The sequence below is a fragment of the Lonchura striata genome, chromosome Z (genome assembly GCF_050655825.1).
Source record: "Lonchura striata isolate lonStrDom1 chromosome Z, ASM5065582v1, whole genome shotgun sequence".
Lineage (NCBI taxonomy): Eukaryota > Metazoa > Chordata > Aves > Passeriformes > Estrildidae > Lonchura > Lonchura striata.
The window spans coordinates 11,129,402-11,200,430 of record NC_140740.1 but is presented as its reverse complement, the minus strand read 5'-3'; the positions used below and the strand labels follow the sequence as shown (position 1 = coordinate 11,200,430).

At 43.3% G+C, this 71,029-nt stretch overlaps 2 protein-coding genes and 1 long non-coding RNA gene across 3 annotated transcripts; 2 read left to right on the top strand and 1 right to left on the bottom strand.

The window, feature by feature from the left end:
* Positions 1–5,917: 5,917 nt before the first annotated feature.
* Positions 5,918–8,996, bottom strand: LOC146763625 (uncharacterized). The gene is made up of 2 exons (XM_085567447.1): positions 8,748–8,996; positions 5,918–8,479 (listed from the first exon to the last, which is right to left on the bottom strand). Exons 1-2 carry the CDS (start codon positions 8,994–8,996, stop codon positions 8,102–8,104), a joined length of 627 nt encoding a protein of 208 aa, XP_085423573.1. The 3' UTR covers positions 5,918–8,101.
* A 17,796-nt stretch (positions 8,997–26,792) lies between these two features.
* Positions 26,793–29,822, top strand: LOC146763624 (uncharacterized). The gene is made up of 2 exons (XR_014951016.1): positions 26,793–28,452; positions 28,829–29,822. It is a non-coding gene; the product is annotated as an uncharacterized LOC146763624 (long non-coding RNA).
* Positions 29,823–38,740: 8,918 nt separating this feature from the next.
* Positions 38,741–53,303, top strand: LOC144248358 (3'-5' RNA helicase YTHDC2-like). Its single transcript, XM_085565958.1, has 15 exons — positions 38,741–41,006; positions 41,791–41,969; positions 42,120–42,216; positions 42,293–42,380; positions 42,482–42,562; positions 43,012–43,094; positions 44,016–44,121; positions 44,259–44,378; positions 45,256–45,528; positions 45,997–46,123; positions 46,567–46,772; positions 47,435–47,630; positions 48,751–48,860; positions 50,308–50,597; positions 50,997–53,303. The coding sequence occupies exons 1-15, from the start codon at positions 40,942–40,944 to the stop codon at positions 51,265–51,267; spliced, it is 2,292 nt and encodes a 763-aa protein (XP_085422084.1). The 5' UTR covers positions 38,741–40,941; the 3' UTR covers positions 51,268–53,303.
* Positions 53,304–71,029: the final 17,726 nt, after the last annotated feature.

The window sequence follows — 71,029 nt, the reverse complement described above, 5'->3', positions numbered from 1 at the left end:
ACAAGGATACAAACATCTATTAGTAATGATAGATCACCTCACCCATTGGGTGGAAGCTTTTCCCACTAAGAAGGAAACCGTAGAAGTGGTCGCAAAACTGATCCTGGAGGAGATCCTTCCCAGATACGGTCTAGTAAATACTATTGATTCTAATAGGGAACCTCACTTTGCTGCTCAGGCATTACAGCAGGTAATCAAGGCATTGGGGATAAAATGGAGGTTACATACTCCATGGCACCCTCAGAGTTCAGGCCGAATCGAGCGAATGAATAAGACCTTGAAAAATGTATTAACCAAATTAATAGCAGAGACCAAACTGAATTGGCTCAAGTGTTTACCCCTGGCTCTATTGCGTATTCGAACAAGGCCTAGAGCAGACATAGGAGTGTCCCCTTACGAAATGATGTTTGGGCTCCCCTTTCTGCTGTCCCCACACAGTGTTGGCAACTATGATGATGGAGAAGAGGCTACCCGTAAAATATCTAAGGGCTATTGGGAGGACTTTAGAGGATCTCAGGAAAAAGGGATATATTCCCCAAACTTCCCCCCATGACACCAATGTGCACTGTATTCAACCCGGGGATTGGGTACTAATTAAGTCTTGGAATAACACTCCCTTAACTCCAAAATTTGAAGGTCCCTTTCAGGTACTGCTGACCACCCACACTGCAGTATGAACTCAGAAGGGTTGGACCCATATCACCAGAGTCAAAGGGCCAGTGTCATCTCCAAGCCAGACATCTGACTCCTCTGCATCCTCTGAGAAACCAGCAGACGTCTCTCACTAATCCGGGAGAATGGACGGTAGTCCGGGACCCAGAAAACCCGAATATCACACTAAAAAAGAAGACAGGAAACGAGGACTGTGCCAGATGAAATATTATTAGCATTGTTGCTAAGAACAGTTACAAGTCAGAGTTGTTTTAAGGTTTTAATGTTTTATGTGTTGAGTGTTAAGAGGTTTGAACCCCCTCTATAGAGAATAATTTCTCCTACTGAGCACTTTCTAAAGAGGTAGTAAGAAAATTAACTAATAAGGAGTGAAGTAGCCAATAGAGAAGGACTCTATGGAGCTCTTTGGGAAACCTCAGACCCAAGAGGCAAGACCGGGGGGTGTCAACAAAGGGAAGAGGGCCCCTACCGGACTCTTGGGGAAGCTAATGTTGCTGCTACTACTGGAGGGCTCTCTCAGTAGAGAAAGAGACCCTTGCACGAAGTGTTATCACCCCATTTACGATGGGGATGACTTGAGGTCCCTATTCAGAGTCCATACCAATATAAATCCAGGCTGCTTTAACCACTCTCAATTGATCACTTGTCAGGAAAACGGAAAAACATATTGGACCACAAAGAACACTGCCTCTTATAGGCAGCATCTGCTTGGGGAGTGCCCAGTAGGAGAGGAATGGTTCTGTTTTGAACATGCAGGGTTAAAGGATCTGGTAAAGGAGAAACAAGTAATGCAAGAGAACAGTATTTCTGACAACTTTGTGGGTAAGAACTTATTCATAGACCTGGTTGAAAAGATAGGTAGAGAATTGTATTTAAGCAATTGTTGGGTCTGTGGGAGTACCCAGATGACAGAAATCTGGCCATGGGAAGGGAGTAGCTTGAGCCCATTGGAGGTTCTACAATGGAGACAAATTAGACCACCAAATTAAATGCTAGCATCCAGGGGAAAAGAAAGATGGGAGCTGAAATCTAAGGTATTGGGGGAAGAGTGCATACTTAGAATGGGAAGAAGGTACAAGACTCAAGTGGCGAAGATGGCATGCAAAAGGTATCTGATAGTAAAGAACTCAGAGACAAGATGGGTCCCAAAGGAACCCCTTACATATCGGGCGGTGGGAAAAACAGGAAAGGGATGTATCTATCATGAAAGGTATAAACTTCATAAGTGCACTGAGAAAGGGGCCAACCCCTTTTGGGGAATTAGAGAACTGTCCAGGTTTTGGGAGGTTCCAACAGAGACAAGAGATGGGTTTTGGCAAGCCCCAGAATGCTTATTTTGGATTTGTGGGGATGCGGCCAATACCAGGCTCCCGGGGGATTGGGCAGGGAGCTGCACTGTAGGGGTAATCAAGCTGGCCTTTTTCCTTCTCCCCAAGAGATCAGGGGCACACCTAGGAGTCCCAGTCTATGATGATTTGAGAAAAGACCAACGAAAGAAAAGGGATACAATTGACATGGGAGGCACACAAACGTGGAAAAGCAAGGTATGGACCCCAGAAGAAATTATCCAAACGTATGGGCCAGCAACATGGGCTCAAGATGGGTCCTGGGGATACCGCACCCCAATTTATATGTTAAACAGGATAATTTGACTCCAAGCAGTACTCGAGACTGTATCTAATCGGACAGCATTGGCGTTTGACCATGTAAGTGACCAACTATCGCAAACAAGAGCAGTGATTTATCAAATCAGATTGGCAGTGGACTATTTACTTGCAGATGAAGGAGAAATATGCGGAAAATTTAACTCCTCAGACTGCTGCTTTGAGATCGACGACAAAAGTGCAGTAATTAAAAACATTACCAAGGAAATTCACAAATTGGCATACGTTGGCAATCAAAATTGGACACCTCTGATAAATAGTGACTGGTGGGACGAGTTCTGGTCCCTAAAAGGGACATGGTGGAAAAAGGCCGCCTTCATTACCGTTTGCTCCGTAGCAGGGTTATTGTTTCTACCTTGCCTCTTCCCTTGTTTAGTTCGGGCGCTAACTTCCACAGCCAGGGGTAGTATCCAGTTGTCTGAGGGATCTAACCGAGATCCGACAAAAATCATGTTAATGAAAAATAACTAGCAGAATCATGAGAACGCCAGGGAGATCTAGAATAAATTCCAAAAGCTCAGGAAAGTCTATTTCCAGGAGCCCAAAACAGCTAATTGATGCGGGCAAAAGCCCAATCAAACAAATAGAGTGGGGAGTTGTTATGAATAAATTCAATTTTGTATTGAAAATGTTAATTAAAATGCTGTTGACTGTTCAAACCCCGTTAAAATCCCCTTTATGTGCACCCTTGTTATGTTTCCCCCTTGCCCCATTTGCCCTTCACTTTGTGACCGTCGGGTTTTCACCTCCGCTGCTCCCCAAAATGGCGGCCGATCCACCTCCGGTGATACGCAAATCAAGAACCATGCGCAAAATCTTAAAAAAAGCCCCAAGGAAAATGAGCCACACCAACTTCAGGGCCACAGACCGAATTGGACAGCCGGCAAGAGGTCCCCGGACATCACCAGACCCACGGAACAGCAGCCGACGTGTCACCATAACTTAAACAGTACATCTAGGATCAGGACCCCAGACAACGAGCCAAAAATCACCTTCCTGGGCACGCCCGCGAGGACGGAAGCCCCGGTTCTGCTGCCTAGCGGAGCCGATCTCCTCCTCCTCAGCGTCGCCACGTGGGAGCAGCGGCGGTGTGCGCGACCCCTCGGGCCCCCAACCCAGAGCTGGTCACTCAATAAAGGCCTTAAAAAGGAGCAGGTCTCCTGGCCCTTTTATTTCATAAACTACTTGAACTTCTAGAAAGGGAACACTGAGGGAAAGGTCAACTTCTTATGGGCGAGGCTTTGGGGCACGCTGGGCTGAGGCTGGGGCGCCTCCAGCTCCGGAGATGGGGATGGCGCCGGTCACACGTGCCCTGGGGCTCGGTGCCACGCCGGGGCCGGAGCTCGGTGCTGAGCTCGGCCGGAGCCTCCTCCTCTTTCCGACGGCCCCGGCGCTGCTCCCTCGGGCCGGGGCCCTGCGGGGAGGGTGCTGCAGGCACAGCTCCAGCAGGGCGCGGTTCTGCCTCAGCAGCTGGATCAGCGTCCTGGGGCAGCCGCGGCCCCGGCAGCAGTGGGGCCCGGCAAGCCTCCCCCAGGGCAGAGCGTTCCCTTGTCTCTGCCCCTTTCTGGGCCAAAGTTCTTCCTAATGTCCAATGTAAACAACCTCCCTCGGCACAGCTTCAGACCCTTGCTGGCATCTGCTCTCTCGTGTCAGGCCCATCTCTGAGGAGGCTGCGCTGCCCGCTGGGCACTCGCTGGGCGTGGGAGAAGAGGCTGTGCCAGCGAGTGCTGCTCAGCTTTTAGCCACTCACAGGAGCGCTAGGCTGTGCCTGCTGTGAAAGGAACGCTTGTGCACGTTGCCATTTCTTAGAGGTTTTACCCCAGATTTTCATGGACACCTGTCCTAGTGAAAGCAAGTCTGTTTTCATGCGTATTTGAAGGGTAGTAGTGAAATAAGAGATTTTCCAGGGATCACTTGAGGTAACAAAATGAATGTATCAAAAATGAATGTATCAAAAATGAATGTATCATGTTTGTAGAATCATGTGTTGAATTTTAAGAACCCTCTGCCATGGCACAAAAGCATAGGGAAAACTAAATCTTTAAAGCTTCTTGGAAAAAGACAAATACCAGAGAAGACCAGGAATGCAAAGAACTCAGATAAAGAGGCCACTCTGTCTCCCAACATCTCCAGGATGATGGACTTACCCAGATAAGATAGCAGAAGACCAAAAGCGCATGCGCAGAGAAGAGTTCAAAAGTTTAATGCAGAGGAAGACTATGGTTTCAACCTCAGAAGACCACCAGAGACCCCCGCAAGACCACCACAGAAAATCACACATGCCCAGAAGGGTGTGGACCTATTTAGCATGAGAGGCAAAGACAGGCGGGGCCAGGGGTTGAATATGCATAGGAAAGTTGTGTAATATATTGCATATAGAACACCTTTGTGTATAAAATTGTGAGACAAACTTCAGCTAGGGGCACAAGATTTTGGAGAGCTATCTCACTTGTGCCGGGCGCTGTCATACATACCCACTTCATAACTACATCGAGTTGTGGAGTCTATTTATTTATTCCGCATATCGCTTCAGTAGAACACAATGCCATCTCAGGGAAGTTCTGCTGGTGTCATTTTACTGAGGCTTTGAGATGAGTTGCAAATCCTGAAAATTTCTTCCTTGGGGAGATAGTAATTTCACAGTTTTAAGTTGTGGGGCTATTGGTTACTCAGTGTTGAGGACCTAATGCAGCTTTCAGCACCAGAGATTTTAAACATCCAGTGGTTGTCCTTGAAACAAAAACCTTTTAAAAAAGATTTAAAATCTTTTCTGTGAGCAGAAGTTGCTTCTGTGTAATTTCACAAAATCCATTAAAAATTTCACGCCATGGTTAAAAAGTCCATGGTTTCTGTGTGATTTCCTTGGTACTGTTCTTTGGAATGGTTTTCTCCCCATGTTCTGAAGCTGCCCACAGAAAGGTAACAGATGTGTGAAAAGTTCTGGAAGGCAATCTGATGTCGGTCTTTGCCTCCTGTTTAGAGGTCTGTGGTGAGCTGTGAGTCACAGAGATGATTTTACATGCTGTTGAAAAGACAGTTTAACATTTCTGCAGCAGGATCTATTGATAGAATCAAAGCAGAGCATAGCTGGCATTAGTAAATAAATTAAAATGCATATCTAGAATGTATTTATTTGATTGTTATGGTAACATTGTGGTAATAATTATGGTGTCTGAGTACTAACCAAGCTAACACCTGATTTGTAGTTGTTTTTCTGTCTCTAGTGATCAGGTTTTTAAGAATCACGTTTTCTCTCATAGCTGAGGAATGTGTTGTTGCCAGGCTGAATCTTAATATCACTTTGCTTTTGCAGGAGAGCAGTTTCACATGGAGATGATTTTCTTTGCCCTCACTTTAATTTTGACTTTATGTATTATTGTCTGGCGGGCTGACCTTTTCAGATTGTGTGCTGCAAAATGTTGCTACTAAGGATAGTTGGTGTCAAAACAGGTGCTTTTCTAGCTTTTATTTAAAATTGTGAAAGATGAAAGGTTTCTAATGAAGTTACAGAATTGCACGTTATTAGGAACTGAACTTCTTCCCTGCCTGTATCTAGGAAAACACCTTGGTGCCAATTGAACTCCTGAAATATTATGTAGAGATCAGGAGTGGCCACCCCAAGTGGTATTCAATTCTGGGAAACACAGTTTTTGTTAGAAATCATTTTTGCTTCAATAATGCCGGCCTGTTACATCCCCAAATTGGCAAGATATGTCCTTGACCATCTGCATTTGTGTTAAATTAATCATGAGGTTTTGTGTTAGCCATGGGCTTGAGTTTCCTTTCTTTTTATCACTTCTTCAAATACCAGGTTTATGCACTTGCTGGCTTGTTCGTTGTAGTTAAAGATGATGTATCTTAGGCACGTACCTTGATGTTATTGTGAACTGTGAAAACAACATTTCTGGTCTGTCTTCATTTGCTGAAATGGTTCCTGTGAAAGGACTGGGGGATTTTGTGGTTGAAGATGTGAAAGAAGAAGTTCAGCAGCCTTGGCAAGTGAGTGTGCCAGTGCACAGGATGAACACTCAGAATCACCTGTGCTTCAGCTGGAATGTGCATTTCTGGAGCTGACTGCTGCTGCTGCTGGGCTGTTTGGTTTTGTTGGTCTGTGGATCCATGTTCTGCACAGTGTCATTTGTCAGAGCTCCACTGCACTTCTACAGTCCCTCTGTTTCCCACTTGTGAATTAAGGTGTTCTCCTTGCCTTTTCTGTGGGGAATTCTTGGGGGGTATAAGGTAATATGTGGTCATAATAAATAATCTTTTATGTTCCTGATTGTATTTTTTCCTAGTTTCTAAATAATTACCTTTTGTTTCTATCCTGGGGCAAAGTGCATTTACAGTTTCAGTGGGTTTTTCCAATTGCTAATCCCACTCAGGCACTAAATATGAAAAAAAAAAATCCCTGGTTTCATGGAAAACATTCTGTGTTCTTATGTATTTTTAAAATAATTAAAATATTGTTATATTGCTGTTTAATTTCTTAATTTGGTAGGGTTTAGAAATCTCTAAACATGAAATAAGTGGGGAAGAGTGCCTGCCTTCCTGTGTTTAACTCCTGGGTGAGCATCCCAGGCTTAGTTCAGAGATTTGCTTTTAAACATCCCATGTTCCTTCTATAATCTCTCATTTTGCTTGTTTGTAGTTGTGTTAGAATATAAAAAGGAGGGAGATCATCCTGAAAAATTTTTCACCAGAACTGAATTTCACCCCAACAGTGACTGCTCGTTCGTTTTCTGAAGGCATGAAGGGCACTGGGAATTTCTCACAGACTCATTTTTTGGGACAGTAGTCATTTCTGTTTGGCACCATGAGAGGCTGTGCACAGTGGTGCTGGAGCTCGGAAGGGCAGGGTAGCAGGATAGCAATTATCTTCTAAATTCCTTTATATGAGCTACAGGAGGTACTTTTGCTCAGGACTGGAGTCCTGGATAATCTGTATCATCAACACAGTTCTGGATTTAGCAGCTGGACCGGTCTTCCCGAACCTGTCCTCCTTCAGGACCCCCTCTGGGGCGTGGTTATCCCGAATGAGCCCCCAATAATTGTTACAAACAGGCAAAATTGGAGTCGGAGCAGTTGGACAGTTGCGTGCCTGTTTATTAAAATACAGAGAAGCGAAGACGAGGCCCCAGGATAAGCCCAGGAGCTCAACAGCGAGCCAGAGTAACTGTGCAACAACACAGTGTGTTTTTCCCAGAGATACAGAGTCCACAGGAAAAAGACCTGGGTGTTCAACACCCACGGATCTTTATAGTCTCTTGAAGGAGACAGGACTGGTGTGTCCTTGATCCGGCCGAGGAGCGGTCCTTCTTCTGGTCACTGTTCCATACGGTGGTGCATTCCTGGCCAATCATTCCAGAGGCTTGAGGCACCCTTGGCTGGTCGGCTCTCCCGACCACAAGCTGAGCTGCGGTCTCCACTCTTGGACACAGCCCTTCCCCTTTCTTCAGATTGACAGCTACACACACGTAACTAACAATTCATATAACTTTGTAATTTATTTTGTTAATTATAACAATTCAATACAATACAACAATTATGTACACTAGCAATTCATTTAAAACAATTAACCATCCTTAATCCTACCTACTAAAACAAATTCATTTATAACAACAGGGGGACTAGAAAACTACGGGGGAAGAACCTTACGCCTAAACTACTTGAACAACAGGGGGACTAGAAAACTACAGGGGAAGAACCTTAACCTAAACTACTTGAACAACAGGGGGACTAGAGAACTACGGGGTACGAACCTTAACCTAAACTACATGAATTTCAAGAAAGGGAACACTGAGGGAAAGGTCAGCTTCTTCAGGGCGAGGTGTCGGGGAACGCTGGGCTGAGGCTGGGGCGCCTCCAGCTCTGGAGATGGGGATGGCGCCGGTCACACGTGCCCCGGGGCTCGGCGCCGCGCTGGGGCCGGAGCTCGGCGCTGAGCTCGGCCGGAGCCTCCTCCTCTCTCCGACGGCCCCGGCGCTGCTCCCTCGGGCCAGGGCCCTGCGGGGAGGGTGCTGCAGGCACAGCTCCAGCAGGGCGCGGTTCTGCCTCAGCAGCTGGATCAGCGTCCTGGGGCAGCCGCGGCCCCGGCAGCAGCGGCAGCGGGGCCCGGCCCGGCCCGAGCGGCCCTGGCACTGATCCTGCAAGGCAAAGCACAAGGAGGGATGCTGCGGGAGCGGCGCGGCGGGGCCGAAGCCGCAGCGAGGGAGGCTCGGCCCGCCGGGGCTGCCCGGCTGAGGCCGCAGCGAGCGGAGCTCTGGCCCCGCTGCGGCTGCTGGCCCGGCCCGGCTCGGCCCCGATGCCTGCCCGGAGGCTCCGCTCCCCTCTGCCCCGGGGCTCAGCCGAGGGCTGCCCCGGAGCCCCGCAGCCTCGGCTCTGCCCGTCCTGCCTGCCCGAGCCCTCCCTCACCTCTCTGCGGCGTCTCCGCAGCCTTCTGCCGAGGCGGCAGCCCAGGACGAGGCCCGTGAGCAGCAGCTGCCCCAGGACACATGTCCAGGACAGCAGCGCCCGGTCCCCCCACGGGCCGGCCTCATAGGCCGTGTCCGGCAGCTCCAGCCCCGAGGTGCCCCGCTCAGGACGGCTGGAGGGGTCGAGGGGATGGAGCAGGAGCACCAGCAGGTACACCTGCAGCATCCAGGAGCAGCCCTGGCCAGCCATGGTGCTCTGCATGAGGAGCTGCCACCACCACGCAGGCTCTGGACGTGGCTGCGCACCGAGCTCTGCTGGGCTCTGGGCACGGAACGTTGGGGGCACTTGCCAGCCACCCTGCTGTCCCCAGAGGCTGTGATGTCACAAATCACAGGATGCTCAGAAGGGCCCTGCGAGGTCCAGTCCAACCTGCGCCCCGTGGCCACCACGGCGAGCAGGCTGGAGCCAGGAGTGCCATGGCCGGGTTTCCCCTGGACACCTCCCACAGCGGTGACTCCACCGGCTCGCCCAGGGCAGAGCGTTCCCATGTCTAATGCCCCTTTCTGGGCCAAAGTTCTTCCTAATGTCCAATGTAAACAACCTCCCTCGGCACAGCTTCAGACCCTTGCTGGCATCTGCTCTCTCGTGTCAGGCCCATCTCTGAGGAGGCTGCGCTGCCCGCTGGGCACTCGCTGGGCGTGGGAGAAGAGGCTGTGCCAGCGAGTGCTGCTCAGCTTTTAGCCACTCACAGGAGCGCTGGGCTGTGCCTGCTGTGAAAGGAACACTTGTGCACGTTGCCATTTCTTAGAGGTTTTACCCCAGATTTTCATGGACACCTGTCCTAGTGAAAGCAAGTCTGTTTTCATGAGTATTTGAAGGGTAGTAGTTAAAAAAGAGATTTCCCAGAGATCACTTGAGCTAACAAAATGAATGTATCAAAAATGAATGTATCAAAAATTAATGTATCATGTTTGTAGAATCATGTGTTGAATTTTAAGAACCCTCTGCCATGGCACAAAAGGCATAGGGAAAACTAAATCTTTAAAGCTTCTTGGAAAAAGACAAATACCAGAGAAGACCAGGAATGCAAAGAACTCAGATAAAGAGGCCCCTCTGTCTCCCAACATCTCAAGGATGATGGACTTATCCAGATAAGATAGCAGAACACCAAAAACGTATGCGCAGAGGAGAAGAGTTCAAAAGTTCAATGCAGAGGAAGACTATGGTTTCAACCTCAGAAGACCACCAGAGACCCTCGCAAGACCACCACAGAAAACCACACATGCCCAGAAGGGCGTGGACCTATTTAGCATGAGAGGCAAAGACAGGCGGGGCCAGGGGTTGAATATGCATAGGAAAGTTGTGTAATATATTGCATATAGAACACCTTTGTGTACAAAATTGTGAGACAAACTTCAGCTAGGGGCACAAGATCTTGGAGAGCTATCTCACTTGTGCCGGGCGCTGTCATACATACCCACTTCATAACTACATCGAGTTGTGGAGTCTATTTATTTATTCCACATATCACTTCAGTAGAACACAATGCCATCTCAGGGAAGTTCTGCTGGTGTCATTTTACTGAGGCTTTGAGATGAGTTGCAAATCCTGAAAATTTCTTCCTTGGGGAGATAGTAATTTCACAGTTTTAAGTTGTGGGGATATTGGTTACTCAGTGTTGATGACCTAATGCAGCTTTCAGCACCAGAGATTTTAAACATCCAGTGGTTGTCCTTGAAACAAAAACCTTTTAAAAAAGATTTAAAATCTTTTCTGTGAGCAGAAGTTGCTTCTGTGTAATTTCACAAAATCCATTAAAAATTTCACGCCATGGTTAAAAAGTCCATGGTTTCTGTGTGATTTCCTTGGTACTGTTCTTTGGAATGGTTTTCTCCCCATGTTCTGAAGCTGCCCACAGAAAGGTAACAGATGTGTGAAAAGTTCTGGAAGGCAATCTGATGTCGGTCTTTGCCTCCTGTTTAGAGGTCTGTGGTGAGCTGTGAGTCACAGAGCTGATTTTACATGCTGTTGAAAAGACAGTTTAACATTTCTGCAGCAGGATCTATTGATAGAATCAAAGCACAGCATAGCTCACACTAGTCAATGAATTAAAATGCATATCTAGAACGTATTTATTTGACTGTTATGCTAATATTGTGGTAATAATTATGGTGTCTGAGTATTAACACAGCTAACACCTGATTTGTAGTTGTTTTTCTGTCTCTAGTGATCATGTTTTTAAGAATCATGTTTTCTCTCATAGCTGAGGAATGGCAGGGAAAGTTTGTGCAGAAGCAGCTTTACTTGCTGGAAAGAGAGAAAATGGGCAGGGCTTCTCCTCCTAGCAAAGCAACAAACCAGAAATCAAAAGTGTCCCCTCCTAAGGTGGCTAAAAAACAGGAAGGCAGTGAGGACATGTTTGGCAAGGAAACAGTCCTGGTGGTAAGCAGTGTCACGTATGGATCCATGGAAGTGTGCCTGAAGGTCCCTCAGAGGTTCCCGCTCTCCAGGCTGAAACTCCCTCAGCACTCCTCCTTGGCCTTGCGCTCCACAGCCTTCCCCAGCTCCCGTGTCCTTCCCTGCACACGCTCCAGCCCCTCAAGGACTTTCTGCTTCACAGGGGCCCACAAGTGGACACAGCACTCCCAGCTCTGGCCGCAGCGCTGCCCAGCCCAGGGGGACGGTCACTGCCCTGCTCCTGCTGCCCACTGCTGCTGACACAGGCCACGATGCCCTCGGCCTTCTTGGCTACCTGGCCAGGCGCTGGCCCACCTTCAGCTGCTCTTGACTGGCACCCCTGGGTCCTTTGGCCCACACAGGTACCCAGCCACAAAGTTGCCCGTTCGATTTCAAATACAGCATCTCCGGTTCCAGGATGTCCTGCCTCTTCTCAGCAACACAAGACAGCCGTCAAGGACTTCCAGCTTCACCCCCACCCTAGGCCCTAATGCCAGTTCCAAAGCTGCGGCTTCATTGCAAAAGGCATCCACAGGAAATTGCTGCTTCTGCTTTTTGCTGAAAAGAAACCTTCCCAATGAGGCACTTGTTTTCGTTAGCCACACCTGACAAGAATGGCACCTCACAGATTCCTGGACAGCACAATCATCTCCTTGAAGCTTAGCAAAAGTCAAGAGAGAATGTACAAGAGAAGAACTACTCCAGAACAGTGCAGATCACTTCCACAAGCCAAACACACATTTCCACAAAGGGAAAACAAACAAACCAAGCCCTGCCACTTGCAGCACTACGTCCTGTGCCTTTGGCCATGGCACAGCACTGTAGAAGCCCAGAGACAGAACTTTCATGAGCTGAGCAGCCAGAAGCTCAGCCAGAACCCCCAGCTCTTTGGGGCATCAAGGTGACAGGTCCAGAGCCAATTTGTAGCTGGAGGTCACTGCCTGCAGGAAATCGCTGGCTCCCGGCAGGACTCCAGCACTCAGCATCCTCAGGCAGCAACAGCAAGAGCTGGCTGGTCAGAAACTTGCAGCTCTGCCTTGCACTAAAGACAGCACCACCCACAACTGGCACTTACTGGCTCCAACGTGTCATGCTCTGGTGTGACCACTGATGGAGCCAAGTGGTCATACTCCTTCAATTTGCTGCTGCTCTTTGGCTGCTTCACCAGGAGCAGAGGGAGCCGGGACAGAGACCACTGTTCCTTCGTCCATCTGTGGCAAGAGAGAAGCATGATGGACAGCCACTACCTATAATTTATAGCCTAGTTTCTCCTTGGATCCACAACAACCTCTTTGAAGGAGAAATTACCAACGTTGTTAGCATTGGGATTCTAAGGCACTCTGACCAGATTAAACTGGACTAACCCAACAGAACTCTCTTCGATGCACTCTATGTATTTGATAATCCTTTCTGGCTGCAATCAGCAAGCAACTCTTCCTCTGCACAAAGGAGCATTTGGCTCTTTAAAGCCCTGAAATGGAAAAGTAGGAAATAGCCAGCAAGGCCATTGCTATTGCTGCAGCAGACATGGAAAACTCAAAATGGATCAGAATGCCATCCTGTGCATGAAAAGGGCAGGAAACATTGTGCAGAAGCATCTGCGCTTGTTGGAAAAAGAGAACACATGCAGGGCTTCACCTCCTAGCAAAGCAACAAACCACAAGTCAAAAGTGTCCCCTCCTCTGGTGGCTAAAACACTTGGAGGCAGTGAGGGCATGTTTGGCAGGGAAACAGCCCTGGTGGTGAGCAATGTCACGTATGGATCTATGGAAGTGTGCCTGAAGGTCCCCCAGGAGGTTCCCATTCTCCAGGCTGAAACTCTCTCAGCACCTCCTCCTTGGCCTTGTGCTCCACAGCCTTCCCCAGCTCCTGTGTCCTTTTCTGCACACGCTCCAGCCCCTCAAGGACTTTCTGCTTCACAGGGGCCCACAAGTGGACACAGCACTCCCAACTCTGGCCGCAGCGCTGCCCAGCCCAGGGGGACGGTCACTGCCCTGCTCCTGCTGCCCCACTGCTGCTGGCACAGGCCACGATGCCCTCGGCCTTCTTGGCTACCTGGCCACACCCTGGCTCTTGTTCCACTTCTCTTGACCAGCAACCCTGCATCCTTTGGGCCTATGCAGCTCCCCCACCACAGAGTTGCCTGTTTGATTTCAAATACAGCATCCCCATTTCAGAGACGTCCTGCCTCTTCTCAGCAAGACAAGACAGCAGTCAAGGACTTCCAGCTTCACCTCCACCTCCAGGCTCCAATGCACTTTCCCAAGCTGCACACTACCCCTAAAAATACAACCACAGAACCTTGCTCCTTGTGCTTTTTGCCTCACAACAGGGCTTCACAACTACTCACTTTGTTTCTTTGGCCACAGGTCTTGTCCCCCACAGATTCATGGACAACACACTCGTCTCCTTCCATCTTATCAAAAGTCACAAGAAAGCTGGGCCACACACTTCGTAGAACTGAATAAATACTCAAGAAAGCTGAAGAGCAATTTCACCAGCCAAACACATGTTTCCACAAGGAGAAAGCAAACGAAGCAAACAAACCAAGCTCCAGCACTGCCATGTGTTCCCTTGGCAACGGGACTTCAGAAACCACGAGACAGAGCTTCACTGAGCCGAGCAGACAGATGCTCACCCTGAGGCAACAGGCTTTGGTGCCTCAACATGACAGCTCCAAGGCCAATTTCTGCCTGGTGGTCAGTGCCTGCAGGAAATCGCTGGCTCCTGGCAGGACTCCAGCACTCAGCATCCTCAGGCAGCAACAGCAAGAGCTGGCTGGTCAGAAACTTGCAGCTCTGCCTTGCACTAAAGACAGCACAGCACCACCCACAACTGGCACTTACTGGCTCAGAAGATTCAGTCTCTGCTGTGACCCCTGATGGAGCCTCATGGTCAAACTCCTCCATTTCCTGCTCTTTGGCTTCTTCTACAGGAGGAGAGGGAGCCAGGGCAGACACTGCTGCTGTCTCGGTCATCTGTGGCAAGAGAGAAGCATGAGGGACAGGCCATTATCTATCATTTATAACTTTGCTTCTCCTCACATCTACCACCATATCATCCAAGGAAAATTGGGAAACTTTGATTACAATGAGATTCTAAGGCACTCTCATGGTATTGAAATTGTTTAATCTGACTGTAAATCAAATTACTTGGATTTACATATTCTACCCTGCCTACTATCAGGTAGGAATGCATCTATTTGTGTAACTGACTCTTTAAATCTTGAAACCTCTGAAATGCAAACGTGAAATTTGCATCTCTTCCTTGCACTAAAGCCAGCACCACTCACAACTGGCACTTACTGGCTCTGAAGATTCAGGCTCTGCTCAGACCACTGATGGAGCCTCACGCTCATACTCCTCAATTTGCTCTTCTTTGTCTTCTTCACCATGAGGAGAGGGAGCTGGGGCAGACACTGCTCTTCCCGCTGTCATCTGTGGCAAGAAAGAATTATTAGGGACAGGCCTTTACCTATCATTTATAACTGTCTATATTCTCACATCTACCACCATTTCTTCCAAGGAAAATTGGGGAACTTTAATTGCAATTGGATTCAAATGCACTCTTACGGTTTTAAGATTGGCTAATCCACCTGTAATGCAAATAGCTCTGAAATAAATATTCCAGCACCCCTACTATCAGGTAGCAATGATCTCTTTGTAACTGACTTTTTAATTCTTGAAAGCTCTGAAATGCAAAAGGAAAACTTGCTGCTCTGTGTTGCACTATAGACAGCAGCACCCAGAACTTACAGAAATGTCAGGCTCTGCTGTGACCACTGCTGAAGCCTCGCGGTCATGCTGTTCAATTTGCTCCTCTTTGGCTTCTTCTCCAGGAGCAGAGGGAGATGGGGAAGACACTGCTGTTGCCTCTGTCAGCTGTAGCAAGAGAGAACCATGAGGGATGGACAGTTACCTATCATTTATAAGAACATTTCTTCTCACATATAACACTAAATCTTTCAAGGAATATTAAGAAATTTTGATTGCAATGGGATTCATGCTATTAAAATTGGCGGATCCATCTGTAATGCAAACTGCTCTGATTTAAATATTCCACACTGCCTACTATCAGGTAGCAATGATCTACTTGTGTAACTGATCTTTTAAATCTTGAAAGCTCTGAAATGCAAAAGCAAAACTTGCAGCTCTGCCTTGCACTAAAGACAGCACCACCCACAACTGGCACTTACTGGCTCAGAAGATTCAGGCTCTGGTGTGATCACTGATGGAGACTCACGGTCATACTGCTCAATTTGCTCTTCTTCATCTTCTCCAGGAGCAGAGGGAGCTGGGGCAGACACCGATGCTGGTTTTGTGCTCTGGGACAAGAGAGAAGCATGTGGGACAAGCCATTACCTATCATGTATAACCTCCTTCCTTCTCACATCTACCTCCATATCGTCCAAGGAAAAATCATAAAATTCCCGAGTAAAAGGATAGTAAAAGGATTCTAAGCCACACAGATCAAATTAAACCAGGCCAATTCAACAGAACTGCATATGGATATGAAGCTGATATTTCTCCCTGGCTGCTATCAGCAAGCAACGTTGTCCCTGCAATGAAGAGTTTTAGCTTTTGAAAGCTCTGAAATGGAAAAGAAAGAAAGAGACAGCTACGCTTTTGCTATTGCTGATGCAGACATGGAAAACTACAACTGGATCAGAATCACATCCAGTGCTGGAAAAGGGCAGGAAACATTGTGCAGAAGCATCTTTGCTTGTTGGAAAATGAGAAAATCAACAGGAATTTTCCTCTACTAAACCAGCAAAACAAAAATGCAACCAACAACAAGCAGGGAGTGTTACTGACACCAGCGTCTAAAGCACTGGGATGCAGTGAAAGCATGTTTGGCAGGGGAACAGCCCTGGTGGTGAGCACTGTCACGTATGGAACCATGGAAGTGTGCCTGAAGGTCCCTCAGGAGGCTCCCATTGTCCAGGCTGAAACTCCCTCAGCACCTCCTCCTTGGCCTTGTGCTCCACAGCCTTCCCCAGCTCCCGTGTCCTTCTCTGCACACGCTCCAGCCCCTCCTGGGATTTCTGCTTCAGATGGGCCCAAAAGTGTTTACGCATATAAAAAGGTAAAAATCTTTCTAAAGTGTAAGATGGCTTTAGAATGTACACATAATTTTGAGAAATGTTGGGAAATTTAAAAATAATAAGCAAAATCAGGATCACAAAATCAGGATCTGAATATTAAGGAAAATTTAAACATTTAGAAAGCTGAGACTGTGAGTTGCTATAGTACCAAACTACTAATGAACCAAGCTGAGACTTCTTTGAGCAGAAAGATCAGAACTGTGTCTAGAAACCAAGACAGATTTCTCTCAGAGCTCAGTTGCTACAACAATAACCTGCCTAGTTCACAAAATGATGTCACAACATCTGACTAGAAAAAAAATAGGGTTATATCTTTTGGAAAAAAAGATATTTTAAGTTTTTAAATGAACAGATTTTAGCCATGCCAGTCGCTTATGAGAGGGTTAATAGTAGGCCAACGTATTAATCACTCTCGCTATATAACTGTTGTTGTTTGACACGAAAAAAGAATTTTCTCGGCAGGAAGAGGTCAATTTGGATATTGACCAATTGAAGGTGGACACGCCTCTGAGAACACAGAGGGGTTAAAAGCAGAATTCCCAGGAGAACTGGCTCTCTTTGGTTCCGGTCAGCGTGCAGTGCAGGACTCTCCCCTGCCCGGCCGTGGCTGGGTGGGGAGGGGAAGGCCCATGGCCTGGCTGAGGTGGGCTCAGGGGTGGAGGGACTGGAACTGGGCTGGCCCCTGCAGATGGAAGGGTGGAGAAATCTGGGATGTCTCCATTTCCCCCAGAGTCTCTCTCTCAAGAGAGACAGAGAAAGAGACAGCGGTGGTTTTATCAGCATCAGCAGTACGCCGCAGGGAAGGAGAAGAGCGAGGGGGCCGCAAGGTGCCCAGCTGCCTGTGGGAGCCAGAGCCTGGGCATCGAGCCAGCCCTGGGAGTCGGGACTTTTAACCCTTCCTTGAGAAATGAAAGCTTGGTGAAATTTCACTCCTCCTCGGTTTGAAAGAGAGGAAGCGAGACAGCTTGGACCCTGGGATGTTAGAAGGAGAAATTCGAGGTGGGAGGAGATGAGGAGTGGTTTTTTTGGCTGGACTTTTCCTTGTTGGCCATAGACTGAACCAATTTTTCTCTTCCAAGAGAGACTGTTTTTTGAGAGGATGCCAGTGAGCCAAGAGACCTGCTTCAGGTAGGAAAAGACAGAAGTGGAGCGAACAGAGAAGAGTTAGGGGGTTTGTGGTGGTGTCCCCTGTCCTCAAAGAAGGAGAAGAAGATCTCTGTTCTTGGACCCTCGGCCTCAAGGGAAAATGGGGGGGACTGTGGTCCCAAACAATGAAAAACTGAACTGTTGTATTTCCCCCTCTTGGCAGGCATCCTTGAAAGGAAAAATCCTAAAAGCACTCTGTCCATCCATGCATTGGTGGTGAGAGCACTGTGCATGGAAAGGAGAAGGGTCACCGTGGCAAACTTCTTCTCCGGGCAGTGCCATGTGTGACATGGAAACACAGGATGTGGCAGTGTGTTTATTGGGGGGTCTGTGGCACAGAGGAGACTCCTGTCCCCCTTGATGGACTGAGTATCGATTGTCTGCAGGGTGGAAACCTGATTGGGGTCCAGATTGTGTCTCACTGTGGTTTGTTAGAGTTGGGTGGTGGGAGAAAGAATACTTTGCATGGCTTTCATTCTGATCTTGGTGTGGGTTTTTTTCCTCTTTTTTTTTTTCCCTTTTATAGTAGTAGCTTAATAAAGTTTTTTTCTTGTTATTAACCTTTGGCCTGCTTTGCTCTGCTCTCGATTGCATTACAGCATTAAATTAAAAGATTGAATTTTCATGGGGGAACTGGCATTGTGCCAGTGTCAAACCATGACAATAACATTAACGAGTGAAATCAAACTTTGAAAGAAAGCAGAATTAACTCCCTTTATTTTTAATTATGTGTTAAAAAGTATTTTGTTACTCTTATGAACTCATGCCAACTGATTGTTGCATTGTGGCAAGACTGATTTTAACTAATTCACGATTTATGTTATGAGAACTCCAGCAGAAGATATTTATTAAGGTTTTAAGGGAAAAATATGTTCGTAGTACATATGAAAAATTTTCAGAAGCTAAATTTTCTAGCAAACTGCCATATGATAAACCAAAAACAGGAACTTTTTTCCTAGGGCAGTGCTGAGAGATACTAAACAAGCTGCAAGAAAAACTTCATTTCTGTCAAATCAACAGGTACTCCTCTTAAAGCATATTCGACCATGACACAAAGAACAAATGAATCATATGGTACATTTTTAGAGAAGTTAACACAAGCTGTTGAAAGACAACGCCCTGATAAAGCAGCTCTTATATTCTTATATTCTCCAAAACCTAGCATTTGTAAATGCAAATGATGATTGCAAAAAAATTATTTCTACATTACCCAAACAGCCTCCAACTGTTACTCAAATGCTTTCAACTTACAGTAAGATTAGCACTCCACAGTATCTTGCTACAGTACAAGCTAATGCCTTTAGAGAACAAATTACTAAATCTCATGATTCACTAAAGAACAAAGTTTAAAAAGCAACTGAAGAACAAATAAAACTTTTTTAAAAAACTCTTGCTGCTGTTCAATGAAATTCTACTACAAAGTCGTGCTTCAGATGTGAGAAGCCTATCATGTGATAAAGACTTACCCTGATCCAATAATAAAATCTGAAGAATACATTCTGCTAGTCCTCAATATCAAAAAGGGAAACATTATGCAAGAAATTGTCATTCTGAATTTGATATAGATAGTAATCACCTACCATTAAACTCCAAGCAAAGCGCGACCCACCTCGCGGTGAAACAAGCAATAGCAACCCAGAATCCAGGGAATTTTGCCCCCTTAGCCGTAACTAGGAGACCTCAAAGCCAAACACAAGATCTACCTTTACCACCAGTACCACAAGATGTTCCTTCTTATTACCTCCAAGGACAAAACTGGAGTTAGCAAACTCAAAATTAACATGGTTTTTAAAAAATTTCTGTTATGAATGTATACCTACAGGTCTGATTAAGAAATCACAACAAAGACAAGAATTTTTAATTATTATAGGTTAAGACAACAATACAAGTCCTGGACTATTAATTTTTCCAGTTATCATTTCAGTGAACTACAATGAAGAGCTAATAGTTTTAGCTCTTCCCCTCAAAGCCCCAACAGTAATTCAACCTAAGACGCCTCTTGCTTTTACAATGGCTTTACCTACAGACATACTCATACAAAATGTATCTCAACAAAATGCTTTGTTAACCAATCAAACCGTGTACCAAGGTGTTATTTCTACTCCAATGCTAGATGTCTTCTAAGTAGAACATACTTAGAAGTATGTTTTAAACCAACCAGAACTGACTTGTGCCCTAACTCATTGTGGTACAACAATTTATGTTAAGGGAAACCAGATACGGTGCAGGTGTCTCTGTAATTTCTCTCCTGTTTTAGCCCAGTAGCTAACACTTAGTATCACCTATGAGAACACTCACAAGGATCAGAGGAACTACTGTTTGTTTACAAAGTGAATCCATGATTACTATTACAAGTCCTGAAAGGAAGATAGCTGCTGTACGTGCCTTTCTATCAAGAATTCCTAGAAACTGGCCTCTCGTCATCATCGCTAGAAAAGACTGTTTCTTCAACATGCCTCTTCATCCTGAAGATGGCCCAAGATTTGCCTGCTCATTTCCAGTCATCAATCAAAGAAAGTCAATGCAAAGATATCACTAGGAATCTTTACCAATGAAGGGATGAAGACTTCTCTAACAATGTAACGATATTTTGTCACACAAGTACTGTGCCCAACTTGACAGAAGCATCCACAATCCACGATTCTACACTACATAGATGATCTACACATTGCAGCACTGACACAGACAAAGATGAAACAAACTCGTGACAGTGCTGTCACTGAAATCCAAAAGACTGAACTAGAATTTCTACATCTAAGATACAAGAAATCCCACTCTAAAAATATCTAAGATAGAAGATAACAAAACAATTTCACCACAAAAGATACAACTTCAAGTCAACATCAACACTTTGCAAGATTTACAGCAACATTTAAGAGAAATTAACTAGATCAAACCAATTCTGAAAATTACCAACAACAAACTTGCTCCACTTTTTGATCTACTGAGAGAAAACTGTGACATTAAACCTCCCAAGGTTTTAACACCTGAAGCTCAACTCACCATAAACAGTCACAAAAACTTTCCAAAGAAGACAAGCCCATCATTATGCTCCCAAGTAACCTTTCTTCTTGACTGCTTTGAGACAGAAGCTACAACTTTATAGCCTCATTTTTCAATGAGCTCCATCTGAGAAAGATCCATTACTAACAGTAGAATAAATTTTACTTCCCTACAAGTCTCCAAAGACAATTTCTACAACCCTAGAGATAATAGCACAAATTGTAATTAAGACCAAAGCAAGAATATTAACCTTAACAGGAAAAGATTTTACAGTTCTATATTTACCTTCAAAGAAAGATTATTTCGATTAGGCATGACAAAATTCAGATGATTGACAAAATGCATTCTTAAATTTTTCAACTGTTTGTGCTATTCATTATCCAAGTCACAAATTATTACAAACAAAATTGAGTTTCAAAAAAAAAGCCCTTGCTAAGTGAAGGGCCTTTAAGTAAGACAACGCTCCTCAAGAAAAACACATAAATCAGTAATTTCAATCAAACAACAAAAAATTAGAAATCAAATATTCAAATAGTCAAAAGTTCTCCTCAAGTAGTTAAACTAGCTGCTGTTGTTAAAGCTTTTCAGCTATTTTCAAAGCCTTTCAATTTAATTACAGATTCTACCTCTGTTACTAATGTAGGTAAAAATATAGTTTTAAAAAATACTAGTAATAATAATTTATATTGTTAGCTTTCATATCTTCATAAAAATTTACAACACAGAACTAACCTATGTTTTATTTCTCATATTAAAACTCATTCATCTTTGCCAAGATGTTTAGCAAAAAGAAATACAAGAACAAAAAAATTGACCATAGTTATCTCAAACACATTAGCAAACTTTTTTAGCACGCAAAATTGAGTCATACCTTTTCCATCAATATACACAAGCACTTGTAGAGACGTTTTGTATCTCTAAATCCCAAGCTAACGCTATCATTCACAGTTACCCTGATTGTCAGCTTGTGCAAACCCCTGTTTCTACAAGAACTGTTCATCCACAAAGTTTATAAAGTCTACAATTATAACAAACATCACTAAATACCCTTCTTTGGAGAGATTTAAAAATATTCATGTTGCAGTAGATTCACTATCAAGTACAGTTTTTACCTCTATCCACACAAGAGAACAAGTAATCGTACCTATCAACATTTTTTACAAACGTTTACTTCATTAAGTGTACCACAATAGCCCCACATATCTATCTCAAAAAGTAACAGCATTCCTAATAAATTAAAATGTTCATCACTCCTTCCGTATTCCCCACTCCCCCACAAATCAAACAACTGTTAAAAAGACACATCACACATTAAAACACACTTAGATCAACAGAAGAGGGGAGCAGAAGTAATACCACAGATAAAATTGAGTAAAGCTTTATATGTTTCTAATTCTTTAAACAGTTCTTTTGCAGAACCAGATCCACCAATTCTTAAGCATTTTACAAATAACACACAAAACTAAAAAAAAAAAATCCTCCTGTTTTAATTAAGACCATAAACAAGACAACTTAAAAGTCCTTTCCAATTAATAACTTAAAGCAAAGAGTATACTTGTATTTCTACAAGCACTAGAAAAGCAAAGTGAATTCCAATAAAGAACGTCAAACCATACACCACACCAAAACACACTAACAAACCCAAATACAAAAGAAAAATTACAAATAATTCACAAAACCTCACCAAAAACAATTAAAGTCAGTCACAAATTTAACCTTTAAATTGAGACCTTAAAAAAGTCAAAATTTATCAGAACCTAATACAGATACTAAACCTAACTTTACCCAACATTAAGAATGGTTTAACTTAGAATTATAGAGCTTAAAACAAACAAAAACAAAAGTACCTTCATATAAAAAGTTTGTAACTTTTTTCCTACATGAATAAATACATGCAGTAGTAAAGCTATGTAACACAAAGTAATAAATAAGTGACAAGTCAAAAGCAGTTTATTTAAAAAGAGAGGGGGAATTGTAGGAATATATAAAAGGTAAAAGACTTTAGAAGTGCAAAAAGGACCCAGAAAGTAGACATAAAGCTGAAAAAGGCTGGGAAATTTCAAAACCTTCTCATGGGAAGCTAGGAAAATACATTTATATTTATCATAAGGAGCAAGAAAGAACAAGAACTTAGTGATAGTTTGAGATGTCAAAAGTCCTAGATATATGCTTTGCAAAAATAGAAAAAGTTTCAATCTTATATAATGAATTACTGTATATCGACTAAGGTTCATAGAAGTCCTTCTGTTAATGTTAAACCCACATGGGTCCTTTTCTTATTGGTTAGGGTATAATGACTCTGCACCTTTTCTTTTATGTTATTGGTTCAAGGAATATGTAGAAAAAGGCTTTGCATAAACTGCCATCTTGCCTTTGATCTAGATTTGCATGGATGTTCGTTTCTCTGTGTCTCTGGCTATTTGCTTGTATGATACAGACATAATAAATGCCAAGTCTGCAACCAGTCCGGGTCCCATCCTGTTTTGTGAGACGCAGAGCGACCGGGCAGAAAGTGGACACAGCACTCTCAGCTCTGGCCGCAGCGCTGCCCAGCCCAGGGGGACGGTCACTGCCCTGCTCCTGCTGCCCCACTGCTGCTGACACAGGCCACGATGCCCTTGGCCTTCTTGGCTACCTGGCCAGGCGCTGGCCACCTTCAGCTGCTCTTGACCGGCACCCCTGGGTCCTTTAGCCCACGCAGCTGCCCAGCCACAAAATTGCCCATTTGACTGCAAATACCGCATTAAATTGTCCTTCTACTTCTACAACCACATCTTCTAAGGAAGTATCATGAAGTCTGATAGGGATAGGAATGTAAGTTGCTGTGACTTCATTAAATTGGGCTTATTCAACTCTGCAGGAAGTTGCTCTCTCTTAAGTATTCATCCCTGTCTGGTGTCATCAAGAAATGTTCTCTCTGCAAAACTGAGTTTGTAGGTCTTCAAAGCTCTGAGTTGGAAATTAGGAAATATCCAGCTATGCCTTTGTATTTGTTGTGGAATGCCTGAAAATGGATTTTCTTTCAGCCTGCATGCCTGGCCCGCTACAGCCTACTGGTTCTGGCAAGTGTTGCCTTTAACATCCCTCTAAAAAACTCGCTTTCACGGCCAAATTCCTTCTGGACCTTGCAGAGGTCTTTGATGGCTTTTTGTGGAATGGGGGAGCACTGTGCGAGGGGCCTGCCCCCCTGCCGTGGGGTGAAGGTGACAGGGGCAGCAGAGAAGGCAGGCAGGGAATGGGGCAGGCCAGAGTTCCCACGCTCCCCCCCGCCGCCCTGACGTGACCCCAAGGCGTGGGAACCGGGGGAGGAGGAGGAGGCAGAGTCAGGGCCAGGGGGAGCGGCTGATGGAAAACTCCCCCAGAGGCGGAGCTGGGGGACGAGATGTTAAATAATTCAACAGGGGAGGTGACTGAGGTGGGTGGAGGAGAGAAGTGGGAGGGACAATCTGGGGAGTGGAAGGGGTTTCGGGAAGAGGCCGGAAAGGGATTGTGGAAAGAAGGAGCACATGTGGAGGGAAAAGCCATGCGGTCCCTGCCATCTTATGTCCTTTGAGAAGAGGGGAAACCATTTTGTGAACTGTGGGATAAGGGGTTGGGAACAGAATCAGGGAGACTAAAGCTTACAGAATGTCTATGGGATGGGACTGTACACTGCAGGGAAACAGGGGAACTGGGAGAGTCCAGAGCAGTGCCAGCACTGTCCTAGTAAGGGTCCCGAGGATTCTCAGAGGGGCCAGAATCTGCCTGTGGACATAGCCAGGATGCCTGTCTAAGAATCCCCGGTTTTTGAAAAGAGGAAGAGAAGTGAGGGGTAGGATTTTTAGAACTGGGGTTTGGTTTGTCAGCCCATGGCTGTGGCAGAGCTTCATAATTGTTTTTAATAATATCCATAATATGCAGTGCCAAATAATTAAATTTGGACAAGGAAGGATCCCTCTGCTTGAGGATTTCCCTTCCAACCTGGTCCCAGAAAGGGACTTGGTGTAATATGGTTGAAGAAATATCTGGGAAGCTCTGTGACACCCACCGGACAAACCTTTGAACATCTGATTTTTTAAACTTTTTATCCCCCCCAACTAGGATGCCCACAACTTGGGAATACAGTCTCCTCTGTGGCAGGGTCAGCTTTGCACCCATGCTGACAGATTTTAAGGTGTGCCACAAAGTCTACAGCCAGGAGAATTACAACAAAAAAGGAAAGACCACCCTGAACAAGTTAGACCACCTGCCCTTCAAGCTCCCCACACCCCGGGAAAGGGAGCTATAACAAAATAATGTGGGGTCTTTCCCCGACACCCAGGGAGCAAGAAAACCCCCCCCAAAGAGGGAATCCCTCCCCCCAACCCTGGGGAGAAAAGGAAAACCCTTAAAAAAAGCAGGAATCTAAGCCCCAAGGACCCCCTCACTCACCAGCAAAAAGGGTCCGGGCACGTCCAGGCAGAAACGAAAAATCCAGGCTGCAGACACGCCCAAGGGGGCACCGACTCCGGTGGTGCCGGCCGGAGCTGCCGGTGCCTTCCCCGGGAGCGCCGCCCACTAAAACGTGGGTCTGCTCCCACCGGGCTAATTTGACGGCCAAAAGGATAAATCCACGGGTCTCCTGGACTCCGAGGGTCCTTCTCCGTGGAGTCAGGCTCTCTTCTGGCTCCCGGTGGGTGCCAAATTGCCGCTTCCCCGCCCCAGACCCCTGTCCTCAGCCCCGGCTAGCTCTCCTGCGGGGCGAGTAGGGCGAGTGAAGCACCCTCCGCTGTACCCGGCGGGGCTTTGGAGAGTGCTTGGTGGGTCCTGGGGTCGCTGCTGATTCCAACGGCGAGGAAATGAGGAGAGGCACTTGTTGGGAGCAAAAACCCGATGTTTATTGAGGTCCTGTGGACCCAACAGCACCGGAGGGGGCCAGCCAACAACTGCAACTGGGAGGTGCTGGCAACAGGTTCCACAGGGAGAGGGAGGGGGGCCGATCAGCCAGTGGGGAACAGACAGGAGTGACTCTGTGGGGATTGACATCTGGGGGATCCAGTGAGGGATGGACAGGGTAGAGGTCCCAGGTGTGGAGTTGCGTTCACCCAGGACCTCATCCAATCACTCGGTGCCCTGGATGGAAGTTTCCAGAGGTAGGGGAAGGGGCACCGAGTGACAGACAAGGCACTTGGGAGGGGGCAGGGGACTGACTCGGCACCTTCCAGGGAAACCGGCACTTGGGGAAAAGCGGGAAAACTCAGGGAGAAACCAATACAGTATGGGGGCACACTGGAACAAACCATGACCAAACCTATTGCAAGGGGGAGGGGAAACAGGACTATGGGAGGATATATTACAATAACATCACTATACATTTTTACATCCACATAGTATCTACCCCCTAATTGTGAGAGCCAACTGTTACATGACTCATCTATAACACACAGAACCAGGAGAGAAGGCACTGTTGGCATAACAGCTGAAACAATTCCTAACAAATCTCCCACATATTTGCATGTTTATTGGATATGCCCAGGGCTCCTGATGATGTACATCTCTGATTTTATTGCCCTTTGGAAGCAGTCAAACTGGCAGTGTCTGCCCACCAACACCAGCTGCTCTGAGCTGGGAACACGCCTGGTGGTGCTGATTTCCAGAGGCTTCTGTGTCCAGGAGAAGATAAGGAAGGAGCAGATTGAAAGGTGCTGGCGCTGCTGCTGCTCTGTGCCAGAGAGCCCTGGCTGGGCAGGGCACGGCGCTGCAGGCTCTTTCTCCTGCCAGAGTTCTGGCACATAAAAAGATAAAGCAGAGGGAAATAGCTGGGAAAGGTTTCATTTTGACCTTTCTAACGTGCTCAACAGAAGTGGCCAAAATGAAAGTTACAGAGCAGGGCCTGATCCCTTCTCCTGCAGGAGAGGCCCTGTACTTTGTAGTATATTGCTGTGGGCTAGATCATAGGATTTTGCCACTGATCCTGACACAGCATTTAGTGTTAAAAGTTGGAAAAAGGTCAGGGACAAGCTGTGGAAAGTCATCTGAGCGGGAGATAAAACTATTGTCAATCTAGTTGTTACTTGGAGATCGCCTTTTGAGGCATTAAAGGAATGGAAAACAGCGGGAACAAGCAGAGTACAACGTGGATGAAGATTTGGGGTTGATAAAGGACTCTGATGGAAGGGATGAGTCAGATGGGGCCTTTGATGGGGAACTTGTTGAATACATCCTTGAAGAAGGTGCAGCTGACCATGGAAGTTACCAGGCAGGCTAGCAAAGCTTCCAGGAAAGTTGCTAGAGCTTCTAGGCCAGCTACCGAAGCTTCCAGGAAAACTGCCAGAGCTTCTGCGCTGGATGCTGAAGCTTTTGGGAAAGCTGCTAAGGCTTCCAGGCAGGCTGCCAAAGTATCTCCTTCTCAGACTCCTAAGCCTCTTTATCTCACACCTGCACAGCAGCTTTCAGCGCTGCCTCTATACACTGCACCACTGCGCCAGTTAGCTGAAATGTCTTTAGCAGAGAGACAAACCCAGCTGTCTGCCCCCTGCTCCCCTCTGACGCTGTTGAGGCAGGATGGGAATGAATAGACTTTGTTCAGAAGGCTGAGACTATAACTGATTTATTTCAAAATACATCGCTCTTTTATACAGAGCTTTGTGCAGTTTGTTCTTCTTCCAGGTACTCTCCTTCTGACCTAATGATGTTTCCGAAGCAGCAGCCTTCAGTACCGAGGCCTGTGTCAGGCCCAAGTGGATTTGGTTAAGTTTCTAGCTCGTGTCTTCAGCGTGGAGTCCAAGGACAGCAGGAAAAGCAGGGCAAGCAACACTTTACCGAGTGAGGAGGCTGAGGCCCGAGATGACCCTCGCCACAGCTCCGTTTCACACCATGCCATGAAAGCAGGTAATTCATGACGGGACAGGGAGCAGGGCCGCGTTCTGCCCGCAGCCACACGCGCAGCGCGCTCCTCGGGCAGCCGTGCCCCCCGAGCGGCGGCACAAGCGCCAATTTCCTCCCGCCGGGGCCGGCTCGGCTGCGGGCGGCTCCAGCCGGCCCCGCCCCGCCCCGGCGGCGCCCTCGGGCCGAGCGGCTGCGGCCCCGGGTCCGGGCGGTGTCGGGGCCGTGCGGGGCCGCGCGGGGCCGTGTCGGGGCCATGTCGCGACACGGGCGGGTCCCGCGGCGGCAGCCCGGCGGGGCTGCGGGGGACGGGGCTGCCGCCGCCGCGGTGCGCGCCCGGGCCGAGCCCCTCGGGGCCGCCGGCGTGGACGAGGTGGTGGCAATAGCGGCGCAGCTGGCCCTGGAGCGGTTCCGGAGCGGGGACGAGGCGGGTGCGCGGCACGGCCCGGCCCGGGGGCAGCTGCGGGTGTGGGGAGGGCGCTGGCAGCGGGTCAGGGAGGGGATCCTGCCCCTCTGCCCGGCCCTGGTGAGGCACGGCTGGGGTGCTGTGTCCATCTCTGGGCTCCCCAGCACGGAGACAGGGAGCTGATAGAGCGGGTCCGGCAGAGACCACTGAGATGAGAGGTCTCTCATCAGGAGAGCTGTGGGAGTTGGTCCTGTTTGGCCCAGAGGAGACTGAGAGGGGATCTCACTAATGCATATGAATATCTCCGAGATGAGTCCCAGGAAGGCGGTGCAGGCTTTTTGGTGACAGGACAAGGAGCAATGGCCATAAATTCAAAGAGAAGAAGTTCCACCTGAACTTGAGGGACAACTTCTTTCCTTTGAGAGTGGCAGAGCACTGAAACTGCTGCCCAGGGAAAGCGTTGAATTTCCCCCTCTGGACACATCCCAAACCCTAGATGTGTTCCTGTGTCACCTGCTCCAGGTGACCCTGCAGGGGGGTTGCACTGGGTGGTCTCCCTTCCAATCCTAACAATTCTGTGTTCTGTAACGTTGAGATGTCAAGATTACTGCCTGTTGCATTGTTACTGTCTTTTCATTCTTATTTATCATTCTAGAGATGGAATTTCCTTCTAGTTTCACTAGTACTGAAAGAACATTTGTTCACCAGCTCTGTCAGTCTCTTGGACTGGTATCTAAAAGCAAGGGGTGAGTCGGGGTACAGTTTTCAGTTCTTTGGTGCAGACGGATAGAATTTCAAGACTAATGATAACCTGATTGATGTTTTCAACATACCCAACTGTGTTGCAAGGAAGAGTATTAGAGAAAAAAGTGTAAAAGTAGCTACAGAAATGAGCATCTTTGTTCATTGCTGTATGCATGCTTGGAAAAGCTTGTGACATGCATTTTGGGACAGCTTGATTTTATACTTTGTGGATTTAATGGCTCCATTACAAAAGGTTCTCACTGTGATTTCTGTTTTTTTTTCTAAAGATTTTGCTTAGCATCTCATACCCTGACAGATAAAAGTTAAGCTAGAGTAGGTTCCTTTTTCCTAAAATAAGTTTTCCCTCCCCCCTGACAGAAAAGGAGCCAATCGATACCTGACTGTAAGGAAGAAGGATGTGTCAGAGGCACACGCAGTCATGACTTGTGACTTGGCTCTCTGTACGAAACACGCCGTTCGGAGCCTAATTCAGCGCTTTCCCGTCACAAATGAGGAACGCGCGGAGCTCCTGCCAAGGACAGAGCGAGGAAGTGCCTGTGCTGTTGAATCTGGTACGTTCAGCATGTGTTCTGATTTGGACTTGTCCATCGACACCACTCGAAACCACCTGCAACCCAGTGACAAAACAAACCTCTCTGTCCCCTCTGGTGTCCTAACAGACACCTTCGAACAAATGCATTAATTTTCCTTACTTTTAAGGTCTTTTATAACTGGTGCTGTGAGGAACTTGGGAAGTCATATCATGCACATTGAGACGTCCACCTTGTGTTGTGTTAATTTAGAATCTTTGAGCCAGTTCCAGCCAAATCTTTTTGGAAGCACATTTTGAAATGTGGCTTCACAGAAGTAACTGTGAGGTGGGGTTGAAGAGTCAGTGTTACTGTGATGCCATAAGAACGCCTATATGAGAAAATGAGGGTGTCTGTTCTGCTTATAGAAATTAATGTCCTTGATAAATCAAGAATTTCAGTTTTTATTTCTTCATCTCTACAAAATAGATTTGGTCCTTAAGAGACTACTGTCCAGACTTCTTGATTTCTTGAATATGGAAGAGTTCACTGAGAGACAAACTTCTGTCGAAATCTTGTTTTTTTATTTTTAAAGCAAGGTTTTCATCTAGATTATTGCTTTAGCAGCTACAAGTGGAAGAATTGCACTGTGTTTCTGTGTGCAGAGATGGGTGTAGTGAACAGAAAACATTTGTACCAGTATGCCTTGTTTAATTGCATGTTTTTGATACGTGGTGTCTCTTCTTGACGTGCTTTCTTTGCTGTTAATTCCAGTTGTTTTTGTTGTTTAATGGGATTGTTATATGAACAGAGGGAAGCTGTAATAAAAGTACTGAAATGCAATGTCTTAGGAGTGTAAGGGATAAGTTAATGAACAGTCTAATATTTGCCTTTCTCTGCATCTCAAGAATGTATTTTTAGTTCTCCTGATTTCTTAGTCTGTCTTGGTACAACAGAGCTTGAAATTTAGTATATGAATCTGTTAATGGCATTACATAATATACATATTATACATATGTATAACTGAGTTTACAGCAAGCTTTTCGTTCTGCCAGAGAATAATTCTCAAGGAATTATAGAGTAGCACTTGCAATGATGGATGTGAAGTAGCTCCCTCAGAAGATGTGCCCATTTTTTGGCTACTTAGGCACTGCTTTCTAACACATCGCACTGCTGTGTGGGGGCCAGGGCTCTTGATACAGCATGCTTGCATTGGTATGATTTCAGGCAAACGTGTGGAATAGCTTAAAGGTTTAACTCTGTCAGCGTGTATTTCTAGAGGGAACTGCAGGTGTGAAATGTGGGCACAGATACAAAGGCCACCAAAATACACCAGGCTGGTCTGGTTTAGTTTGTTTCTCCTTTTGCTCTTTGTAGGCTATTTTGACTTGGAGCAATGCTCTGGAAGAGTCTGGTTTTCTTCAAAATACCTATGAAAGTAATAACTGTTTTGACAAAATATCTATTCCAAGCACTGCAGGACATGCTATAAATATGACATCTAAATGTGTGATGGGTTTGTCACTTTACCCAGAGGGATGCATAAAAAGCCAGCAATGTTAATTTTTAAGTACAATTTTTGAGCAGTGTTTTTGTGACCTTCCTCTGTGTCTGCATAAATAAACTTTTAACTTGTCTTCACAGAAAAGAAAGAAGTAAACAAAATAAGTGGTCGACTTAATGATGGTATCCCCCAGGTCCCAGGGAAAAGAGGGGAATCAGAGTTTGATTCCTTCAGGCAGTCACTACCAGTTCTTGAAAAAGAGAAAGAAATTGTCCAAACCATAAAGGACAATAAAATTGTTTTGATTATAGGAGAGACTGGATGGGGGAAAACGACGCAGGTATGTTGCTTCAATGAAATAAAAACTATAACAGTATTTATTCTAAACTAATGCCAATTGTGTAACAGTTGTGATATGGGGTATTTTGATGCTATTTTAAGGCTTTCCTTTTCCTGTGTGATTGAAAATGTTGTTCCAGTTTATTTTCTTGCTTTTGAAACACTAAGCCTCTAGATAGGTACTAGAAGCATAAATGATTCCTTAGAATTTTATGGTAGATACCATTTATTCATTAAAATAATACAAAATATTGAAGGGAAAGTAGCTGTGATATTTGTAGAACTCTTTTTCTTCTAAGGCTAGTTCTGTTCTTAGTGTCCAGAGTAATCTATTTTTTTGTGTTAAAATGTGAGATTATCTACAGGGCTTTGGTTTTTTTTAGATTTCTCTGAAGCAGGAGGGAGGCACTGTAAGGTTTTTCTTTTAAAAAAACCTAAATAGGTTATACTTAGGAATTTATTTTCTGCTGATTCAGATATGCTTGCTGTGATAATTGTAATGAAAAGTCTTTTGCAGTGTGCAATATTGATGTGCAGTTAATGGTTTCCCTGTGCTAACAAAGCTGTGACTTTCTCAAAGAGCAAATTTGAACCACTTCTTTACAGATCCCTCAATTTATCCTTGATGACTGCTACAAGAATGGAACTCCCTGTCGTGTGTTTTGTACTCAGCCAAGACGTTTAGCAGCTGTTGCAGTGGCTGAAAGAGTGGCAGCAGAAAGAAGAGAGAAGATTGGCCAGACAATTGGTTACCAGATCCGGTTAGAGAGCAGGTACCAATGGTACTTCTAAGTGTCGGTTGATCTTGTGTTGGTCTTGTGAATCTTGTGTACATTGAAACTGCAGTATGTTTGTGTTGCAGCCTCACAGGTGGGATACGTTACTGCAGGTAAGGAATACGTAAGAGTGAAAAGGATGGCTTTCTTACTGTGTTTTGCAGTTTCATGTAGAAGGTTGTCTTACAGAACTGAATCTCAGGTTTTTTCTGTTGATTTCTTCTGCGGAGTGTAGGCATGGAAATCCTTGTCTGATTTTCAGATCAAGTCTACACTTTCTTCTTTTTTTTTCCCCCCTCTCTGCTTTTAACATGTGTGGATCCAAAAGGTCTGCAAACTTTGAAGGGAGGTGTGAAAACCAGCATGCTGTAAGTAATGTTATGTAGTGAGAGTTGATAGGAGCCATAAAAGGGAAAACAAAACAATTGGAATGTGACTGATGAAGCTGAGCATTATTTATCAGTCTAGTCTGGATTAAATGTACTCTTCTTCAGCTTCTGTGTTTAAAACATGAAGTGATGTAAAAGTAAGAGATTTCAGTATCACTTGATGAATTTGTCGGTAAAGCAGAGCATGAATGGATTGTTTGGGGTTTTGACATCTTTGCACCATGTAGCGAAATGACATTTCAGGGAAGGGCCAGCAGTTGAGATATGAGTGACCAGAAGATGGCCAAAGGTTGTGTTGCTTGAGTGAACAAAGATAACACATAGCTGGTGAAAATGAAAGCACTTGAACAATGAAGCCACAATAAGAATTCAAATATGTGTATGAAAGCTCACAAGGATATTAAGAGATTAGAAGAGCTGGTGAAAATGTGTCACAAATAAGCTGGATGATTAATAAATGGAAGTACTATGCTGGCAGAAGAAGAGCAAAGTCAGGTGAAAATGGTAGAATTACTGGAAGCAGTGCAGAAAATCCAGCTTGAGAAAAATCAATACAATTACTCCAGGGAAACACTGAAAGGGAGAGATAACAATATTTTGAGCTGTGGACAAAAGAAATTTGGAGTGGAGATGTTTAGAGAGGTTTGCTTAACTGTCTTCCAGAGAAAAGCGGTAGAGTACAGTACAGAGGAACTTTTCAGCTCTTTTAGGATGGCAGTAGCAGAGGGAGTAGTGAGAATTGCTGTTTTTATTGGGACAGCTAACTGTGTCCCAGGTATAGAATTGTAGCATTTCAGTATTTTCACCTCCTGAAAAACCAGAGGATCAAGCAGATGACCCTGTGATTTAGTCAGCTGTAATGAGTTGTGTCTTCAAGGCAAGGCTTTGGGAGCTGTGGGGAGGCTTCTGTGAGGAGGTGCCAGAAGCCTCTCCCGTGTGTGACAGAGCCGGTGCCAGCCAAGACAGACCTGCCTCTGGCCAAGGCTGAGCCTATCTGCAATGGTGACAGTGCCTCTGGGACAGTGGGGAATGGGGAGGAAAACCTGCACAACAGAGGCAGCGGTTCAGGAAGAGCGGTGAAAGCATGTGAGAGAAGCAGCTCTGCACACAGGAAGGTCAGTGCAGGAGGGGAGGAGATCCTCCAGGTGCCAGGGCAGCCCATGGTGCAGCCCATGGTGAGGCAGCTGTGGCCCAGCAGGCCGTGGAGGTCCGCGGTGCAGCAGGGATCCTCCTGTGAAGGATTCTGTGTTGGAGCAGGTAGATGCTTGAAGGAGGCTGTGATCCTCTGGGAAGTCTGTGCTGAAACAGGCTCCTGGCAGAAGCTGTGGCCCCGGGGAGGGAGCCACACAGAAGCAGGTTTGCTGTCAGGATTGTGACCCTGTGGGGTCCCACACTGGAGCAAGCTGTTCCTGAAGCACTGCACCCTGTGGAAAAGGACCTGTGCTGCAGCAGTTCCTGGAGAACTGCAGCCCATGGGAAGGACCCATATTGGAGAAGCTCGTGGAGAGCCCACTTTCCCGTGGGAGAGACCCACGTTCTCCTTGTCTTTCTCTGGAGCCTGGGAGTCTTTTTGTTGTGTTTCCTCTCCCCTGCCCATGGAGAGGACGGATAGAGTGGCTTGGGTAGGCACCTGGCGTCCAGACAGGCTCATCCCACCACGTGTAGACAAGTACAAAGGCTATATCCAAGCACAGGCTGAGGAATTGGAACCTGGTTTTCCACATGGAATTTTCTAGTAAAATGAATGACTTGCAGGCTTTCTTCACAGTTTACTTTTACTTCCTTATTTATTAAAATTGAATCTTATTCTTCCAATTAGTCCATTGTCCAGAGTTTTGGGGCGCCAAGCACTACAAATTGTTAGGAAATGTCTGGGAAAAGGCACAGTTTAAAAACAAGTGGTGCGCATGAATCTTTTGAGGAGAGAACCGTAATATCTCTTCTGGTCAGCAGCTGCTTTAATTTTTTGATCCATGGAAAGCTTTAAATGGTGCAAACCCTTGAGTTGTCTCTGTGATGTGATCCATAGGGTTTCTCCAAAGACGCTGGTAACATTCTGCACTAATGACATGCTCCTTGGCACGCTGATGGCAGGAGACAGCACTCTCTCCACCGTGACCCATGTTATTGTGGTGAGCATCCTGTGGTCTTTCATGTGGGGTGGAGCAATATGTATTGCTTTGGAAAATGAGGTCCTCATTTGTTTTACTTAAATTTGCGGAGCACTGTAGGTGTTTTTGTTTGGTAGAATCTGAATCAACTTTAAAGACTTCAAAGAGTAGAATGCATGTTTTGTGCAGTTTGGTGTTTTTCTGTGTGTTTGCGTTTTTCCTGTAAAAATATCTTATTTCCATGGCAATGATTAAGTGTGGAATCAGGAGGAGTGGAGAAGGACAGAAGTGTAAATTTTTCTGAACTTCTGTGGTCAGCAGAAAATCCATAGGGAGGCTTACCTTGATGTGGCTCAATGTGATTGTGTCAGAATTTCTCTTACCATTTGTTTTAGCAATACAGGTTTTCAGTCCATTTGTTTGCCCAGAGTTTTCTAGGTAATGTGGAGTCTAATTGCTAGCAAATTATTCAGATTGTTCATTTGCGACTATGTCAATATTCCTGTGATGGAATTGAATAGGTAAAGGGAACTAGAATGTTTTTGGCAAGATTTAAGTACTGAAGATGAAAAGGTAAGTTTAGGTGCCTGCCTGTTTATCAAAGTTAAAAAAACAGGAGAATGATCTATACATTCTTGATGTCAGCCTACAAACTTTGTATTTTGAGTCCTTGTTTCCTTCATTCATAATATAAATCAAAACAGAAGAATGAAAAAGATGATTAATCAGTTATGTGCCTTAACCTACAGGCTTTGTGTATGACTTGTCTAATCAATGTGTCTGTTTTTCTGATTCTGTGGTGTCATACATTTCTTTAAATGCTTATCAGTGGTGAAGTGAGAATTTATTAAAATAAGATTTGTAGTTTGTGGTGTTTTCTTGAAATTTGGCTTCAAATACAAAATCAGAGAGGTTTCAGATACTCACTTCAGCCTCTAAAGTTAAGGTGTTTACAGCTTCAGTGTTGCAAGGCACTCAGTGTGGATAAAAACTTTTTGAGGCGTTTTTGTTTCTTTATGGATAGTTTTTTTTTAAAAAACCTATTACTTAAACTAGACTCACACATTTTAAGGCCTCTGTAATGTGCCACCAAAACATGTATTTTTTTTTAGAGAAGTTTGTTTTTGTCAGAAGTTGTGATCCTGAATCTGTGATGGTTTTTCATCTCTTTTTTTTTCCCCTCCTGTTACAGGATGAAGTACATGAGAGGGATAGGTTCAGCGACTTCTTGCTAATAAAACTGAGAGATGTGCTGCAAAACCAGAATAATTTAAAACTAATTCTCTCTAGTGCTGCTCTAGACGCAAATCTCTTTATTAGGTATTTTGGAAGCTGCCCAGTAATACATAGTAAGTCTTGATCTTAACTCTTAAGTCTGAGTATACCTGCCCTGAGACTCACAGATCTTACTAAACTGTAGCAAATTATTCTGAGGAAAGGCACATGATTAATACACTGAGAATTACAGGAATCCTTGTTCTTTCTGTATGCAGGTTTCTTGTTTCTTGACTGTTTGCACCTCATTCAAAGTGAAGTGTTCTAGTCCCTGGGAGTTCTGTAAATGCAGGTACATCCTGCCCCCCTCCACTCTTAATTGAAGAAGTAGGAAGAGGTTATTGAAATTCTGTCTTCATGCTGATACAGGACTTAGGAGCTACATGAGTGTGATATATATCAGTGCATTCCAGTAGGATCTTACTCTTCAGGCTTTGTGAAGGTTGTTACTGGTTACTGGATAGAACACAGATAACTGTACAAGTTCGGTTCAGAAATACAGGCTTAGGCAGATTGGGTTTCACATGAAAAAAGAATCACATGACTCTCTGATTTAAGGAAAATTAGTAGTTGTTCATCTGGGTAAATATTCAGAAAAGACATCCAGTTTCGCTTAGTTTGTTTGCAGACTCAGTTACCTGCAGTTAGACTACATTCAAATGCAAAGAAAAGTTACCATTATTTGCTGGTTTAATTTCATTTGACTGATCTTTAGTAAAAGCAAAATGTAAATGCGTGGGAGATGGGGGGTTTTTGTGGGTTTGTGGTTTTTGCCCCACCCTCCTGGTTTGCAGGTTTTCTGCATGGGTGACCTCCTCTGGCACCTTGCAATCCTCTTACTTTTTCAACAGTAATGTCCAACTTTAATGTGTTTTGAAAAGTAGCTTTTAAGAGAAATGCTTTATCTGACAATCAGGTAGACTCTCTGCATGTCAGCCTTTTTTAAAAAAATCTCAACGGTTTTAGGAAATGGGATTGCTTACTGGTTTATTTTAGCAAATGTTTGTGAGGAGGAAACCTTTTTTTCCTTCCTTTTTTTGCAGATGGAAGTGTTTAGTTCTCAGTTTTGAATTTCCGCCCAGTTGAATAAGGTTTGCAGCTTGTTGGAGACAGGAATCTGGAAATTACACGTGATTTCATGTGCTCTGAATTTTTTTTACAAGGGAGTGCCTCAGTTGTGATTGTTGTATGACTTTCCAGTTTAGTCTTTTTGCAGCTTCCTGTTCTTTCAGATCGGTCAATTTGTGTTGGAAAATCTGCTGGCAATCTCTCCCAATCTCTCCAGTTTACCACAGTGTTTGTGCTGGTTATGTAACAGGCCAATAACAATACAAAAGATGTTTTTTTCCCGTTTGTTTTTTTGAGTTTTTTTTTTGGTTAATTTAAGAATTAAAAGAAGTGGCTTTGTCTGTTAATGTAATATACAAGGTTTGAGTCTCCTTCAGCAATACAAAATCCTGACCACAGAAACCACATTTGGTAGCTGTGGATCGCTGTAGTACACAGAGTTTGTGATCAGTGTTGGAAAGCTTCCTCTGTGACAGCTTCTAAAAGTATGGGAATTGTGGATTGTTCTTTCTGAAGGAAAATCCTGAGTGTTCCTGAGTCAGGTTAAGGAAGAAGAAATCAAAATGTAGAGATTTTAATCTCCATGCAAAAAGCATCCTGCAATGTCGACAGATAAGGTCTAGAAAACAGTCCTGTTGAAAAAGAAATTGGGATAAATTATCAGAAGGTAAAGGCCGCTGGGATGTCTCATCTGTCCAGAAGTATTCAGTAAAGAAAGCTCAGCTTTGCTGAATTAGTTGAGGACATGGAGATAAGGCTGCCTTCTCACATGATTCTCATGAAAAGAAAGTAGTTCAGTACAAAGATGTACTGTCTCTGTGTGGAACCTTGCAAAAAGCTGTATTAATTGCTTATTAATGAATTACATTTTTAATCCAGATGGCAGACTTACATGGCAAGTTCTTGTTTGTAAGCCTAAACAAAAACGGCTGTTTTCTTTTTCTCATTTAAAAAAAATTGTAGTTAGTAACTGTCAATCTTATGAACATCTCCTGCTGGAGCACTTCATAAAATTGAAGAGGTTGAGGCGAAACAAGGTGGCATTTGATTTTGGAAATGTTTTATTTTGTACAGTTTTGAGAAAAATGAACTCCAGTGAAGGTAGTTTTTTTTAAAAATTAATTCTGTAAGTGAAGCTGGTGAATAGATGATCTTTTACAGATTTTTTCTATTTTAGTCCAAGGGAGACCTTTTGAAGTTAAAGAGATGTTTCTGGAGGACATTTTACGAAGCACTGGGTATACAAACAAAGAGATGGTGAAGTACAAAGAAAAGAAGCAGCAAGGTCAGTGGACTTGTTAATTCTAAGGGTTGGCAATGAGAATCATTGATTGAACAAACAATTAACAGGATTATTTTCTGTTGAAATTCCAGAGTCAGGAGATTAAATGAGTGTGATCAGATGACAACAAGTACCTTTAAGCTCTCAATATTTACATTATGGAAATAGTTTATGCAATTAAAGAAAAGAAAAATCACTTTGATTCAGTGGTTGCATTCTGTTTTCACTCAGTTGATAAATGTCATCTTTTTCTAATCATTATGCTGTAGAGTTATATATAACTGGGGGCTCTGCCCACATGAATACTAAAGAAGCATAGGATGCTCTGTACCTTTGGGTGCAAATTAAAGTGCAGCTATTAAAGCAGGCATGATTTTGTACATCTTGCACTAAATGGACAAGGTATTCCCTTCAGTAACATTTTTCACTGCTTTCTTCAGGCATGGATGTATTTTTTTAAGTGTTAACACTCTTGAGCTAAACATCATTGGTTTTAAGTTGATTAAGTAGATACTGCTTCAGAAGTTTTCCTGGCAACTGAAAGTAATGATCCCAGTGATTATTTAAAGAAAAAGTAAAAAATGCAAACCCCAAAGCTATAACATTCAATATCCAGTCCTAACTGGGTATTGATCACAGTGCTCATCTCTGATCACTGGGGTCAGAAAAGTTCAGTTAGGACACTGGTGTTTGCTGATGTTTCTTCCACTAGTGTAGAAAAGTAAGTTGTTACATGCAGGGACTGTATCACTTGTCTTCAGAATTCCATTTGTGGAAAAAGATCTGGTCTGAGGTTGTGTGGAAGGTGATTACTTAAGGGAGATACTTTGAATGCAGTAGTTTGGAATAATGGAGGTTTGGGGGATTAAACACCAAAGTGTTGGGTTTTACCTTGTTTTTATAACCCTTGTTTGCAGTGGTGCACTTTGGGTACCCTTAAACATGTCATTTATGTTGGACTGGTAGTAGCATTCTAGACTAAATAAAAGAGGTTGAATAGGTCAAACTTGGTAAAACCTGCTGTAACTAACTTTTTTAGTAGAAAACAATGGATAATAAATATGACTCTAAAACTTTCTTGGGGAATACTTTGCATTCTAGAAGAGAAACAGAAGAACACTCTTGATGAGTGGTGTTCAGCTCAAGATAACACTAACAAAGGGACATCTCGGAGACAAAAATCGGTTCCAAGGACAAATGAGGAATACAAACGGTTGGATGATGGTGGTGACACAGTATTTAATCAACTGGTAAGTTTTTTCTTTTGTCAGAAGAGATGTTACAGGTGTTTATATTTGTGTTGTATTACTAGCCATTTAAAATCTGTTTTCTAAAGTTCTGTCGAGTCTTTCAGGACATTAACGTATTTTAAAGATTACCTGATGAGGATGAATGGCTCTAGCTGAAGTGTGCTCTTCAGTTCGGGTGGTTGCACACAGCTTTTCCTCAGATCAAATGGCTCGACTGCCATTGTGTTCGTACTTGCGTATGACAAAATCAATGCATGAGCCGATACCTGAGTGCTGCGTTTCTGTTGCTGCTGGGAAAAATAACCATTGCAATTCTTTGTGGGTAATGTATGAGAATAAAGACAACTCTTGGAAAAGATTAAGCTTTCAATATTGTTTTTTATTTTCAGACTGAAAAAGATGTGAATTGCCTTGAACCGTGGATAGTAAAAGAAATGGATTCCTGTCTTTCTGACATGTGGTTGCATGAAGATACTGATTCGTTTGCTCAGCTGTTAAATCTTATTTTAACTGAAAATGTCAGTGGTAAGTTTCATGTGTTATTACATAAGAAAAAAGCAACCTCAGACGTACTTAGATTTTTATGGCTACTTTTATCTCCAGTTTCAAATGGTGTTACCTTTGCATTCTGATGCCGACTGAAAAAATTATAGGGCTAGCAAAAATAATGAGTTGTTTAGTTAGTTGTTGTTTTGAAGTATTGACAGAAGTGTGTTTCTAAAACAGTGTAGAATTCATATGAACTAACTTCAGAGATAAAGTGAGGAAACAAATTCTCTTTGGACTGGAATTTGAAAGCAGTATTTGTACTATATTTAGATGAAAAAATAACATTTCTACTGGGTTTGCTGGATTTTTTTTTTTTTTTTTTACTTCTCAGTTGATTATAGGCACAGTGAAACTGGTGCGACTGCTCTGATGATTTCTTCAGGGAGAGGCTTTTTGAGTCAAGTAGAACAGTTGATCAGCATGGGAGCAAGTATCCACTGCAAATCATCTAATGGCTGGTAAAAACAGAGAAACCAAAAGATAGATTTATTTGTCAATGTAGGAGAGAGAAAGAAAATTCTTTAACATCTAAATTAATTTGCTAACTTATCACACTGCTGTAAGAACTATAGATTTTGACAGCCTCAACAATTTCTAACTCCTCATAATCACATTGTTTTCTGTAAATTCTAAATTGAATTCTTAATTACATGGTCTTGATGATGAGCTATAAACTTTGTTTCAGTAGGTCTTATGTAAGATACTGGTTAGTAGAACAACTGTAATCTACTGAATTGGACCAAAATATTTGGCAATTCTAGTTTCATGGAGCTACACATATCAGAAGATCTTTCTGTTATGTTTCTAAATATATCGTAGCATGTAAAAATATTTGTGAATCTGTAGAAACTCAGGCTTTGTGGTCATGGAGTATGTCTTCATGTAAACAGGGAAGTACAGTAAATAATTGTAGTATGGAATGATAAGAATTAGGATTCCAGGGGTCTGATATTTGGTACTAACATTTGAATAACTTGGGGAAGAAATGCAGTTTAAAGATAAAACAGTGAACTGCATAGTGAGGAGGACAGCTTCTGAAAGACATGAAATAGCCAGATGTTATGCCTGGGGTGTGACTTTTTGAGATGACTTCAAGGATACTGCAAACAGGCAGGTCTGATCTCTGCACCATTTTTAAAGGAATGGCACCTTCTTCCTCCTCACTTCCTCGTGCATGTTTGCTCCTGTGTAAAACTGACATTCTGTTGTGGTAAAGAACTGTAGTCACCTAAAAGTCAGCTGTTAGCACCTATTCAAGCACTTTCAAATGGGAAGTTGCAGATCCAGCAATAACAGTACTGATGTCAATACAGAAATGGGTACAAAAGTGTGATGTCAATTGCCTCTCTTGATGTGCTCTTCATATGCATCTTTTGAAGTGAAAAGTCTAATAAAAATACTTGTGCAACTATTTCAGGATGGCTGTGGACTGGGCTAGGCACTTTGGACAGACAGAGGTTGTTCATCTGTTGGAATCCTACAGGTAAGCTGTAACTGTTTTGCAGAATGAGTTGTATATGATATACAAAGAGTTGTGATGGGAAATTTGAGATTTGTGTTCTAATCAGAACAGGTTTTAGCTTTCCATGCTCTAAAATCTGGACTTAATAGCAATACCTTTTTTTAAGAATAGGAATATTTAAAAAAATAAACAGCAAAAGAGTTTGTACTCAATAGCATATTGTTTATGTTTACACAACTTGCTAATTCTATACTATGTACCATTTTACTTTCACATGCTTATTTTGGAAACAAATCTGTAATGTGTTTTTATTAATATCTTTTATATGCAATAGGCATATTAAAAAGAATTTACAGAAGTAATGTGTACACTAGGCCATTCAAGAATGATTTTCTGATTCACTTACAGTTATCATACTTGAAGGTAGTGTTTTGTAAAGATTATCTCTACTATAATTTCTCTTAGTGTAGTTTCTGCTAGTGGGAAATTTTTGGAGAAGACGTATCTCTTAAATATTTTTACTTGAACAGATAAACGAGAAGTATCTTTATACTTTCCTTTGCTTATGGTTGTGTTTCAATGAAGTTGAAGAAAACGAAAGTTAACACTAATAAATAAAGTGGCATCCTTCATTGGGTTAACATTGGAATCAGTAAACAGTAATAGTATGGTGATTCCCTTCTGCTACACTTAAACATCAGAATTCAAGACCAATAGTCATGTTGGTCTCGATCTAAGTTTGAGTTGATGGCTCAATGCAAACCCTAAGGGGCAGCCTTGATTCTGGTGTATTTTCCTGTTACAGCGCTTCATTCGGATTTGGAAACATGGATGAAAATTCCCTGGTCCAAAAAAGTGCTAGTGACCTTAGTGCAGAGGACAGAGAGCTACTGACAGCTTATCATCACAGTTTTGATGATGAAAAAGTGGATCTGGATCTGATAATGCACTTACTTCACAGCATCTGTCATAGTTCTGATGCAGGTAGGTAAATACCTAACCAGTGGTTGTGGATTTGACTTCTGATAATCATGCTCTTTTTTCAGCAATCCACAAACGTTAAAACCTTCTGAGTGCTATTTGACATGTATTTGAATTTTCTGTTTAACTTTGCAAACCCACTTCCTTTTTTAGGAGCAATTTTAATATTTCTTCCTGGGTATGATGAGGTAGTGAGCCTGAGGGACCGCATTGTTTTGGATGACAAGAGATTTGCTGATAATGCTCACAGGTAAAACCTTTAGTTACTGTGGCTTTTCATTGCTTCTTTTAAGGATCCTTAAAATGTCCCTTTTGTCTTGCATTAGATACCAAGTTTTCATGCTTCATTCAAGTATGCAGACTTTGGACCAGAAGAAAGTGCTTGAAAGTCCACCTTTTGGCATCCGCAAAATTGCAAGTATTAGAGGACTTTTTCCAATGCCACAATGACCTATTTTGCCATTGCTTTTACAGTTATGATAGTTTTGGTGCTTTTGGGTTTTTTTTCTTTGCAGATTCTTTCTACTAACATTGCAGAAAACAGCATAACAGTCAGTGATGTGGTGTTTGTCATTGACTCAGGCAAGGTGAAAGAGGTAGGACTGCCTTAAATTTTCCTAGTGTGATTCTAAAACACACAAAACACACAGTGCATAAATTTTGGAGAACTTTTGTTTTTTTATTTATTACTTTACAGAAAGTGAAAAAAAGCTTTTACTAGCTGAGAGCTAGTGCCTGTCAGGCAACAGTCCTTTCTGAAAAGTTTCAACATGCATTTGTTTTAAGACAAATACTGTAAGCTATCTGTCTAAAAAAACGTGAAAATCTTGAATTTCAAAAATTGTGGAGCATTAAGATACTAGAAAGGAGATACCCTCATTAATTCACTTGAAATTGAGAAGGTACCTTTGTGTCAGAAGCTGCTGTATATCTTACTCTTTCATACTTTTTAGAAAACTTCTGTTGGTAATCTAAATAACTAGTAACTTGTATTTCATGTACCCTCTTGAGTTTTCAGTTTGTATTCCTGTCTTTGTTTTTCTAGAAGTCTTTTGATGCAGTGAGTTGTGCTACAGTGCTAAAAATGGGGTGGATTTCAAAAGCCAGTGCTATCCAGAGAAAAGGCAGGTAATAAATGCCTCATAGCAGTTTCCATTTTGCAGATATCCACAGTCCTTTATGTTTAGAATAAACCACACAACATAGTAATTGTTCCTGGCCTATTCCGGTGTTGTGTTGCATAGAGGCCAACACTGGTTCTCTGCAGACGAGTAGGCGTCAGCATGTATTTCCTTGGAATAATCTGCCAAGTTGTAGAAGAGTGATGCTCAGGCATTTCCCAAAGGTCTGGGTTGTTTTCCCCCCATTAATTTGTTCTCCTTCCTCTTTCTCCCACGTAGCACCCGCAGTCACAATGTCCAGTGGGGTGTTTTCACATCATGTCTATGGGCAGAGGACTGCCTATTTCACTTTCTCCAAGCTATCCATGACTTAACAGGCCATGATTATATTCTTCCCAGCACTGCGGGTGAGGGCTTAGAAGTTTATATAGCAACAAATGCCTGTTTAATCAATCATATTGGCATTAAGCTGCACGTATGCACATAGATGTATATGACTGAGAGAATTTGCTGTCCCTCATTCACTCACAAGTTACTTCATCTTTATTCTACCTTTTACTCCAAGCATCACTTCTTTTTAGGGGATGTGAGGGGAAGCAAGAAAGTTTGCAACTGGTTCCTTACAACCAAAGATGATTGAGATTTGGACTGGTCTTAGGTTAGCAAAAGACCCGCAGCACTTTACATTAGAAAAGCCTTGTTTTTCTTTCTCCAGATTTCTCAGTGTTGGGTTAAAATTACAGTAAAAAATTGCCACACTCTCAAAAATAATTCATTAGAAAACTTTCACTTTGCATGTGACTTAACAACACTTTCTTCATGGTAGTGTTTCTTCTTTTTCATTCTGAGTTTCTGTGTCTGTTGGCTTTTGGTTTTGTTTTTAGAAAGAAATCCTCATTTTCACAACTTCCCATATTTTATTTTCAAGGGCTGGGCGCTGTCAGCCTGGGGTCTGCTTTCGTCTCTTCAGCAGGCTCCGATTTCAGAATATGTTGGAATTTCAATCTCCAGAACTTCTAAGACTGCCGCTTCAGGTGCATGTTCAGTTAGAAAATATAATTTTAAAAAATACAATGTCCTCAAACCATACCGTTAATTGCAACAAATCATGTGTTTGGCAGCTGCTTCCAAATCTTGGTAATCTTTTTTTGTTCTGCCTTTTACCTTGCAGGAGATCTGTTTGTACACAAAAATTCTGGCTCCAATTAATTGTCCAGTTGTAGACTTTTTTATGAAAGCTCCTGATCCTCCGCCTGCTGTAACTGTGAGAAATGCTGTGCATATGCTTAAGGTCAGAAAAGGAATAGGTTTAGATGGTAATTGTGTTTGATCCCAAATTTGTAGTGTAGCAGTTTACTGACTTCAGTTTGTACTGAAGTGTATCGGTCGTGCCTCTCCGGTACGGAGGCTCCGCCGATACGGTGGTAATAAGAATGCGTGCACCACGGCAGGTTGTCTCTCAGGCGCTGCTTTATTCGCTGAGGGCTGGGTGTCAGGGAGGATCCGCAACCCGTCCGCTCGGCAAGGGAGCAGGCTCCGAGAGCCCCGAATAAGGGGCGGGGTAGGGCTTATAACAGGTGGCAAGTAGGAGGGTACAAAGGGTCCAATAGGAATGGGGTTCGGAGGAGGAGTTGGGATGGAATAATTGGGGTACAGCAAATGGGGATGAGGGAAGGGGGCGATAACCGGGGAAGAACCAATTACAAACAGAGAACTTAGGAACATTCTAGAACTAAAGGCAAGTACAAAAATGATTGACATAAAGATGGGCATAACTGACAGTTACATAACATAAGGGGAGTGGTAGGTTTGCTGGGCAGCTTGGAGGCGGGAATCTATACAACAGCCTCCTCCCAAGGCATATTCGGGGGGGCTTTCCCCAAGTCCCCTACCACACTGAAGCTGTTTTTACTTACTTAAGGATGTTTTGAAGTTTTGCTTATTGTCTGTTTTCATTTTGTGCGTGGGGATGTGTTTTTCCATGTCAAGGGAAGAGAGTGCTTCAAAGTCTTGTCTCTGTTAATAGTTTGACTTGCTTCTTTAGAGTTTGGAAACAAGTCTAGTTAATGTCCATTATTCACATCCTTTTTGCTTTCACTGTAAATTGATTTTGTCCACTGTACCCATCCCCCTCTCCTTTATTTGTTTGTTTGTTTGTTTATGAACAGACCATAGATGCCATGGACCCTTGGGAAGATCTCACTGAGCTTGGTTATCAGCTGACTGAATTACCTGTAGAGCCACACCTCGGTAAAATGGTGTTGTATGCTGTAGTTCTGAAGTGCCTGGATCCTGTTCTGACCATTGCCTGTGCTCTTGCCTGCCAAGACCCTTTTGTGCTGCCCATGCTGGCCTCCCACAAGCGTGCAGCCGTGCTGTGCAGGAAGCGTTTTGCGGCCAGGACGTTCAGTGACCACATGGCCCTGCTCAGGGCTTTCCAGGTAGTCTTTCATTTCAGAGAGTACTAATCACAGCACATCACCCAAGCAAAATGCAGATGTACCAGTTGGATGTAGAGTGGCGGACTGTTTCTTTTTGCCTAGTGCCTTTCCTGTGGATTGGACTCATAAATTTGTGAGGGAACCCTTTTTGTAGTATGTTTTGTTTCAAACCTTAGAAAATTTGGAATGTTTCAACAATGTGCCTCTTTGCATCCTACTACACTGAACTTTGAATCATGATCTTAATGTAATGATCTTTATTTATTGTTTTAACTTGACATAATCATCACTGGAGTGAGCACATAAAGAGAATCTAATTGTTGAACAGAAAAAATAATCTGGTTTGATACATTAACTTTTAGAGTGGGTTTTGCATTCATTTTATTGACATAAATGTAATCTTTAAAGAAAGTGAAGTTTTTAGTTTAAGTCCTTCAAATTAATAGGCAAATGTAAAAACATTTTCAGGCATGGCAGAAGGCACGCAGTGACGGATGGGAGAGAGCCTTCTGTGAAAAGAACTTCCTATCCCAAGCCACAATGGAAATCATTGCAGGAATGAGAACACAGGTGCTTGGCCAGCTTAGAGCCTCAGGTAGAGAAGTTGGAAACAATTTTAATATTGTTTTAAAGCCAAGCATATAGAAATTGTAACAAAAATCGTGTTCACTGGTGTAATTTTCCTTAATTTGAAATACACCGTCATGCACACACTCATGCAGGGTATGGTGCAGATGAGGAATTGTGGCTGATCTAACTGAAAGCACCCTCATCTCCACATGCCACTGCATTTCATGTTTTAATGAATTATTCCCATAGGAAATGTCTTTATATTGTAGAAAATAGTGGTATTCTGTGTCAGTATGAAACCCCTTATCAGGCAGGATTTCAGTGTAATGGTTTCTTCTTGGTGCTGTTAAGGTTGGCAGTGGTAAAAAATGCAACAAAGAAGTCATTTATTTCACCTTTAGTTTCTGACTCCTTTTGAGAGGCAAACACAAGGTAACATGGCACTGTTTTGTCTCTTTCATTTGTCAGGTTTTGTGAGAGCCAGAGGAGGAGCTGATATTAGAGATGTTAATACTAACTCTGAGAACTGGGCTGTAATTAAAGGTGCCTTAGTGGCCGGGATGTATCCCAATCTTGTGCATGTAGACAGAGACAGCCTGGTGTTGACGGAACCAAAGGAGAAGAAAGTGCGATTTCATCCTACCTCTGTTCTTGGTCAGTCTCAGTATAAAAAGGTAAAGACACTTGGAATTCATAGTTCAAAAAAAAGGGCACTAAAAGCTGTCACGTGTTTTAGAAATGTCTTTTCCTATTTGTCAGTACTTCAAAAGCAGTATAGGCATTTAACACTACAGCTTTAGAAAATACTGTTCTACCCAGCTGATAGAATTGGAGTTGATTCATTTTTCCATCGTTTCAATTAGTCCTTTCTTTAGATGGAACAAGGCAAAAAGGCAAAAAAACTGCCCTGCTATAAAATTGTTTTAAAGATATAATGATCCCGATTCTTAAAAGCAAGTTTTTCTCTGATACTTTTTTTTAACATTTCTTTTTAAAGCAGCATATTTTGTTTTATCATGGTAGGATAATTGATGAATCTGATTGAATTCTCTCACACTTTTTTATGTGCATGTATATTTTTATATGTATATAATTGTAGATGTATTTAATTCTCAAAATACAGAATCAGAGAATGGTTTGGGTTGGAAGGGACCTTAAAGCTTATCTCATTCCAACCCCGGCCACGGGCAGGGACGCCTTCCACTAGTCCAGGTTGCTCAGAGCCCCACCCAGCCTGGCCTTGGGCACTTCCAGGTTGAGGCATCCACAGTGTCTCCGGATAAAATGAGAAATACATTCAAATTTACATTAATTACAGTTACCTGCTCTTGCACAGATTGCCCCAGCAAATGGACAAGCTGCAGCCATCCAGGCCCTCCCCACAGACTGGCTTATATATGACGAAATGACGAGAGCTCACAAGACAGCAAACATCAGGTGCTGCTCTGTTGTGACACCTGTCACCGTGGCCCTCTTCTGTGGACCAGCCAGACTGCAAAGTAATGCCTTGCAGGCATCTTCATCCTTTCGAGGTACACTGGAGTCTGGATTTGGGATGTTCCCGTTGGTATACATCAGCGTGTGACATGCAGAGCTTATTTTTCAGTAATATTTAATACATGTATTGTCTGATTCTGGAAACAGCGCCTGTTATAATTCCTGTAGCTATTCAGGAAGAGTTTGTTGGTTCTGTAACAAATCTCTTCATTTTGGGATTCCTTACCTATTCAAGTCCATAAATTACACAGTTGTAGGGTCTCAGAAACTGCAGTATAGTTTGTAAGGAAAGAATGCAGCCACAATGTCTAATGAGAACTGTAGTACTGGTACTGAGAAGTGTAGTATGCATGTTCTTTTTCTACAGACTACTTAATTTGATACATTGAACCAGATGATTCAAACAGAATAATTTAGAAACAATCAGTATGGCAAACAAGTCATGTTGCTTCTGGCTAACACATACATTTTCAAGATATGTTCTACTGATAATTTTTAATTTCAGTTAACTGTACTATTAACTGTAAGTAATAGGGAATATATATACATTTCCTTCTTCTCATTTAAATTAAGTCCTATTTGAATGGAAGCAAAAATAACTGCTTCTAGTTGTCATAGTTTGAATCAAACTAAAAGTCCAACTTATTTCTAAAGCTTTCCTGTCTTGCTTTTAAACTGTGAACCTTAGAGTAGTGCTCATGCTGACTGAATTGCACTTAAGAAAAAGAAAGAATCCTAATTAATAGCCATATATATATTTTTTTTCTTACTAGGTCTTTAACTCTGCTGTTTTACTAGGAAATAGAGGCATGTGTGATTTTGCAAACAGCTTTAGGCAAAAGTTGTATAGTGGCCTGTGAATACTGGTGAAGGTACATGAGTTGGGTCACATCGTATCAATCCAGGTTTTTACATAGTAGGACCTTCAGCAGGTGTAGGACCTTCAGCAGGTCTGGCTACTTGATTGCTGCTATCTGGAGCAAAGACTTTGCAGTGTATTTGCAGAAAAGAAGAGGTAGTTTTACAAATGTTTACATTTAAAGTCAATTTTAGAAGGAAAAATATTGCTGGTAATACAGTAGTACGCGGGTTTTTGTATAGAAATAATAGTAGAAAAAAATGGAAATTCTAATGAACCTTTTGTCTTTAATTCAGGGGGAGGGGTATCTAATGATAGCAGCGACAGTGAGAATGAGGACAGGACATCTGCTGATCTGGCACTGCTGAAGCTGGATGAATGGCTCCATCTCAAACTGGACCCTGAAGTAAGTAAGAAATTACTCCTGGGTTTGCTTCATGTAGAGGAATTGTAAAAAGATGTGAAAAGGTTTTTGTAACATTTGAGTAGCCAAGAATTTTCTCCAAGAATGTCATGGTCCATTTGGGTCTCTCGAACTAGGTACTCTGTGATTTAACCTTTACTTCACAAGCTCATTAAGAATTAAACGGCTTCAATCCCCTTTGGCACAGAGTTGTCTGTTGCATGAATTTGTGTATTCAAAATCCAAGTTGCAGTGTTTGATCACCTGTCACCCATACCTTTCTCTTCTTTTACCTGTCAGCAGAAAGAAAGAGAATAGTCACCTAAGTCAACAGTGAGAGTGCTCATCCCTCTTCCTCCATATTGGTGTGGGTGTCCTGTCTCTCACAAAAGGGAGCAGGAAAGCCTCAGCAATCCAGATGCTGTTGGGTCTGTTTCAAAAACTTTCTGGGCAATATGATGTTTCATATCTGAGCTTGGCAGTTTTGTCCCTTTCCACAAGTCAGCAGATTCTGAAGAGACTGGCAGACAAAAAATGATGGGTGCAAGGGACAGCAAGCTGCAGGTGACAGTGACAGCATAAGGGCCCTTCTGCTCCTTCTGGCCTCCTGTCCTGCCTGCATGGTGCTCCATCAGGCCATAGCACAAGCTGGGATAAGCCAAAATCTGAACCAGAGCTGAGAGAACAGTCACATTGGCATATTGTGTTCTTCTTTCTCTGAGAGGATAACCAAAATCGGATCAAAAAAGGAGCACTTGAAGCTGAAGTTGCTGAGAGAAAGTTGCTGTCAGATTTTGGAAGGATAAATTTCAAATCCTCTTTGAAATAGAAGTCTTTATGTCATTGAGGAGCTGTGGCTGTGGTAGGAGGCAGTTTATGGGTCATGAAACACACAACTTTACCAACTCTAATAATAATACTCTCTCTCCTAGTCACGTCCAGAAGAGTGATTTTTTTAAAATTTATTGTAATGGAAGCATTTTTGGTAGCAGAATTAGACAATAGTCGTCTGAATTTAGTCATTACATTTGACCAGGTGTCTATGTAAGAAAAATATCACTTAGAACTCTTTTCCATCAACTGTGACTGAAGAGTACATGAGTAGAGACTGACTTGCAAGGAAGGGCATAAAGCATGAAAAAACTGGGTTTTCTTGAAAGAAAAGAAGGAAAAAAAAAAAAGTCTGTGGAATTACAATACAAAGCTAAGTTTAGTACAGAGCTAAATGAAATGTTTCCAAAATGACCTTGTACCCAAAGAAAAGAAAGCAAATTAACATCTTAGTTTAAATATGGATTATTCCCCTTCCCCAAGACCTTAGTTTTGCCTTTAATTGTGGGCCCTGTTTATATTAGAATGCCAGGTGCTGCCTGATAGGGAAAAGACAGGGTTCTCTTGCCTGTGTGATCTAATTTTCATCAGTATTTAACAGGATTGGAATTTATTACAGGCTGCTGGTATGCTGCTGCAACTCAGGCAGAAGTGGCACAGCTTGTTTCTGCGTCGTATGCGAGCTCCTTCTAAGCTGCGGTCTCAGGTTGATGAAACAACTGTAAGAGCAATTACAGCTGTTCTGAGTGCTGAAGAACAGTCTGCAGGTCTGCAGCAGCCTTCAGGAATTGGCCAGAGACCAAGGCCTGTGACTTGTGAAGAACTTCCTTTGGCACCTACATGGAAGTCAACCAGCAGCAGAAAAAGCTCAACAGAAACAGAATTGTCTGACTCCTCTCATGCTGAAAAGTAAGATGCTGAGGTCTTCTCCTTACTGTAGGTTGCAGTTTATGTATACAAGTATCACTAAAGTTTCTGCTAGTAATAGGAGGTGGAAACAGCGGAAGTACAGTGGGAAGGTGTTCTACTGTTGTATGCTGCATTGTAATCCCAAAGAGAAGTATTTCATACCTGGGGCTGCTGTTTGAGAGAGCAGTCAGGAATATTGTCCATGAATTGTGATGTTTGAGAAGTAGCAGAAGAAGTTTAACAGTAACATTAAAAAGCAATGAAGGGTCAGTATGAGTTTTTAGTTAGGCTTTAATAGATTTTGTAGTTGCTGTAATACATGTGGTCATGCAGTAGGCTGACAGGTCGATGTAAATTGTTCAGTGACTACTTGTGAAACTCAAGGTATGTCCTCTGTAGGGCTTCAGTGAAATCTACTTCTCCTGCACTCCACCAGCCAAAGAAGTACAAAGAAAAAGACATTTTGCTCTCCAGACAATCCTCAGATGATAGATCAGCTCAGTCCTCAGTGAAGCCTGCAGACAGCAGTAGCTATTCCAGCCCCTGTGCTACTCCTTCTTCTCCAGTGTCTGGAAAGGTAGAGTTCTCTAACATACCACCCTGCTCTTCCAAAGTAATAGAATTTCTTGCTGATACCATTCTGCGGTTAGGTATTTTACTGATAAATTAGGAACCTAACGGAGCTTTTCATTTGTAACACTGCATAATACTTTCTTCTGGAATTTAAAAATCTAGACTAAATATCCTTGTTTCACTAGTTTAATACAGCAAAAATAATTTGTGGACTGCTGAGGTAAAGCTATCCAAAGTAGAAAAAATGAGATTTAAAAAAAACCCCAAACTTGTTGTAATAAACATGTATAAGTTTTTTTCAACTAAATGAGTATATTATATGTACACTTCTGAAGTTTTTGGATTTTGCCTTTCTCTGCATCCATAATAGATTTTCAATATCAATACTGATTCGGTCTTACCTGCCTTACTAGGACTGATTTTTGTGATGGTTATTTTAACAAAGCACACATTTTTAATGAGATTACTGTGACAGTTGTCCCTGTATACTTGAATAGTAGACTGCAGTAATAATAAGGAGATCATTCAGAGGAAACTTCATGGACTCATTGGAGGATGTAGTAATTCCTCTTGAATCTTTCAGCTTTTAAATTAAGACAGCGTAAAAGGAAGAAAACATGTTTCCTGAATATAGAAATGCGAGTAGTGTGCTGTAGGCTACACTCTAGGATGATTAATTTTGGTGTCATCTCAAGGTCTGTCAGACTTTAACCAATTCTAATTAATCACTAGGCTTTTTAATCCTATTCTGCTCTACTTGTTTCCTGCCCCTCATGGATGAATTACTGTGGAAGGGGCTAACAGCAGGCCTGTTAGCTGAAGGAGCGAAAAGAAGCTGAGAGGCAAGAAGAAGCTGATCAAGAGCTCTCTCCAAGGCTGCTACCAAGGAGGCTGAGAGAAGAGAAGAACTGGAGAAAGATAAGGAGAGAACTGCAGCCAGAAAAAGCATTTTTGGAAAGTTAACTAAAGTCATGTTACTGTTCACCAGTGGTGTTATGTTGATTTTTTGTGGCCCATAGTTGGGGTAGAAGAAGTATAAACAACTAGAAAGTTTATAAAAGGTCAGCCATGTTCGGTAATAAAGAGTTGCCATCTGAGACCGCCTGTGGTCTGTGCTTTGTGTGGCGACCGCCTCACGATGCAGTGTATATACCAGTGACAGCTGGTGCCCACCGCGTGGAGCAGCAGCCTGAGCAGCGTGGTCGGTCTGGAGCCACGCGGGGTCCCAGCGACTGGCAGCCCTGACCCGCTGGGGAGTAGCGGGGGAGGCGGCGCTGGTGCAGCTGAGAGTGGCGGGTGGAAGCCACAGGCAAGTCCTGACCTGATTTTCTCCTATCAAGACACCTGGAAGCAGGTGGGGCACCAACTAGTAATAATGGGAAATAAATCTAAAGAGGAAGAGACTGTTTTGGCTACATAGAAAGCTTTGTTAAGAAATAAGGGAATTACTACTTCAGACTATGCCCTTTGTAGTATATTGCTGTGGGCTAGATCATAGGATTTTGCCACTGATCCTGACACAGCATTTAGTGTTAAAAGTTGGAAAAAAGTCAGGGACAAGCTGTGGGAAGTCACCTGAGCGGGAGATAAAACTATTGTCAATCTAGTTGTTACTTGGAGATCGCCTTTTGAGGCATTAAAGGAATGGAAAACAGCGGGAACAAGCAGAGTACAACGTGGATGAAGATTTGGGGTTGATAAAGGACTCTGATGGGAGGGATGAGTCAGATGGGGCTTTTGATGGGGGACTTGTTGAATACATCCTTGAAGAAGGTGCAGGTGCCCATGGAAGTTACCAGGCAGGCTACCAAAGCTTCCAGGAAAGTTGCCAGAGTTTCTGCGCTGGATGCTGAAGCTTTTGGGAAAGCTGCTAAGGCTTCCAGGCAGACTGCCAAAGTATCTCCTTCTCAGACTCCTAAGCCTCTTTATCTCACACCTGCACAGCAGCTTTCAGCGCTGCCTCTATACACTGCACCACTGCGCCAGTTAGCTGAAATGTCTTTGGCAGAGAGACAAACCCAGCTGTCTGCCCCCTGCTCCCCTCTGACGCTGTTGAGGCAGCATGGGAATGAATAGACTTTGTTCAGAAGGCTGAGACTATAACTGATTTATTTCAAAATACATCGCTCTTTTATACAGAGCTTTGTGCAGACCAACTCTATTGGTTCTGAAGTGAAAACATCACACCCTATTGCTGTGCAGTGGATGACATACAGTAGTGAAACCTAATTCTAAACAATGTTAAAAACAAGAGAGATAAAGAACTTATTTACATTCTTTCTCAACACTTTCTCAAGCTTCTACCTGGTTAGAAATTTATGGTTTTTCTTTGAATCTAAGACCTACACCCCTCCACTCTAGCCCAGCCATTTGCCCCCCGCCCCCCTCTGAGCTGCATGAACAGTTGCAAGGTCGTATCCTCCACTGCCAGACAGTGACAGCAAATCAAGTGAAGAGTCACCCGCAGTAACGCCTGAGTTGGGGCAGGGAACTGTTGGCAGTTCAGCTTCTAATAAATCTAGCCCTACTGCCCCATGGACTTTGCCTCCGTGTCAAGTAACTGTGCTTCCATGACAGTCTCAGAAGTTTTGGGAATTTCTTAGGAAGAAAGCAGCTGAATAAAATAATTGGGACCTAATAGAAAGATTTGGTGCCCCAAAAGTAGCTCAGAAGGAGAGAATTAAGACAAGTGTTGCCTGTGATAATCCTATGGCTTTTCCAGTTTTTAAAGCAGTTCCTGGAACAGGGCAGGATGACAGTCATCATGTCTTTGCCTGGAAGGTTGTGCAAGATCTCCAATTGAAAGTGGCTCAGTTTGGTATTAATTCCTCAGAGGTAATGCAATTAATACATGTAATTAATGCAGTATGCTTGTACCTTATGACATCATGCATCTTGCTACAGTTTTATTCAACCAGTACAGTATGGTGTGTTTCAAGAAACTTGGAGGTGAGTGGCTGAGCACACAGCTTTAACAAATATGCAGCTGCCTCAACACGACTCATCATGCTGTGGGTGTTGATGCCTTATTGGGCACTGGGCCTTTTGCTAACCCAGATTTACAGGCAAGGTGAGATCCTTCAATTTTGACACAAGCTCAGCAAATAGGCATGAGTGCTTTAATTAAAACAATGGAAATGGCAGCTCCAAAACAGAGATATGTTACGATACAACAAGGGATGAGAGAACCATTTTTGCAGTTTGTGGAACAGCTTGCTGCAGCTATTGAAAAACAGGTAGATAATGAACCTTTGTGATATAGACTGTGTATACAATTGGTGAAAGAAAGTGCAAACCCAGACTGCAGAACGATTATTGACACCTTACCTGGGGAGCCCACATTGTCTGAAATGGTTACTGCTTGCTCAAAAGTTGGTTCAGTAGAGCATAAAATGGCAGCTCTTGCTGCAGTTCTAAGACCACCACCGAAATGCTGTAATTGTGGACAGCAAGGGCATGTAAAGGCACAGTGTAATACCCAGAAAATAACATCTAAGTCAAATGCAAGCAGCAATGTTATGTGCAATCATTGTGCTAAATTTGGGCACTGTGTAAGAGTAAGTATCATGCAAATGGTCAGCTGTTGCAGGGAAATGGGAAGAAGAACACAAAGGGGTGTGTGGGGACACAAATAACCTGACGACCATTAACAGCAATTATGGGCCTTCCCGGCACTGCAAAGCTACCCATTTGCAAACAGTATTCAGGAGCAACAAGTGGGTCCACAGGGATTGATGTACCCACCACCGACACAGTAACTATTTTGACAAAAGAAATCTGCAAAGTGCCCCATGACACCTATGGCCCAATAGGATGTGGATTGAGTGCATTTCTGACAGGGGTATCAAGTACTACACTTAAATGTATTCATGTGCACTTAGGACTTGTTGATTTTTTAGGACAGAGTCATGCTATGATATGAATTGATGACTGCCCTATTACTATTCAGAAAGGAACTTGCATCACTCAGCTTGTAGCCTTTGTGAGCTTTGTTCCCAATACGGTAAGTACCTCAAGTGTTCCGGACTGAGAAAGTAACGGAGAACCATCCAGAAAAGACATGCATCCTCACAGCCAGTGGATATCATCCAGGGACCGTATCGGTAACAGGTTTGATTGACACTGGAGCAGATGTTACAATACTCTCGTGACTGTGTTTGCCTCAATCGTGGCCTCTCACTCGTGCAAGTTTTGGACTGATGGGGTTGGGTGGTTCTACAACAGGTGGCTTGTCAGCCATTGTAATTAATGTGGAACATCCTGATGGCCAACAAGCTAACATCAGACCCTCAGAATTACTGTGATTTTTAATTACTATTATTACAGAATTGCTATGGATTTTTAATAGGAGCCACTGTGATGCAGGGTGGTGAATGTCCAGTTGTAGCCTTGACATGGTTAACAGATAAACCTGTCTGCGTTGATCAGTGGCCCCTTACTACTGAAACGCTTACTGCCCTGCAAGAATTAGTCACAGAACAATTGCAAGTGGGTCATACTGAAGAATCATTCAGCCCCTGGAATACCCCTATTTTTGTAATAAAAAAGAAATCAGGAAAATGGAGACTTTTACATGATTTACAGCACATAAATGCTGTAATGGGAACAATGGGAGCTTTACAACCAGGCTTTCCTACACCGACAAAACCTGGCTAAAAGATGCATTGAATCAGATATATATCACTAATACTTTCTGAAAGACTAAATGTGGTCTGCAATAATTCTAAAGTTCATCAGCTGCTTACATTATTCTTAAAATGTAAAATTGTACTGCTCTCAAAAGTAAGAACCTTCCTCAAACTCCTACGTAAGAGGTTGTTAGAAACATATTATTTCAAACAAGAAGTGTTTCTCAAATATTTTCACAAAACCTAGTGAAAATATTCTCTTCTTGCAAAATTTCACATTCCTGTACAGACCCAAGCCAATTGTGCTTAAGCAATCATAATTACTCACACTATTACTGTGTTCTTCTACACTACAAAGTACGTATAATTTAATGTCAGTAACTTCATTTTATAAGCTAAATTAATAGTTTAAGACTTTCCATTAGGAATCAAAGTGTATCTGACAGTATTTCTGAGATTAAAATGTGTGAAAATACCACAAATACATAAAACTGCGGTCCTATACAGCATGTAAACATAGTAAAATACAGTGATCATGACAGTTACATTTTTCCACTCTAATCTTTTTCTGAAGCTTTGCATGTGTACCAGGTAACTGGGCTGGGCTTGGTGTATCCCTGTAGAGCCCCAGGAGCTCTGCTCCCACTCGGCTGAATGTTAGCACATGGGCACCAGCCCTGGGCAGGAGCCAGTACAGGGCCCCTCCTGCAGGAGAAGGGATCAGGCCCTGCTCTGTAACTTTCATTTTGGCCACTTCTGTTGAGCAGGTAAGAAAGGTCAAAATGAAACCTTTCCCAGCTATTTCTCTCTGCTTTATCTTTTTATGCACCAGAACTCTGTGCCACAGATGGCCTGGGTGTGTGCCGAGCAATGCAGCCCCCACAAAGCCCTTGGTGTCCCCACAAGTTGCCATGCCTTGTTCCCAGGTGTGCCCAGCTCTGGCAGGAGAAAGAGCCTGCAGCGCCGTGCCCTGCCCAGCCGGGGCTCTCTGGCACAGAGCAGCAGCAGCGCCAGCACCTTTCAATCTGCTCCTTCCTTATCTTCTCCTGGCACACAGAAGCCTCTGGAAATCAGCACCACCAGGCGTGTTCCCAGCTCAGAGCAGCTCCTGCTGGCAGGCAGACACTGCCAGTTTGACTGCTTCCAAAGGGCAATAAAGTCAGAGATGTACATCCTCAGGAGCCTTGGGCATATCCAATAAATGTGCAGATATGTGGGAGATTTGTTAGGAATTGTTTCAGCTGTTATGCCAACAGTGCCTTCTCTCCTGGCTCTGTATGTTATAGATGAGTCATGTAACAGTTGGCTCTCACAATTAGGGGGTAGATACTATGTGGATGTAAAAATGTATAGTGATGTTATTGTAATATATCCTCCCATTGTCCTATTTCCCCTCCCCCTTGCAATGGCCTTGGTAGTCAGGGCTTTTGGGGAGGGCCGGCTTGTGACCAGGAGGTGTGGCATAACAACACCTGACCTCCAGTCAAGATGTAAGAAAGGAATCTCCAGCAGTGGATGGCAAAACTTTGACAAAACTTTGGCGGGATCAAGGGTATAAAAGGCAGAGCATCCATTTTATAGCTGAGCTGATCTATGTAATGGTCATAGAGACTCCCAGTGCTGCAAGTTTTCCTTATTCAGTCCTTTGTTAAGATATAATAAACCATTAAACTTTTAAAAGTGAGGGTTGTTTCTCAGATGTGCAATGCTTTGGGCCATTTTCTTGGTCTGGTTTCCTTTGCTAGGTTACCATCTGAGTGCTCAGTTGGGGCACAGGCTGTAGGTGCTTGGTGCACTCTTGGAGTTACTCTTGGATCCCTTGAACAACAGGGTTTGGCCACAAAGTGAATTTGTGCTGCTTTGTGACAGAGGAGACCTTCCCCGGCTATTTTGCTTTTGCTGTACAGAAGGTTGGTTATTGCTCTGCCTAAATTCACAGACCAATATAGAGTGCTTGCATTGTGATGTCAGGGCATGGTTGCCATGTGGTCATGGTGACAGCAGAAGGTTGTCTGGGTGCACGTAAGGCCTCAGTGTCAGAGCAGCCCTAGGGCTCGCTCAGGGCAGGAGCATCCTCCTGCTTGAGGCTTTTGTCAGTGGGAGCTGCCCACTGGCAAGAGCCTTGATTTTACAATGATTGAGAAAGTTGCTGCTGCAGCTATTGCCGTTTATGGTGTTTGTTATTCTGGCTATTACCTCACTAACCTGGCACGTAAGTAGATGTTTTCCCTGGGTGTACCCGAACCTGGCTTTTGTATGTCTTCCAGCCCTTTCTTAGTGCCTGAAACAGAAAGAGCACCAGGGTGCCACTGGTTTGGTAAAGCTCCTGTCAAGGAGTTCAGCTACAAGGGGATTTCTGCAGCCACAGGGGCAGCATTTGCAAGGGAACCTGCAGGGTTCTGTTTCCTCCATGGGAGAGTCTGAGGCAGCGGAGTCTGTCATTTCCTCAGTTTGCTGGGACAAGCAAGACAGCTTTGAAAATGTAAACTGGAGACCTTCTTGGAAGGCCTTCTAAAAACTTTGCAGTTGTTCCCAGAATTCAGGGAAAGCTTCTTCTGTCTTTCTACATTTTGTCATGAAAGGATTTGACTGTCTAACTTGACCCTTGACTGAGTGTTAAATAGTGATTTTCTTTGCAAGGAAGAGCAAACTCCAAAGCAGGGAGTGTCTGCTCCTGGACCCTGGAGCTGTTGCTGTGTTGTGTCACAATAGAGCCTGCCACATCATAGTGGAATTTTGGGGAAGCTTTTCTGGGCAACTGTTTCCAGCAAGTTAATGGGAAGTTGTGCATGCATCTGATTTAAAAAAAAAGAAGGTACCGGAAGGAGAGGATTTTAAAAAGAGGTGTTATGTGTTTGGTAGAAAAGGAGCATTGAGTGTTAGAGAACAATTTGCATTTTCTTCATCATGTTTGTATTCATTTAATGGCTAAACAGGCCAAAGGGTAGGCATGCCCAAGAATATTATCTGGATCTCTTGCTGGTTGTGTGAATGAAATGTGTCTGCTGGAGGGATGTTGTGAAAGGGAAAACTCTCTGTTTGTGGTGCTTGTTCTGTGGGTTTCACCAGCCCAGGCAATTTTCTCACAACGTCTGGTTCATTTTCCCTTGCCCACTACAGGTCACCTGAAGCATGCATTCAGCGGTGCTGTTCCTAAGGTGAGTGAGAAAGGAACATTTCAGGTTTGTGCTGTTTAGCAATTGCAGAGTAAGCTGTGTACTTAGCCAGAACCAGTAGGCTGTAGAGGGCCAGGCATGCAGGCTGAAAGAAAATCCATTTTCAGGCATTCCACAACAAATAAAAAGGCATAGCTGGATCTTTCCTAATTTCCAACTCAGAGCCTTGAAGACCTACAAACTCAGTTTTGAAGAGAGAACATTTCTTGATGACACCAGACAGGGATGAATACTTAAGAGAGAGCAACTTCCTGCAGAGTTGAATAAGCCCATTTTAATGAAGTCAAAGCAACTTAGATTCCTATCCCTATCAAACTTCATGATACTTCCTTAGAAGATGTGGTTGTAGAAGTAGAAGGACAATTTAATGCGGTATTTGCAGTCAAACGGGCAATTTTGTGGCTGGGTACCTGTGTGGGCTAAAGGAGCCCAGGGTGCTGGTCAAGAGCAGCTGAAGGTGGCCAGCGCCTGGCCAGGTAGCCAAGAAGGCCGAGGGCATCGTGGCCTGTGTCAGCAGCAGTGGGGCAGCAGGAGCAGGGCAGTGACCGTCCCCCTGGGCTGGGCAGCGCTGCGGCCAGAGCTGAGAGTGCTGTGTCCACTTTCTGCCCGGTCGCTCTGCGTCTCACAAAACAGGATGGGACCCGGACTGGTTGCAGACTTGGCATTTATTATGTCTGTATCATAAAAGCAAATAGCCAGAGACACAGAGAAACGAACATCCATGCAAATCTAGATCAAAGGCAAGATGGCAGTTTATGCAAAGCCTTTTTCTACTTATGCTTTGAACCAATAACATAAAAGAAAAGGTGCAGAGTCATTATACCCTACTCAATAAGAACAGGACCCATGTGGGTTTAACATTAACAGAAGGACTTCTACGAACCTCAAACAGTATAGGGTAATTCATTATGTAAGATTGAACCTTTTTCTATTTTTGCAAAGCATATATCTAGGACTTTTGACATCTCAAACTATCACTAAGTTCTTGTTCTTTCTTGCTCCTTATGATAAATATAAATATATTTTCCTAGCTTCCCATGAGAAGGTTTTGAAATTTCCCAGCCTTTTTCAGCTTTATGTCTACTTTCTGGGGCCTTTTTGTGCTTTCTAAAGTTTTTTACCTTTTATATATTCCTACAATTCCCCCTCTCTTTTTTTAAATAAACTGCTTTTGACTCGTCACTTATTATTTTGTGTTACATAGCTTTACTACTGCATATATTTATTCATGTAGGAAAAAAGTTACAAACTTTTTATATGAAGGTACTTTTGTTTTTGTTTGTTTTAAGCTCTATAATTCTAAGTTAAACCATTCTTAATGTTGGGTAAAGTTAGGTTTAGTATCTTGTATTAGGTTCTGATAAATTTTGACTTTTTTAAGGTTTCAATTTAAAAGTTAAATTTGTGACTGACTTTAATTGTTTTTGGTGAGGTTTTGTGAATTATTTGTAATTTTTCTTTTGTATTTGGGTTTGTTAGTGTGTTTTGGTGTGTTGTATGGTTTGACGTTCTTTATTGGAATTCACTTTGCTTTTCTAGTGCTTGTAGAAATACAAGTATACTCTTTGCTTTAAGTTATTAATTGGAAAGGACTTTTAAGTTGTCTTTTTTATGGTCTTAATTAAAACAGGAGGATTTTTTTTTTAGTTTTGTTTGTGTGTTATTTGTAAAATGCTTAAGAATTGGTGGATCTGGTTCTGCAAAAGAACTGTTTAAAGAATTAGAAACATATAAAGCTTTACTCAATTTTATCTGTGGTATTACTTCTGCTCCCCTCTTCTGTTGATCTAAATGTGTTTTAATGTGTGATGTGTCTTTTTAACAGTTGTTTGATTTGTGGGGGAGTGGGGAATACGGAAGGTGTGATGAACATTTTAATTTATTAGGAATGCTGTTACTTTTTGAGATAGATATGTGGGTCTATTGTGGTACACTTAATGAAGTAAATGTTTGTAAAAAATGTTGATAGGTACGATTACTTGTTCTCTTGTGTGGATAGAGGTAAAAACTGTACTTGATAGTGAATCTACTGCAACATGAATATTTTTAAATCTCTCCAAAGAAGGGTATTTAGTGATGTTTGTTATAATTGTAGACTTTATAAACTTTGTGGATGAACAGTTCTTGTAGAAACAGGGGTTTGCACAAGCTGACAATCAGGGTAACTGTTAATGACAGATTTAGCTTGGGATTTAGAGATACGAAATGTCTGTACAAGTGCTTGTGTATATTGATGGAAAAGGTATGACTCAATTTTGCGTGCTCAAAAATGTTTGCTAATGTGTTTGAGATAACTATGGTCAGTTTTTTTGTTCTTGTATTTCTTTTTGCTAAACATCTTGGTAAAGATAAATGGGTTTTAATATGAGAAATATAATATAGGTTAGTTCTGTGTTGTAATTTTTTATGAAGATATGAAAGCTAACAATATAAATTATTATTACTAGTATCTTTTAAAACTATATTTTTACCTACATTAGTAACAGAGGTAGAATCTGTAATTAAATTGAAAGGCTTTGAAAATAGCTGAAAAGCTTTAACAACAGCAGCTAGTTTAACTACTTGAGGAGAACTTTTGACTACTTGAATATTTGATTTCTAATTTTTTGTTGTTTGATTTAAATTACTGATTTATGTGTTTTTCTTGACGAAGAGCGTTGTCTTACTTAAAGGCCCTTCATTAGCAAGGGCTTTTTTTTTTGAAACTCAATTTTGTTTGTAGTAATTTGTGACTTGGATAATGAATAGCACAAACACTTGAAAAATTTAAGAATGCATTTTGTAAATCATCTGAATTTTGTCATGCCTAATCGAAATAATCTTTATTTAAAGGTAAATATAGAACTGTAAAATCTTTTCCTGTTAAGGTTAATATTCTTGCTTTGGCCTTAATTACAATTTGTGCTATTATCTCTAGGGTTGTAGAAATTGTCTTTGGAGACTTGTAGGGAAGAAAAATTTATTCTACTATTAGTAATGGATCTTTCTCAGATGGAGCTCATTGAAAAACGAGGCTATAAAGTTGTAGCTTCTGTCTCAAAGCAGTCAGGAAGAAAGGTTTCTTGGGAGCATAATCTTGCAAAGTAAATCTTGCAAAGTGTTGATGTTGACTTGAAGTTGTATCTTTTGTGGTGAAATTGTTTTGTTATCTTTTATCTTAGATATTTTAAGAGTGGGATTTCTTGTATCTTAGATGTAGAAATTCTAGTTCAGTCTTTTGGATTTCAGTGACAGCACTGTCACGAGTTTGTTTCATCTTTGTCTGTGTCAGTGCTGCAAGGAGTAGATCATCTATGTAGTGTAGAATCGTGGATTGTGGATGCTTCTGTCAAGTTGGGCACAGTACTTGTGTGACAAAATATTGTTAAATTGTTAGAGAAGTCTTCATCCCTTCATTGGTAAAGATTCCTAGTGATATCTTTGCATTGGCTTTCTTTGATTGATGACTGGAACTGAGCAGGCAAATCTTGGGCCATCTTCAGGATGAAGAGGCATGTTGAAGAAACAGTCTTTTCTAGCGATGATGACGAGAGGCCAGTTTCTAGGAATTCTTGATAGAAAGGCACGTACAGCAGCTATCTTCCTTTCAGGACTTGTAATAGTAATCATGGATTCACTTTGTAAACAAACAGTAGTTCCGCTGATCCTTGTGAGTGTTCTCATAGGTGATATTAAGTGTTAGCTACTGGGCTAAAACAGGAGAGAAATTACAGAGACATCTGCACCGTATCTGGTATGCCTGTAACATAAATTGTTCTACCACGATGAGTTAGGCCACAAGTCAGTTCTTGTTGGTTTAAAACATACTTCTAAGTATGTTCTACTTAGAAGACATCTAGCATTGGAGTAGAAATCACATCTGGAACACCTTCGTACACCGTTTGATTGGTTAACAAAGCATTTTGTTGAGATACATTTTGTATGAGTATGTCTATAGGTAAAGCCATTGTAAAAGCAAGAGGCGTCTTAGGTTGAATTACTGTTGGGGCTTTGAGGGGAAGAGCTAAAACTATTAGCTCTTCATTGTAGTTTACTGAAATGATAACTGGAAAAATTAACAGTCCAAGACTTGTATTGTTGTCTTAACCTATAATAATTAAAAATTCTTGTCTTTGTTGTGATTTCTTAATCAGACCTGTAGGTATACATTCATAACAGAAATTTTTTAAAAACCATGTTAATTTTGAGTTTGCTAACTCCAGTTTTGTCCTTGGAGGTAATAAGAAGGAACATCTTGTGGTACTGGTGGTAAAGGTAGATCTTGTGTTTGGCTTTGAGGTCTCCTAGTTACGGCTAAGGGGGCAAAATTCCCTGGATTCTGGGTTGCTATTGCTTGTTTCACCGCGTGGTGGGTCGCGCTTTGCTTGGAGTTTAATGGTAGGGGATTACTATCTATATCAAATTTAGAATGACAATTTCTTGCATAATGTTTCCCTTTTTGATATTGAGGACTAGCAGAATGTATTCTTCAGATTTTATTATTGGATCAGGGTAAGTCTTTATCACATGACTAGGCTTCTCACATCTGAAGCATGACTTTTAAGTAGAATTTCATTGAACAGCAGCAAGAGTTTTTTTAAAAAAGTTTTATTTGTTCTTCAACTGCTTTTTAAACTTTGTTCTTTAGTGAATCATGAGATTTAGTAATTTGTTCTCTAAAGGCTTTAGCTTGTACTGTAGCAAGATACTGTGGAGTGCTAATTTTACTGTAACTTGAAAGCATTTGAGTAACAGTTGGAGGCTGTTTGGGTTGTAGAAATAATTTTTTTGCAATCATCATTTGCATTTACAAATCAAACCCAATCAGGTTTCACCCTGCAGGCAATCGATACTCAGTCCATCAAGGGGGACAGGAGTCTCCTCTGTGCCACAGACCCCCCAATAAACACACTGCCACATCCTGTGTTTCCATGTCACACATGGCACCGCCCGGAGAAGAAGTTTGCCATGGTGACCCTTCTCCTTTCCATGCACTGTGCTCTCACCACCAATGCATGGATGGACAGAGTGCTTTTAGGATTTTTCCTTTCAAGGATGCCTGCCAAGAGGGGGAAAAACAACAATTCCGTTTTTCATTTTTTGGGACCACAGTCCCCCCCCATTTTCCCCTGGGGCCGAGGGTCCAAGAACAGAGATCTTCTTCTCCTTCTTTGAGGACAGGGAACACCACCACAAACCCCCTAACTCTTCTCTGTTCGCTCCACTTCTGTCTTTTCCCAGCTGAAGCCAGTCCCTTGGCTCACTGGCAACCTCCAAAAATACAGTCTCTCTTGGAAGAGAAATATCGGTTCAGTCTATGGCCAACAAGGAAAAGTCCAGCCAAAAAAACCACTCCTCATCTCCTCCCACCTCGAATTTCTCCTTCTAACATCCCAGGGTCCAAGCTGTCTCTCTTGCTCTCTTTCAAACCGAGGAGGAGTGAAATTTCACCAAGCTTTCATTTCTCAAGGAAGGGTTAAAAGTCCCGACTCCCAGGGCTGGCTCGATGCCCAGGCTCCGGCTCCCACAGGCAGCTGGGCACCTTGCGGCCCCCTCGCTCTTCTCCTTCCCTGCGGCGTACTGCTGATGCTGATAAAACCACCGCTGTCTCTTTCTCTGTCTCTCTTGAGAGAGAGACTGGGGGGAATGGAGACACCCCAGATTTCTCCACCCTTCCATCTGCAGGGGCCAGCCCAGTTCCAGTCCCTCCACCCCTGGGCCCACCTCAGCCAGGCCATGGACCTTCCCCTCCCCACCCAGCCACGGCCGGGCAGGGCAGAGTCCTGCACTGCACGCTGACCGGAACCAAAGAGAGCCAGTTCTCCTGGGAATTCTGATTTTAACCCCTCTGTGTTCTCAGAGGCGTGTCCACCTTCAATTGGTCAATATCCAAATTGACCTCTTCCTGCCGAGAAAATTCCTTTTCCGTGTCAAACAACAACAGTTATATAGCGAGAGTGATTAATACATTGGCCTACTATTATCCCTCTCATAAGCGACTGGCATGGTGAAAATCTGTTCATTTAAACACCTAAAATCTCTTTTTTTCCAAAAGATATAACCCTATTTTTTTTCTAATCAGATGTTGCGACATCATATTCTGAACTAGGCAGGTTATTGTTGTAGCAACTGAGCTCTGAGAGAAATCTGTCTTGGTTTCTAGACACAGTTCTGATCTTTCTGCTGAAAGAAGTCTCAGCTTGGTTCATTAGTAGTTTGATAGTATAGCAACTCACAGTCTCAGCTTTCTAAATGTTTAAATTTTCCTTAATGATTTAGATCCTGATTTTGTGATCCTGATTTTGCTTATTATTTTAAAATTTCCCAACATTTCTCAAAATTATGTGTACATTCTAAAGCCATCATACACTTTAGAAAGATTTTTACCTTTTTATATACGTAAACACTTTTGGGCCCATCTGAAGCAGAAATCCCAGGAGGGGCTGGAGCGTGTGCAGAGAAGGACACGGGAGCTGGGGAAGGGTGTGGAGCACAAGGCCAAGGAGGAGGTGCTGAGGGAGTTTCAGCCTGGACAATGGGAGGCTCATGAGGGACCTTCAGGCACACTTCCATGGTTCCATACGTGACAGTGCTCACCACCGGAGCTGTTCCCCTGCCAAACATGCTTTCACTGCATCCCAGTGCTTTAGACGCTGGTATCAGTAACACTCCCTGCTTGTTGTTGGTTGCATTTTTGTTTTGCTGGTTTAGTAGAGGAAAATTCCTGTTGATTTTCTCATTTTTCAACAAGCAAAGATGCTTCTGCACAACGTTTCCTGCCCTTTTCCAGCACTGGATGAGATTCAGATCCAGTTGTAGTTTTTCATGTCTGCAGCAGCAATAGCAAAAGCGTAGCTGTCTCTTTCTTTCTTTTCCATTTCAGAGCTTTCAAAAGCTAAAACTCTGCATTGCAGAGACAACGTTGCTTGCTGATAGCAGCCAGGGAGGAATATCAGCTACATATCCATATGCAGTTCTGTTGAATTGGCCTGGTTTAATTTGATCTGTGTGGCTTAGAATCCTTTTACTATCCTTTTACTCTGGAATTTTATGATTTCTCCTTGGACAATATGGAGGTAGATGTGAGAAGGGAGGAGGTTATACATGATAGGTAATGGCTTGTCCCACATGCTTCTCTCTTGTCCCAGAGCACAAAACCAGCATCGGTGTCTGCCTCAGCTCCCTCTGCTCCTGGAGAAGATGAAGGGGAGCAAATTGAGCAGTATGACCACGAGGCTCCATCAGTGATCACACCAGAGCCTGAATCTTCTGAGCCAGTAAGTGCCAGTTGTGGGTGGTGCTGTCTTTAGTGCAAGGCAGAGCTGCAAGTTTTGCTTTTGCATTTCAGAGCTTTCAAGATTTAAAAGATCAGTTACACAAGTAGATCATTGCTACCCGATAGTAGGCAGTGTGGAATATTTAAATCAGAGCAATTTGCATTACAGATGGATCTGCCAATTTTAATACCATGAATCCCATTGCAATCAAAATTTCTTAATATTCCTTGAAAGATTTAGTGTTATATGTGAGAAGAAAGGTTCTTATAAATGATAGGTAACGGTTCATCCCTCATGGCTCTCTCTTGCTACAGCTGACAGAGGCAACAGCAGTGTCTGCCCCATCTCCGTCTGCTCCTGGAGAAGAAGCCAAAGAGGAGCAAATTGAGCAGCATGACCTCGAGGCTTCAGCAGTGGTCACAGCAGAGCCAGACACTTCTGTAAGTTCTGGGTGGTGCTATCTATAGTGTAACACAGAGCAGCAAGTTTTCCTTTTGCATTTCAGAGCTTTCAAGAATTAAAAAGTCAGTTACAAAGAGATCATTGCTACCTGATAGTAGGGAGGGTGGAATATTTATTTCAGAGCAATTTGCATTACAGGTGGATTAGCCAATCTTAAAACCATGAGAGTGCATTGGAATCCAATTGCAATTAAAGTTTCCCAATTTTCCTTGGAAGAAATGGTGGTAGATGTGAGAATATAGACAGTTATAAATGATAGGTAAAGGCCTGTCCCTAATAACTCCTTCTTGCCACAGATGACAGCGGGAAGAGCAGTGTCTGCCCCAGCTCCCTCTCCTCCTGGTGAAGAAGACAAAGAGGAGCAGCAAATTGAGGAGTATGAGCGTGAGGCTCCATCAGTGATCACAGCAGAGCCTGAATCTTCAGAGCCAGTAAGTGCCAGTTGTGAGTGGTGCTGGCTTTAGTGCAAGGAAGAGATGCAAATTTCACGTTTGCATTTCAGAGGTTTCAAGATTTAAAAAATCAGTTATACAAATAGATTCATTCCTACCTGATAGTAGGCAGGGTAGAATATTTAAATCCAAGTAATTTTATTTACAGTCGGATTAAACAATTTCAATACCATGAGAGTGCCTTAGAATCCCATTGTAATCAAAGTTTCACAATTTTCCTTGGATGATATGGTGGTAGATGTGAGGAGAAACAAAGTTATAAATGATAGGTAATGGCCTGCCCCTCATGCTTCTCTCTTGCCACAGATGGACGAAGGAACAGCAGTGTCTGCCCTGGCTCCCTCTGCTCCTGAAGAAGAAGCCAAAGAGGAGGAAATGGAGGAGTTTGACCACGAGGCTCCATCAGGGGTCACAGCAGAGACTGAATCTTCTGAGCCAGTAAGTGCCAGTTGTGGGTGGTGCTGTGCTGTCTTTAGTGCAAGGCAGAGCGGCAAGTTTCTGACCAGTCAGCTCTTGCTGTTGCTGCCTGAGGATGCTGAGTGCTGGAGTCCTGCCAGGACCCATCGATTTCCTGCAGGCAGTGACCACCAGGCAGAAATTGGCCTTGGAGCTGTCATGTTGAGGCACCAAAGCCTGTTGCCTCAGGGTGAGCATCTGTCTGCTCGGCTCAGTGAAGCTCTGTCTCTTGGTTTCTGAAGTCCTGTTGCCAAGGGCACACATGGCAGTGCTGGAGCTTGGTTTGTTTGCTTTGTTTGCTTTCTCCTTGTGGAAACATGTGTTTGGCTGGTGAAATTGCTCTTCAGCTTACTTGAGTATTTATTCAGTTCTACGAAGTGTGTGGCCCAGCTTTCTTGTGACTTTTGATAAGATGGAAGGAGACGAGTCTGTTGTCCATGAATCTGTGGGGGACAAGACCTGTGGCCAAAGAAGCAAAGTGTGTAGTTGTGAAGCCCTGTTGTGAGGCAAAAAGCACAAGGAGCAAGGTTCTGTGGTTGCATTTTTAGAGGTAGTGTGCAGCTTGGGAAAGTGCTTTGGAGCCTGGAGGTGGAGGTGAAGCTGGAAGTCCTTGACTGCTGTCTTGTGTTGCTGAGAAGAGAGCAAGATGTCTCTGAAATGGGGATGCTGTATTTGAAGTCAAACAGGCAACTTTGTGGTGGGGGAGCTGCATGGGCCCAAAGGATGCAGGGTTGCTGGTCAAGAGCAGTGGAACAAGAGCCAGGGTGTGGCCACATAGCCAAGAAGGCCAAGGCCATCCTGGCCTGTGTCAGCAGCAGTGGGGCAGCAGGAGCAGGGCAGTGACCGTCCCCCTGGGCTGGGCAGCGCTGCGGCCAGAGCTGGGAGTGCTGTGTCCACTTGTGGGCCCCTGTGAAGCAGAAAGTCCTTGAGGGGTTGGAGCGTGTGCAGGGAAGGACACGGGAGCTGGGGAAGGCTGTGGAGCACAAGGCCAAGGAGGAGGTGCTGAGGGAGTTTCAGCCTGGAGAACGGGAACCTCCTGGGGGACCTTCAGGCACACTTCCATAGATCCATATGGGACAGTGCTCACCACCAGGGCTGTTTCCCTGCCAAACATGCCCTCAGTGCCTCCAAGTGTTTTAGCCACCTGAGGAGGGGACATTTTCTACCGTTGGTTTGTTGGTTTGGTAGGAGGTGAAGCCCTGTCCCATTGTCTCTCTTTCCAACAAGCACGGATGCTTCCGCACAACCTTTCCTGCCCTTTTCACGCACAGGATGGCATTCTGATCCAGTTGGAGTTTTCCATGTCTGCTGCAGCAATAGCAAAGGCCTTGCTGGCTATTTCCTACTTCTCCATTTCAGGGCTTTAAAGAGCCAAAAGCTCCTTTGTGCAGAGGCACAGTTGCTTGCTGATAGCAGCCAGAAAGGACTATCAAATACATAGAGTACATCAAATAGAGTTCGGATGAGTTAGCTTATTTTAATCTGGTTGGAGTGATTTAGAATCCCAATGCTAACAAAGTAGATAATTCCTCCTTCGACGAGGTAGTTGTGGATACAAGGAGAAAGGAGGCTTTAAATGATAGGTAATGGCCTGTCCATCATGCTTCTCTCTTGCCACAGATGGACGAAGGAACAGTGGTCTCTGCCTCGGCTCCCTCTCCTCCTGAAGAAGAAGCCAAAGAGCAGCAAATTGAAGAGAATGACCACGAGGCTTCATCAGGGGTCACATCGGAGCCTGACATTTCTGAGCCAGTAAGTGCCAGTTGTGGGTGGTGCTGTCTTTAGTGCAAAGCAGAGCTGCAATTTTCTGAGCAGCCAGCTCTTGCTGTTGCTAGCGGAGGATGCCGAGAGCTGCAGTCCTGCAGGACGTAGCCATTTCCTTTAGGCAGTGACAGCTAGAAATTGGCCCTCAGCTCACTACAAGGGCTTTTCCCCTACCAAATATTCCCTCACTGCATCCCAGTGCTTTAGACAGTGTCATCAGTGACACTCCCTGCTGGTTGTTGGTTGAGTTTTTATTTTGCTGGTTTAGTAGAAGAAACGTCCTGTTGATTTTCTCATTTTCCAACAAGCAAAGATGCTTCTGCACAATGTTTCCTCCTTTTTCCAGCACTGGATGAGATTCAGATCCAGTTGTAGGTTTCCATGTCTGCAGCAGCAATAGCAAAGGCGTAGCTGTCTTTTTCCTACTTTTCCATTTCAAACCTTTCAAAAGATAAAAGCTCTGCATTGCAGAGACAATGCTGCTTGCTGATGGCAGCCAGGGAGGAATATCGGCTACATATCCATATGCAGTTCTGTTGAATTGGCCTGTTTTAATTTGATCTGTGTGGCTTAGAATCTTTTACTCTGGAAGTTTATGATTTTTCCTTGGAAGATATGGTCGTAGATGTGAGAAGGAAGGAGGTTATACGTGATAGGTAATGGCTTGTCCCACATGCTTCTCTCTTGCCCCAGACCACAAAACCAGCATCAGTGTCTGCCCCAGTTCCCTCTGCTCCTGGAGAAGATAAAGAGGGGCAAATTGAACAGTATGACCATGAGTCTTCCTCAGGGGTCACAGCAGAGCCTGAATCTTCTGAGCCAGTAAGTGCCAGTTGTGGGTGGTGCTGTCTTTAGTGCAAGGCAGAGCAGCAAGTTTTGCTTTTGCATTTCAGAGCTTTCAAGTATTAAAAAATCAGTTACAAAGAGATCATTGCTACATGACAGTAAGGAGGGTGGAATATTTATTTCAGAGCAATTTGCATTACTGAATTATTAGCCAATGTAAATACCATGAGAGTGCGTTAGAATCCCATTGCAATTAGAGTTACCCAGTTTTCCTTGGGAGAAATGGTGGTATATGTGAGGAGCAACGAAGTTATAAATGAGGGGTAATGGTCTGTCCTTCATGCTTCTGTCTTGCTACAGATGACAGAGACAGCAGCAGTGTCAGCCCTGGCTCCCTCTCCTCCTGAAGAAGAAGCCAAAGAGGAGCAAATTGAGGAGTATGACCACGAGGCTCCATCAAAGGTCACACCAAAGCCTGATTCTTCCGAGCCAGTAAGTGCCAGTTGTGGGTGGCGCTGTCTTTAGTGCAAGGCAGAGCTGCAAGTTTCTGACCAGCCAGCTCTTGCTGTTGCTGCCTGAGGATGCTGAGTGCTGCAGTCCTGCCAGGAGCCAGCGATTTCCTGCAGGCAGTGACCTCCAGCTACAAATTGGCCTTTGATCTGTCGCCCTTAGGCACCAAAGAGCTGGGGGTTCTGGCTGAGCTTCTGGCTGCTCAGCTCAGGGAAGTTCTGTCTCTGGGTTTCTGCATTGCTGTGGCCAAATTCACAGGACGTAGTGCTGCAAGTGGCAGGGTTTGATTTGTTTGTTTTCCCTTTGTGGAAATGTGTGTTTGGCTTGTGGAAGTGTTCTTCAGTTTTCTGGAATAGTTCTTCACTTGTA

What these genes read in the sequence shown, in the direction of transcription:
- LOC144248358 (XM_085565958.1), top strand. Translation starts at nt 40,942, where the DNA reads ATGGCTGTGGACTGGGCTAGGCACTTTGGACAGACAGAGGTTGTTCAT. An exon ending in TTTGCTGATAATGCTCACAG is followed by an intron (nt 42,217 to 42,292) that starts GTAAAACCTTTA and finishes GTCTTGCATTAG; the next exon opens with ATACCAAGTTTTCATGCTTC. An exon ending in ATGCTGTGCATATGCTTAAG is followed by an intron (nt 44,379 to 45,255) that starts GTCAGAAAAGGA and finishes GTTTATGAACAG; the next exon opens with ACCATAGATGCCATGGACCC.
- LOC146763625 (XM_085567447.1), bottom strand. Translation starts at nt 8,996, where the DNA reads ATGGCTGGCCAGGGCTGCTCCTGGATGCTGCAGGTGTACCTGCTGGTG. An exon ending in TGCGGAGACGCCGCAGAGAG is followed by an intron (nt 8,480 to 8,747) that starts GTGAGGGAGGGC and finishes TTTGCCTTGCAG; the next exon opens with GATCAGTGCCAGGGCCGCTC.